The sequence below is a fragment of the Glycine max genome, chromosome 2 (assembly GCF_000004515.6).
Source record: "Glycine max cultivar Williams 82 chromosome 2, Glycine_max_v4.0, whole genome shotgun sequence".
Taxonomy (NCBI): domain Eukaryota; kingdom Viridiplantae; phylum Streptophyta; class Magnoliopsida; order Fabales; family Fabaceae; genus Glycine; species Glycine max.
Genome location: NC_016089.4, coordinates 2081612 through 2137969, shown reverse-complemented (window position 1 = coordinate 2137969; position 56358 = coordinate 2081612). Strand labels below are relative to the sequence as shown.

Below are 56358 nucleotides of genomic sequence, written 5' to 3'. Positions count from 1 at the left end.
CAGTTCTGTCTAAATTTGTTGTGTAGTCCCCGAGTTAATTTTTTTTTTATATAAAGTTATTTCAACTCAAAGTTAATTATAGACTTAAAATAAAATTTTCAATGTAAAGCTTAACATGTGAACATTATTTACTTAAAATCATGTTTGTTGGTGTTTGGACAAATTTCAGTATTCCGAACATGGTGGACACTCGAGGTTGTTCAGAAATATTATACACAACAAACATGAAATGTCTTATATAGTACTTCAAAACAGCTGATATTTTAATATGATTTTGGATAACTCAATATGAATTTAAACATGTAAAAGAAATTGAAATATTATCTTAAAACAATATGTGAATTAGACAATATATATGCTAGTAACATATTGATAATTAGGTTTTGTTGACTAGATAAGTCATAGGTGGAAGCATAATCCATAATATGGATGGCATGGTACGTATGTTTGAGTTCTCCGTATTTGATTGAAATGCAATGTCATTGATATGTAACAATAATTAGTTTTTTTTTTTTTTCAATAAGTGCGAGTGAGAATGTGTTGACACTTGCCAGGTAACGTTTCCATCTCTGTTTTTGGTGTGGTGCATTTGTGGTCATGATGGTGTTTGCATTGTTTGAATTACCGATCTTGCACTTGTACTTTGCTCCAGCATAGTGCAAATTAAAAGCGATTTATATAATTTTATTTATTTATAGTGTGTTTGGATAACATTAGGAGTCAATTTTACTCCATAAAAAATTATGATAATACCATGAAAAAGTAAAAGTAACTATTTATTACTTTTTCTTCATGATGAAAAAATAAATGATTATTTCTCATTATAAATCTAATCCAAATATACTTGTAGTCAATTGGGCATATATTTTGTTTAAATGGAACTGAGGTCAAGTACACCTTCAACATTTTGCTATTGGGTTTTTGTAAACCTGAATGCATTTAATTTCTATCTTCATATTATATCATAAAAGTTAGTTGAATGAATGTTTCACATAAATGTTGAAATGTAAGTGTAAAGTAAAGTCCTACATCGAGTACAAGTGAAAAATGAGATATTATATAAATAAGGAGAAGACTCATAATCTTAAGCCTTAAGAATTATAATGTCAAATTTTCTTATGTGATTGTTCATGACTTATGATTGAACTTGGTGACTGGCTCAAGACGAGTAATGTCCAGAGGGCGTGCCCCATGGGTGGAGCGACAGTGCAAATACCTAAAGCATGTGAGTTCTAATGGCTACCATAAAATATTCGTGAATGATAAAGACAAATCTCCTTAGTGTTTACTCTCTTCAATTTTCCAATAATAAGAGACTAATTACTTGAAAAGATTTAGACAATGAATCATGCATATGTTTTGATTAGATTGAACTTATATAAATTTCAATAATTTATAAATTTATGCTGGGTTACATATGAATGCCCCATCTCAACCATTTTTTTGTTATTTTTGTTGTGAGGAGTGTGTTAAGAATGTCTATGTTTTTTCTATGAATTTGTGTTAGAATGTTTAAAAATGTTATAAGGATTTGCAATGAAACTTCTAAATAACTATGAAAAATAACTTGTGGAAGCAAGTAATTTGATAATTGAAGAATTTTTTTGCCAATGCGAAATGTTTGGAGGACAAGTCAGTGGAGTTTTGGGGCTTGATTTCTTTTGTAACTTCACATGCTTAATTTTAGGATCATTCCAGGACCAAATAGCACTCTCTTTGATTCACGTGCTTATGCGTGTATTAATTGATTCCTCTCTCCCTCATTGCAGCAACTCTGATTCCTAATTAAGATAGGGAGTTGCTCGGATTCATTAATCTTTTTATTGGAATTGGTTAGTTGTTTACTGTATTTCTGGAAGAAGGAAGATAATATCACACTATGCTAGTTGTGCTGGTGAGTTGCTCGTGTCTTTTATTGTTCGATAATGTCAAAGGTTCTGTTCTGGTGTAATTATAGTTTAAAGTTCAATTTTGAGTTCACTTTTGATACTGCATTTACTAATACTATGCTGGCTCATTTTCACATAATAACCATATAGATACCGATATATTAATCACTAATAAAGTAACTAAAAAAATAACTGATTATTGATACCAATACAATTTATTATCTTTTAAAAGAATCAATATAATGTATTTCCCCCTAACAATTTATTATATAACTAAGGATTAATCAGTACTGCGATAATGATTTATTGGTATTTAATTCCTACAAGAATATAGGTAATGAAATATTAATTAAGGATTGAGATGTACGGAGGAGGTCCATTCGGTCTTGAAACAACGCTTTAATTGTAAATTAAGTAACAGTAATGATATTGCATTTTTTTTTTACTGAATCTAGCTGATATCATTTTATTATAAAATCAAATACTCCTCAATACATGGAATAACACGGTTGAAACTTGAAAGTATAAAGGTTAGGTAAAAATGGAATCACTCTTAGTAATTCATGACTAACCCTATTAGCTTTTCTTGACAAAGCCTATCAAATGTTGGATTATGGGTCATAATATTGCATATTGTTGATCACTATATATTATTCTCTTTTTTTTTTTAAAAAAAAAAAACAACACTAGATTATTGATGACTATATTAACTTCAAAGTACTAAAAAGTCGTCTGGATTAATTTAGGAGTAAGACAACTAAAACTCAAGCTTTATCTCCATAAAAAAATATTATTTATTGTTAATTTTTATAAAGGAAAAAAAAAGCCACATATGCTGATAGAAAAAGATCCAACATATAGTTTTTTTATTTTAAAGTAAAAAACTCTTAAAATTTGCTTTACGCCTTTTAAGTAATGTCTCGGGTTAGAAAACTTGTAAATAAAAAAAATGTAATTAAGAGAAAAAACTTTATTAAATTCTCTTACAGATATTAATTATTTGTAAAACTAGTGAATATTTTACTTCAATATTATGAAAAAATATTAATTTCAAGGTCTTAGGTATACTTTTTTTATTCATAAAGTATTAAGTGTTTAGTCTCACAATAATAATAATAATGCTGATCTTTATATTAACTTTCAATTTTCATTTGCTGATTTGAATCATTTCATTAACACCGATAGTAGAATAATAGTCTATCAATATTTTGCATATAAAACAAGTGCATGTAAGAGTTACATGTTATCGATCAATGTTATGTCAAGTAAAAAATTACACAGTTATAATATTGAGAGATTTAATTGATATATTTAGAATTTAGGAGATTAAAATCACATATTTACAATGTTTGAGAAATACAATTGACATATTGAAAATCATAAGACTAAAACCGCACATTTATGACACTTAAAAGACAAAAAATGTAATTAAACATTTTTTATTATATTTTTCTCTTTTCATAGTAAAAGAAATGTAATAAAAAAATCTAATAAAATACCGTAATGTATCATATGTAATTTTATGATTTTGATACAAATTGTACAGTTATATATATATATATATATAAATGGAGTGAAGAATCATAATTTTTTCTTTTTTATAGAGAAATTCAAAGTCATCACCTTTTTCCTTTCATTCTTCCTTCATCACCATCAATACTAAGTCAACCTTATAATTCCTATTAATTTTTTTTTATTTTACATGTAAGATATTTAATATCTTGTTTCACATGTTGATTTTTATTAGTTTTAAATATTTTTTATATTAATTATGTGTAAAGATGAAACATTGAATCTAATGTTTTTTTTAAAATCATTGAATTGAATTTATATTGATGCCAAATATTCTCCATAAAGTAAAATAAGATTTAAAAAAAAAATCAGTGAAATTAAGGTCACTTGTGTATGTAGGCCATGTTAAAAGAACTAAAAAACTTCTCTAAATACTGGTAAGAGTACTTATTATATATTTTCATTTTTCAATAACTTAAGATTTAAGTCTATATAAGATGATCACAAACCTGATGTAAGAGGTAATTTACAAGTGAAGGGGTGCATTCTTGTGCACTCTATTTTCTAGACATCACCACCTGTATGTTATATTTTGATGAGTCGCCACCTGTATTAGTATTAGTAGTATATAAAAACAGTTACAATTTCTTTCACACACTCACACCTATTCTATAATAATACTCATAGTTTTCAGCTTCATCAGCACATCGATCAACACGCACGTACGCGAGCGATGGAGTTTTTCACCAAAACGAGCGTGGTGAGGCTGCGGAGCCACCTGGACAAGTACCTCGTGGCGGACGCCGACGGAGCGCGGGTCCGCCAGAGCCGGAGGGGATCCGGCAGGGTAGCGCGGTGGACGGTGGAGGAGGTGATAGCCGAGGGAGGGATTAATAATAAGGTTCGCCTGAGGAGCTGCCACGGGAGGCTCTTAACGGCGACGGAGACGCCGTTTCTGTTAGGCATGACGGGGAAGACGGTGCTGCAAACGGAGTTCGAGGCGGGCGCGGATTTCAAGCACGAGTGGGAAGTCATACGCGACGGGTTTCAGGTTTTTTTTTTCTACAAATGTTAGCTGTTAGTAAAAATTTGAACAACGATTTTTTTTTTCTTTCTTTATCACTGAGTCAATCTTATAATTCTTGTCATCGGTTACAGGTGAGGTTGCGGAGCTGGAGCGGGAAGTTTCTGAGGGCGAACGGAGGCACGCCGCCGTGGCGCAACACCGTGACGGTGGACGAGCCGCATAGCTCGGCGACTAGGGATTGGATCCTGTGGGACGTGGAGCCTGTGGAGGCCGTGGAGGAGCTGGTGGATGAGTTTTTGTATGAGAATGACGACGTCGTTTCGTCTTTTGCTTCGGATGATGTATTATCGGTGGATTCGGAGCCGGCGTCGCCGATGTCGGTTTTCTCTCTCAGTTCGCCGCCGGCGAGACGGAACTCCAAGCTGATGCTGATGCAGGTATGTATGTTTTCGTCGATTGGCTTTTCATTTCTAGCGTTTTTTGGGGTGAAATTTCGTGCGTTGATTTTGTGTTATCGAAGAAGAAGAATGCTTTTTTTTTTTTTTTTTCTATAACGGATTCTAGAATTGTTTGTTGTTGCTAAAATTAATTAAAAATAGAGGAATTGCTATACGATTTGACTAAAAGTAATATAAATAATCTTAATTATTAATAAAAAGTTATTGATATAAAACATTTACAGTATAATTTATCGTACGTATGCATTTAATATTTATTATTAAGAGTTTTTCATTAAGTATGGGTTAAGAAAGAGAAATGTAAACAATTTTAGCTATTGATAACAAAATTAATCATTGATACTCTTAAAGCTTTATGATTTGTCACATGTATGCACCAATCTTGACAATTAAGAGTTTGTTTTACTAAGCATGTATTATTTATTTTTAAATAATATTATTTAATTTTAGTTTATTTAAATTTAAATGAAGTGTATCAAATTAAAGTTATTGTTTCTTTTGAAATGAGATGAATTTTGTTAGAAACAATTTAATATTATTATAATCTAAATAAATTTTAATAATTTTTTTGACTGAAAGTAAATTTTAATAATAAAGAATAGGAATAAAGATGATGCATATTAATTCTTCAAAAAACAGAGGAGTTATATTAATGTTGATGATAATTTTTTTTATAATTTTATCTTTTATTTGAAAAGTTATATTCTTTTAATTAAGTACTGTTTAATATGATAAAATATTCACAATATATATATATATATATATATATATATATATTATTTTTAATATTTTATTTATTTGATTTATTTAAAATTAAAAATACCCCTGTATTTCAGGGAAAGTTCCTAGTTTTTTTTGTTATAAATGACTATGGTTTAACTGCTTGACTGACTTAGAGAATACCGTGTTTATTTTTCTGAAACAAACGTTCACACTATTCGGTCTTGATTCTTGATTCTCTTGACCAAGTTGAAGCCCCTAAAACTAAAAACAGAACAAACAGAAAATTTGAATTGACTGTTTTTTGTTTTCATTTTTATAGAAAATAGAAAATGATGATAAAAATGTGTTTGATTGAATTTTTAAAAATATTTTTAATCAAAATGAAAATAGAAAACAACCAGAATAAAAACAATAAAATTTTATTTTAAGTTGAAAATAGAAATCTTATTTTGAGAAAAATAAAAAAAAGAGAAGTCAATTTATCATAAATTTTCAGTGATTTTATTTTTTAAAAAAATAAAAAGTCAAACCAAACATATTTTTAAAATTTTAATCTTTTAAAGATGAAAACAATTTTTAAAAAATAAAAATAGAAAATAAAAATACAGGAGAAATAAAACTGTCTTGTATTTCAACCGTCCATATTTTGGGAACGTCCAATTCGCCCGTCTCTCTTCAAATTTCTAGGAATGCAAAATATACCCAAAACAGAGTGCCTTTTATAGTTTAATTTTAATATATTATCAGTATAAAAATTATATTATTAATTAATTAGATATCATTTTAAATATATTTTTTCAAGTAATATCATAGTAATTGAATAACCTTTATAAACATAACAATATTTGATTGAATAATAATGTTGAAAAATGTATTAATATATTCGATCTAATTAAATTTTGTTAGTAAGTTAACCTTGTAAATATTTGTCGTATCATATGTTTTATACAAACAGTATAATCCATTGATAAAACGTAATTATATATATATATATATATAGGCATTGTTTTATTTAAAAATTATAATATACACGCATAAAAGTTAGATAATTAAGCATTTGCTTATGCTAAAGTGAAGTGAAATTGATGAGTAATGTAGTGGGAAAGTATAAAACTTGTAATGTCATCATATAGAAAGCATTTTGCAGTAAAAATACATTGATTTGGAGTTGAGTTCAGATGAAATGATTTTTTATTAATTTGAATTTTTGTTTTCCATATATTTATTTCTAATTAATATATATTATTTTATTTATAAGTGTTAAATTTTTTTCATTAAATATTAATTATATTTTCAAAAAAGAGGATTTTAGTTATTGTAAATTTATTAATAAATAATTCTTATTTGACATAAAATTTTGTTCCATATAATTTACAATATAAATATATAAATATTTGATTGACCAAAACCTCAATGATATAAAATTATAGGAAATTATATTTAAAAATAATTATAATATCAATAATTTAAATACAAAATAAACGTGACTTTAATTTTTACAAATTAATTTTTACACAATTTATATTTTCAACTAATATAGCAAAAAATGGATCCCTAGCATATGATATATAGCAAAGTTGTTCTCTTAATATATTTCCTTGGTGTGGGAGTAATATTCTTCTTTTCTTTTTGTTTTTTGGTGCTTAAGATCAAAGTGTACGTATACATTTGAACTAAGGTCATTGGATGGTTTCGTGTTTCTAAATAATAACATGCGGATCGAGTGACCCAGTAACTTGGAAATATACTACATGGATATCACATTAATTGAAGTTGTCTATATGCTACTTATTCTTATCAGGAGTTATACGTCTACGTCAAGACAATTAGAGTAGATGAAAAGATTTATGAGTGAGATTAGTAGGATACTAATACTACACCGATTAGACGTGCACACACACACATTCACACAGATATAGAAAGATAAATAGATTTTCATGTGATTTCATCTGGGCGGAGGAAGGGGGTTGGAAGTACACATTCATTTTGTCTGTCTTGACAAGGACTAGAAGCCGAATATAGCTTTTTGTATGGAAGGTTTTCAATATTATTTGGGAGTAGAAAATGAAAAAAAAAATACTAGTTAACAACATTTAATTTTAATTATCTTTAAACGAAATCAATTCAAAATACAACATTGCATATTTGATTTAGACATCTTGTGTAGATGTTAGTTTTATACTTTTTAGTGGCTTTTGTCTCTATTCGAATCTCCATCGCTTCCACCCCACGTATTGTTTCTTTTCCTTCTTGTATTGGTCTCTCTTCCTTTGTGCTTTTGTTATTTTATTTATTTATTGGATTGAAGTCTTTGTAAGGTGCCTTCTAGTCAGAGACCGTTTTGTTTTGATTCTCTTTTTTTAATTTCTGTGATATCCACAAACACGCCAAGGCAGCGACTCAAGTTCTATAGGATGCCATAGTATATGTATATCCAAAACCAGTGACTGATTGGGACTCCTTCTTGATTTGGGCTGAGTCAGCAATTCAACCTAGCTGCCATAGTATATCCAATACCCACTGACTGATTGTGAATCTTTATTTAATTGGTCTGAGTCAGCAATGGTAAAAATATGAGTTGGGTTGTCGGGGAAAACGTGAAAGAAGTTTATTTGGGATGAATCAAATATTTGTTAAACACGCTCAATGTAACTCAGTTCAATTAATTAAATAAAATAGATTCTTTTAATTCTAAAAACGCTTAATAATTTATAATGGTAATTTATCATCAACTCTATCACATAATTTTTTATTATTACATATTATTTTCTATATTTTTAAGTTTAATTATAATTGGCAAGTTAACTTGCTGTCTTTCTAAGCCATAATTAGATATATTTGGTTTTTGTTAGAAATTCCCTAAATTACAATTTGGGAACTGTTTTATCTTTTTTTTTTTTGTGTGTGTGTATTATAAATATAATATGGGATTCCAAAATTAAAACCAAATAAATCATCAAGGATTACTTTTGCCCAAAAATTCAACCTTATAAGTGAGCTCAAGTAACCTCAATAATTGCGAGGTCATATCATTTCATTTTCAGGTTAAGAAACTCAACTTGATGATGCAATAATGCATTCCCATGCTCCTACATACGTTCCTAAAACCTCATGTGAATGATCATCAATGCCCATGATCCCACCTTCATATCTTTTTCCACCTACTCTTAACTCCCTAAACCCTAGTTAGACGCACTCAACACGGAACTCAAACTAAAACCACAATAGATGAATGAATGAATGGGTGAGATAATACCCGCGGGCATCCAAACGCGTTATCCCCCAAAGTCGCCACTGTTGACTGCCTCTTCCCATTTTTCACCATTCACAGTTCAAACATCATAACACCCTGTACCAGTCAACCGGTCACGCACACTAACTCTTACCCAACAACTCATTGAAATAATAGTAACAACGTAACCCAAGAAAATGGTCCCCATTCACGTAAACAAATAAATACCCATCCCATTTTCATTTCATACTCAAAAAACCAAATACCACAATCAAACCTCTTCTTTCAGGTCCAATTCACTCGCTTATTCTTTTCTTTCCATACACATGCAGACAATAAGTTCGAACAAGTTCAGGACTGGCATGGACTTCTTTCACCGCGCGAAGGCGGTGCGCCTCCGCAGCCACCACGACAAGTACCTCCTCGCGGAGGACGACGAGGATTCGGTGACGCAGGACCGCAAAGGCTCCTCGAAAAGCGCGCGGTGGACGGTAGAATACGTGGCTGAATACGATAACATAATTCGCCTGAAGAGCTGTTACGGCAAGTACCTCACCGCCTCCAACCACCGCTTCCTCTTGGGCATGACCGGCCACCAGGTCCTCCAGACGCTTCCTTCGAGGCTAGACTCTTCTGTTGAGTGGGAGCCCGTCAAGGAAGGAGGGCGCGTGAAGCTCAAGACTCGTTACGGGAATTTTCTCAGAGCTAACGGCGGGTTGCCGCCGTGGAGAAACTCCGTTACGCATGATATTCCGCACAGGACCGCCACGCAGGATTGGATCCTATGGGACGTGGATGTTGTTGAGATTTATGTGAACTCTCCCGCGAGTCATGATAGACCCTCCGCTCCGCCGTTGCCGGTTGAGGACTCTGTTCCCATACTAACGAGCGCACAGGTGCCGCCGCCGCCAACTGTTTCTGCTAGCTTTTCAAGGCAACAGGTATGTCTGAGATTCTCTGATAACTTTGCATTTTTTTTTTTTTATCAGGGTTGCTTTGGTTTAGCATGATTACATAATGATCAAAATTCATAATCATTTTATAGGTCTTCTAATGTTATTAGTAAAATAGTAATGCTCTTTGATCAAAATTGGAGTTTTATTCTAGTAATTTGCATCCAAGTTTTAAATTGTCATCACAATCCTTGACATGACACAAACTGTGGACGAATTTTGCATTGAGGTTTTAAATTGTGATCTGAGTAGCAGTTTTGTCGTGATTCTTGACCTATATGAAATTTCAAATAAATGTGGTTGATGGAGCCACAATTGCTGCCGTGGTTATTTAGAATGTAAAAACTTTGATGTTGTGACTCAAAAAACAGTTGTGGATAATTTTTTAAAACCTTGATTTGCTTAATGAAGTTTTGTATTAAATATATTGAAAAGGAATTATACCAAAAATGATTCAACGGCTGAAAGGGACTAGTTAATCTGTTTGAGGAATGAAATTGTTTCCGAGTTTAAAGTTTGATATGATGAATTTGTTTGTGTGAGAAGTAATATCTTTTTGGGGACCAATTTATATAAATGCGTATATTTTAGGAGGATCTTGTTAATAAAGAGTGTTTATTGGTATTAGTCAAGGAGTCGATAAATAGATTACTTGTTTAAAATGAAAATTATGGTTGGGTGCGTTGGAAATCACTAATGAAGCTACCTTGATGCATTTGTTAGCATTTTCCCTTTTATGATTAAAATAACCTAAGCTGTTAATTTTTATTACTTTTATTTTGTGGGTGTTGATTGTGTTTGGTTTTGTTTGCAGTCCAATGATTTGTCACCTAAGGTGGAAGGGAGAACTATATACTACCATATTGCTGAAGACAATGGAGAGGTGTTGGATGAAGGCGTGCAGGGGTATTCTTTGATTTTCAAAGGGAATGGAGTTGAAGAATTGACTCGAAAGTTTGAGGAAGAAACAGGGCTAGAGGGAATCATTGTGTGTAATCGGAGTCCATTGAATGGAAAGCTTTATCCTCTTCGCTTGCAGCTTCCTCCAAACACTGTCACCATGCGGGTTGTTTTGGTTCTTCCCATGTCAAATTGTGAGTTTTCTTTTCCCTTTTCTTTTCTATTCCTTCTTGTTGATTTTTTTTTTTCTTCTGGATGCTCACTTGCTTATTACAAGTTTGGCTTATAAGATTGTATACCCCAAATTTTAGTTTGGAGAAGTAAACTTTGTTTTATTCATATTTGTCAAAATTTGGTTGAATGGTATTTAGACATGGTCACGATGTTTCGTGAGAAGTGAAAGAAAGTTACTTTTTTTGTGGGACAAATCTTAGTTTCCAACTACAATTCAAACACTACCTTATTCATGAACCTTCATACATAAAAAGAAAATGTTTTGTGGTGCGGAGGACCAATTAGAAGAAAGAGTAAATTTCGTGGTGGACCAACTAGTTAAGCGAAGCTTCGTAAATGTTATGCAACTATTAATTAATATCTTATTCGATTAAATTTCCGTAGCTGATGAATAAGCATTTTGCATCTCTAGCTTCTACGAAACATATCAAGTAACTAAAATTTGAGAAAAATTTGCTTTTACTGGTTTGACTTCTCGCATTATTGCACATTAGACATCATATGTCCGTTTGGTCCAATCTATATCCTCCTCTCCTCTAATTTATCGTATGTGCTATCTTGTTACCTTAATAAGTAATAACATTTGCTGTCTTTTCTTTTTCAGTGGCAAGAGACTTTGAGGAACAAGGCTTACTGTGAGAAGCCTTAGAGTTTTCCAACGAAGACCTATGTATATGTACTGATCGAAGCCAGTTCAGAATTTAGGAATTAATGTGTTCTAGTCCATTGCATTTATTAAGCAGAGTTCATCGTGGTCCTGTGTGGGAAGCTTAGCGTTGTCATGGGATGGGTCATAAATGAAATATCCTTTCATCAATGACATGTGCTATAGGCGATTCTGATGGTGGATTTTGTTGGGGCTTCTTTTTCATTAACTCCAGCTTTAATATAAGCACATGTTGCATGTGGATTCCGGGAATTTTGTTGTTTGATGGTTTATGTAATTTTATGTGCTTCATGATTTTTTCTCTAGGTGATGTACGGCATGTAAATGGTATAAGTTTTGTCAGCAATATAAATTTTCTTTTATCAGATATAAATATAAACTTTTAACATTCTATCAGCCATACCACGATATATTCACCTGATTACTTTTAGTTGATTTTTTTTTAATTATATTTTTTTCATTCATAAATTTTAAATTTTATTTAGGAAGATTAAATCTAATATAACTCCAACCATACAACCCATATTTTGAGCATCCGATGTTACCATCCCGTAACTTCCGTTACATAATTATGATATCGAGATTGACCCAAAAGAATAATGAATGATGCATACTGTTATGTTGAATATGTGTCTAGTGTCTATGTTTGAAAGTGTAGTTGGTACAGGATTATGCTTCACTTCTATCAAGGAGTTAGCCTAATTCATCACTTTCTTCATATTTCTTCAAGTTCATTAATTGCAAAGTAGCAACTTCTTGAATAGGGTAACCTATACAGAACCGATTTTCCAGAATTAGGCAATATTTTGCACTAAAAGAGTACGTTTATTGGTTAATTCATAGTTACTTTTGGTGGTATTTCTCGAAAGAACTTATAAAAGAATTCACTATTTCTTTTTATAGGAAAGTTTTCCTGAATCTGAATAAGTACGTATTTGGATTAGCAGTAAGTTCAACTCTTCATGATTTTTTGAAACAACAAGAAATTGACTTACACTAAAAGTCTAATGTAGATGTACATAAAATTTATGAATAGTGTAAAGTTTAAATTTGTAATTTTTTATTAACAAATATTAATATTAATTATTAATTTTTTATTAGCAAAGAAAATTAAATTTATAATCTTTTTATTTTCTCCTTTTCCTTTTACTATCAAGATGACTTCTACTGTGGGAGACATTGATAGGTCTGGGAATTTTCTTTTAACCATTAGATTTATTAATATTTAAATGAAGGGTTCAGGTTATTTTTTTTCTTTTTTTTTTCTGTGTTTTCCAAGATGTCCCTAATCCATTTTCCTCGCTCCAAATTGTGTAGTTTTTGTTGGCGTCGCTGTGAGATACCAATGAACAACAAAAAATAAAGGTACAAAGAGAGAATCAAAGATAAAATTGAGAAGAATCAAATGTGAAATCTTAAAAAGAGATCTAATAATATTCCAATTGGATGAAAGTTTTGGATGTGGATTTGGATTAAGATTTGGGTAGCAAACGACAATGGATCTGGATTTTCTGGCACATAGGATTAAGATTTCAAATTCAGAAGGAGGAGGGGAGAAGGGCAACTTAGAAAAAAAAGAGGAAAAAAGAAAAATAAATAATTGACCTTTGATTAAAAAATCATTACATCTAACGGTTAAAAAAAGTTTTTCAAAATGGGAGATCTATTAATGTTTCCTACAGTAGAATTCGTCTGCATATAATTTATGCCTTATGATTCTTGAATTCATCATGAATAAACAAAATGAATAATAAAATGAACTGCAAAAGAATAGTGATAACTTGCAACTTGTGATGGATTCTACGGTGAACTACTACTCCATGTGACTTATAGTGTGCACTATTATTAATAGCCTTTGAATTAATTTAGAGTGCATATTATTATCCTAAATCCTATACATCTTATCCAAACTCCTCCTTCGTGCGACGCCACCAAAAGCAATTTTCAATTGTGTTGCCACTTTTTCTTCGTCTTAATACGGTAATGTTACATAAAGTAAAATAAATTTATTTGTTTTAGCTAACAAAAATAAATCTAAGTTAATAAATGTTCAATTATAATATTTTCCGCTTCTCAATCGAAGGGTCAATCTTTTCTTGGACATCACTCGTACTATGCTTCCCAAAAGGTGCACAACAAATCAGCATTGTTTGTATCGTAGTACCCCTTGATGATTGCGTTTTGTGCCGATATAAGAGTTATCATTGTTAATTATTTTCTTTTAGGTATCGTTCCACATAGGAAAAAGAAATAAAATATTTTTTTAATCAAAATAAAGTACAAAAATATAAATTTCATATCATTTCACTATTTATTTCTTTTTCTTTTGGCTCTCTTTCTCTACAAATAAACAAATAAAATGAACCTTAATTCCTCAGAACTATTTCTTTCTGCAGAAAAAAATTGAGATCAGTTCATGTTACGAAAACGAAAAAGCTATGATAACATCCCTTTTCCCTTTTTCTTTTGGAAAAGAAAAAAAAAATTCATTTTCTTTTAAATCATGTTTGACAAGCATTAATTTTTAATTCTTTTTATTAGCTGAAAAACATATTTGTGTGTTTGATAATCAATTATTTTTATAGTTTATAATGTTTTTTCATAGTTACTTTTAAAATACAGTTTCTAATTTTTTTATATTTTCTTATACTTTATTCTTGATATATTCATCCTTTTTTCTTATTATCTCCTTTAAATAAATAATAATTTTATTATTTTTTTATTTTATCCTCTTGTTTTAACATTTAATTTTATTTAATACTTCTAATTTAAAAAATTAATTTTTTAACTTTCAATTATTAGCTAACTTTTTGACTTACAACTAAATTTTGTGCTAATTTTAGCAAATTTAACCTTAATCAGAATATTTGAGAAAGAAAATAATTTGATTTAAAAACAACCAGTGATTGTTTTTATTATACAACAACAAGAGCGAGATTCAAATCTAAGGTTTGTATTTTATTTTATTTAATTAAATAAAATTTAAATACATTATTATGTTTATTTATTTTTCTCATGTGTTTCTTTCTTCAATTCAAACATTTTTTTTTAAATACTATTTGATTACAGTTACAAGAGGGTAGCAGTAGTGGGTATGTATATATAGAGAGCATTTAACCTCAGCCTCATCACTCACTCCCATGATGAACTTGAATACCACCAACGCCAAGCTTTCTCACTTATAAGTTCCCACTTCCTCTCTTATGAAAAACAAAATTTTCATCTTTCTCCACTTATTGGACTAATGGCTGCCTCAGCTTTGCCACTAACATCCCCATTCCATTTCACAAAACCCCACAACATAATTTCACCTCTCAATGCTCATCCTCTCATTCTCATCCAAAAGGGCAAAAAATCTCTTAAATCAAACCTCTCATTCTCATCCCTCAATGCTTCCTCCCTTCTCAGACCCCCTTTTGCAATTGCTCCTTCCACATTGACCCAAACAAGAGCTTCTTCTTCTTCTGATGAATGCTTTGACCCTGCTGATGAAGCCCAAAGGTTGCTGCTTTCTGAGGAAAAACCAGTGAAATTTGCTTTCTGGGTCATATTTTGGGCCTCTTTGTCCCTGGCTTGGTTTGCCGTTTCAAGGGATGCTAATGCTGCTGTTGAATCCTCCATCAAAGCCTCTGGCTTTAGCTTAAACATTGCAAATTGGTTGAGGAAATTTGGTTTGCCTGATTGGGTTGGGGTGTTCACCCTTGCCACTCTTCCTGTGCTTGAGTTTCGTGGCGCTATACCTGTTGGTTACTGGATGCAACTCAACCCTGTAACTTTAACAGTGTTATCCATTCTGGGGTTAGTCTTTTTCTTCTTCAAGTTCTTTTTAAGTGCACCCTTCTTTCGCTAACTTATGTGAGATATTATTGGAATTCACTGCAATTATGATACCCATTTGGCCTTACTTGGGTTTCTAGAATTCCTCATGGTTAATGTGTTTGCTTTGTTGTGGCATTGCAGCTTTACTTGAAATAGATATGTTGAGAGTTTTAAGAAACTGTTTTCTAAAGTTTTGTTTGTCCCTAAGGCGTATTTGAAAGTATTTGTCTCATGAGCACATTTCTGTTTTCTAAGAATTTATCCCCGGAGCACTTGAACTGAGCCATTGAAGAAGCGAATGAGAAAACATCTTCTAGTTGTTTCTGTTTTTTGGCCTTTAGAACACTTGTTTAGGAAACAGATTTCTAGACTTGATAGAATTTGGATGAGAAGTTGACAGTTGAGTAGTGTAAAATTATTTTAAAAAACATTTTTGTAACGAAAAAGTGAGAAGTGAGTCGAACAAGCCCTATATTTTCCTATGTAATTTTAACTCATGGAGAGAAGAGGGTTTGATGTTGGCTTGTTAGGACATGTTTTTTTAGTGCCTGTTGATGTAATTTAGATTGATTTTTGGTAATATTGGGAGTTTTCCCATGGTTGGATGAACCGGCTTTGAGTAATTAATGTAGGAACATGGTCCCTGTGCCATTCATCTTGCTCTACCTTAAAAAAAACTGCATCTTTCGTTACTGCGAGGATCCCTTCTGCGTCGCAATTCCTTGACATGCTGTTTGAGAATGCCAAAGAGAAGGCTGGTCCAGCAGAGGAGTTTCAATGGCTTGGTCTGATGCTGTTTGTGGCCGTTCCTTTTCCTGGAACAGGAGCATGGACTGGATGGAGCCTTTATAGCATCCATTCTTGATATGCCATTTTGGGCTGCTTTTCTTTGGTGTGGTATTTGCTGGTCTGCTGGTAAATTTGCTAGTGAACCTTGGTCTGAAGTATGCTATCATTACGGGTATAATCCTTTTCTTTGTTTCCACATTCATGTGGAGCATCCTTAGAAATCTTAAAAAAGGTTTGAGCTCGTCAAATTGACGTGAAATGTCCGATTTTCCTTTACCAACATGAAGACAATTGTTAGTTCTGTTATTCATTCTCTTGGTTTTCATTTTCTTATATTTTCATAATAGAGCATCCTAGTTCAGTGATATGTAAAAATGAAAAGGGTTACGTCTTGTATGTACCCTTTTTCCAATGTTTTAAAAATCATGGCCTGACTGATATTCCTTGTTGGAGATTTTTTCTTTTCTCATGTGGAGTATAACTTCAATTGGGAAGCTTACTTTGTGGCTTCTGCTTTGAATGTTGGATTACTGATTGAATACATCCTCATTTGTCAAGGAAAAATTGGTTGATTTAAATTTAGTCCTTTGTCAGTTTAAATTTTTTTTATACTATCATCCAATGGTATGTTGACAAAATATTGGAAGAGTTTGACCTCTTGGTAGTTTTTTCTGATAGTCAGAGTCCTTTAATGATTTGTCAACACATTATCTGACGAGTGACAACTGTATTGAGAAGTTATTCATTTACAGTGTATGAAAATTAAATCTTTCTCAAGTCTATTTTGCTCTTTGATCTATTTGGTGTTGCGAATTTGATAAATAATCTCTAATCTGAGTATTCATTTTTTAATGGTTGTCCCATCAATTTTTGAATCTCAATTGTCAACCTATTTTTCCTATATGTATGTATGTAGTATTATGAACAAGCTCCTCCACTTTTTTGTTTAAATATTTATTTTGCAGTATTCCAAAATCTCAAGTTCTTTAAGGTATGTTCATGTTCCAAGTGTTTGTTCTCTTGTGAATCAAATAAGTCCAGACTTCATTGCATTTTGGATGAAAAGTTTTGTCTTGATAATCTCCATCATGGTTACCAGTTTTGGGAGATGTTGAAGATAATACATGTATTATGAAAAGTTTGGTTGTATTATAAGGATACTGATTTTACTGACTGTTGAACTTGATTATGTTGATCTGACTAAAAAATTGTCTTTAACAAGCTACTGGTTGCAGCTCTAATGAAAGGTGTATTATTTCCACCCATTGCTCAGAATTTCTCTCTCTAAAGAAAAATATCCATGATCCATGTGTAATATGTTTATGTTGAAACTTTATTGTGAGCTCCTAATATGTAAAACTGCTTGTGAAACGTCAATTTAAGTCTCAGAACATGGTTACAAATAATTTCTTTCCCATGATATAGAATCTATGATTTAGAACAAAAGTTTGGTCAAATTTAAGATAAAATCTAAAAATTATCATGGACTTTGGTTAGAGTTCCAGGTGGTGCAGCACTGCAGCTACTGTTTTATATTTGGGAAAAGCCGGGGGAACTAGGAATAGGAAGAAGAAAAATGGGATAATCACAGGCCTGAGCAATTATGCTATCCTAGCTTTTCTTGGGTAACTTGGGCATGTCCTCATACATGGGACTGCATTTAAATTTAGACTATTAATTCCTTGTTTTGTATTTTCCTTACATTACATTACTCTGATTCAGTAGGGCCTGTTCTTTTCAAAAGTTTTTTTTTTGGATCTTTACATGTTAGTGAAGAGTTGTATAATATCTCAACCATGCATGGGAACATGTAAAGACCTGAATTTTGTTTTCACACCACTGAACAATGTTCTTTCCTCTCTTCATTTCTTTGCCTCTTCTTCAGCACATAATTTCCAATATATTTGGAACTGGCCTGGTCCTCAACATATCAAAGGTTTCTTTTGGAAATCGGCTGGTGAGAAGCTGCTTACCAATGGAAGAGAGGGTTTCCAGAAATATGAATGCTGATAAACTTGCCCTCACTGCCTTACTCATCCCCTGAAACAATCATGCATGCATGCTTAAGTGACTGCGAAGAAGTTCAATGCTTTTGGTGTCAAAATTTTCAATCTTCATCTTGGAGTAAATTCTTCAGTTTGGCCTTCATGCCTGGCTGCAGTTTGATCTTAAGGGTGTTTCTTCTCCATAAAAATAACCAATACTCTCTTTGTATTTCAGAAAGTCTAATTCGAAATGTAATTTTTACATTCCAAAGTATAAAGGAAGTGTTGTTTGATTTTTAGGAGTGCAAGAAGCTTTAGCCTAATCTTAACCCCCACAAAGAGCCATCACTGGTTGTTTAGAAGCTCGGACAGTAATACGATGAAAACATTAAATATCAACAACATTTCGTTAATTTGAAGACATTCAGAATTTTCTCTATTTTTTTTTACAGCAAAAACTAAATTTTATTACGATGAAGAGTGCCCGCAGTACCCTGCATTGTTTACATCATTTCCATATATTCAATTTTTGTATCAGTACATAATGTCAAAGATAATATTCATAATATTTGACAAATAATTAACAAATTGTGAATATCATTATTCCAACGAATCAAAAAAAGTCATTAGTGCTTGAATTTCCCAAATGGGAGAGCATATCTGGCGTGAGACGAAGCAAACGGATACTTCTCTCCATTTTAAGTTCTGTGACACGTTGTACGGTCGCATCACGTTTTAGCATATTTTCATAAGTACGTATGTCCTCATAGAATTGATGTTGAAGTCGTGCAAGTTGCTCCATTTTATTGATATGGCGATCCAGGTCACTAACGTTCGCGCGATCTAGCTTTTCCAGCGCATCCTTGACAATTTCCTCAACAATTTCAAATTCTGTCCTGCACACGAACATCAAGCAAATGCAAAGATCACAAAATTCATATCATAGTTTAAAATAAGCGAACCAAAGAATAATTCTAATATCGGAGATGCCAAAAGAAAAAGATCAAAGAAGAACTTTATACGAGTGAATCTTTTCGGTGTACAATGATAACAATTAAAATAGAAATTAAGATCAAACTCCTTATCACGTAAAGGGACAACATTATCTTTGTTTGAGTTCCCATAATATTAGTGTGAAATATCTATTAATTTTATAAATAATTAATATTCATGGAGAAACTTAACTGATAATTTTTTGTGAGATTTTTCTTCTTAATTATGTACTTTTTTTATCTGCAAGAGTTGAATTTGAAATTTTCCTTAAAAGATCGAACCTAATTCTAGTTGGATCAATAACATATCGATAGACACATGATTATCTCCTGGTTATGTCACGTGTTTACAATACATAGACCTAAATTTCCCATGATAAGGAGTAACTATTAACTACTAAATTGATCAATCAAACGATCTCATTTGTAATTTTGTAGTTACAGTGTAAATTTGCATATTCAAACGATTGAAAAGATACAAGACTAATTATTGGAATAAAGCATACCTGTTGACCTTGCAATCCCAACCAGCATAATTGGCTGCTTCTACCAAACCATTCTTCCATTCTAGTACCTTCTTCTTTTCATTAAAATTTCGCTCATGTTTGGCAAATGCCTCAGCATAGGTGCCCCTCTGACTCCTCACATCAGAAGGATCTATATCATAGAAAACAGGCACTATAATTTGCCTTTTGGCCCTTCCACACTCAAGTATTTTCAGGAGCTCATCCAAACACCACTTAGAAGCCGCATAGTTCTTAGAGAAAACAATGATGGAGAGCTTTGCTTCCTCAATAGCCCTAACAAGGGTTGTGGGTATTTCCTCTCCTCTCTCAAGATTATTGTTATCTACATAGGTTTTGATATCTACTCTTTCCAAAGCACCACTAAGATGACTTGTGAATGTCTTGCCTGTGTCCTCAGTTCTAAAGCTAACGAACACCTCGTGCTTTTGTGGAGTAGTATTGGAGGTGGAGGAGGAGGATGACCCTGCCATATATAGGATAATGCTATTAATATGGCTAGCTATAGGATATGCTATTGAGGATGTGACTCTACGTCACTAGTGTGTGTATCTATAACAAATTAAGCTCTTGGATGATTGCTAAAACTCTGAATATGTACTTCCTTTTATAGATTCATGCATGTCAATAACTCATCAATTGCAAGGAGGAAAGAAGACGTGAATTATGAGTTATTACAACCTGGAGTATTGAGTTTCTTGGTTACTTCGTTCTGAACTGAATATAATGATGGAACTAATAATAATAAAGCTGCATTCAGGTTAGCAGCGTACAGAAAGTCAAAATTTGTGAAAAGGATATAAAAGTTTCGCAAATACATAGCGACTCGAATATTAGTTTTATTGCAACTTGACACAAACTGGCATTTTCTATTTTTTGTCTTCGCATAGAGGAATCGGTTTCGGACAGACTTCTTGACTTCGAAATCAATTAATTTGCTTAGTGATAAATTAAACAGCCTTTATCATGCACGATACCCTTGTCTATATTTTTTTTTTATCTACTATTATTGAAATATAAAAAAATGATTTTACCTACTATTATTCAAGTGTGCTATATGCACGATACTCTTGACTGCTAAATGTGTGCCTAGAAAATTGACAATTGCCAGACCCAAAAAAGGTCTCAATCAACCCTTAGGTTCATAAGTTCGACTTAAATTTGGGAGGGTACACAATCTTTTAACTTACTTTGAGCCAAAAGGTTAAGGATCATTGTTAGGCAATAGCACTCAAAAGGTACAGAACCGATCTGAAGTTAAAAAGTGAAGAAGACTTAAAATGGATCATTGCACTACCAAAGTACTCAAGGATACATATTTACATGTATAACATATAACTACTTTTAACACTCATTTTTATTTTATTTTATTTTACATGTATTTAAGAAAATACAATTCTAATTTATCCTAAAAATTGATTTTATGTTTAATTTCTAGATTAACAATCTTGGAAAGGAAATTGTTACTTTCCTGTTTATAATATAGGTCCCGTTAATACCGATGAGACAAATTGGGTGGGAAAGTGGACAAAATTACCACAAGAAAGGCTCGTTTTAGTGTACAAAACATAGTGTTGGTTTTAGTCTCAATATTTTTTTTTTAATTTGAAATAGAAGATAAGTATTTTACTATAACCAATTAAAATTGACTTTTTTTTATGACTTCAATGTTGACACGGTAAATAGTGTTTGGTAGAGAGAAATTTTTTTCATGTCTGAAAATCATGAATCCTATTATCATGATTTCTAGCAATTAATAAAATTTGTTTGATTGACACTTAAGAATATTTAGATAAGTTTTAAAAAATTAAAGAGTTATATAATTTTTTTTCATTTATCTTAATGTAATATTTTTAGTGTAGTAAAAAAATCAAACTGAGAAAATTAAGATTTTCACCAAAAAGTTTTTGAATAGAAAAAAATGTAATTTATTTTAATAGTAAAATTAAATTGTATATTTTAAAATAAGGGAAAACAATAATGTAATACTCACATGAAAGACTAATTTATTCAAACAATAAACAACACTTCATTTGAAGACATTCAGAATTTCTGCAACAGGGTAAAAAGTAAATTTTATTACGTTGAAGAATATCAGCAGTACCCCGCATTACATCATTTCAATACATTTAATTGTTGGAACAATGTATAATATGTCATTGATTATATTCATAATATTAGACGACTATTTTCTTTTTGTTAAAATGGAGAGAAAATATTATATTCATCAGCTCTTGAATTTTTCATATGCGAGAGCATGTCTGGTGTCAGACGAAGCAAACGCATACTTCTCTCCATTTTAAGTTCTGTGATGCGTTGAACCGTTGCTCGATGATTTTGACAATTTTCCAAAGAAGGTATGCACATAAAATATTGATGCTGAAGTTGTGCAAGTTGCTCGTACTTAGTTATCTGACGATCTAGGTCACTGACGTTCGCACGATTAAGCTTTTCTAGCACGTCCTTGGCAATTTCCTCAACAATTTCAGATTCTGTCCTGTACGCCAACATCAAGCAAAATGACTCATAAAGATCTTAATTTCTCACAAAATTAATATCACCTACACATAAATGACACATAGAGATTAAAAAAATAATTTTAAATTTTAGGAAAAAAAAAATATACCACTAAAATTTAGAAACTAAAACAATAATTAAATCAAGAAAATATAATACTGATTATTGGAGTAGAGATACCTGTTGACGTCGCAGTCCCAACCAGAATAATTGGCTGCTTCTACCAAACCTTTCCTCCATTCTTGCAGCTTCTTCTTTTCCTGAAAATATCTCTCATGTTTATCAAATGCCTCAGCATAGGTTCCCCTCTGATTCCTCACATCAGAAGGATCTATGTCATAGAAAACAGGCATTATAATTAGAGTTTTAGCCCTTCCAAACTCAAGTATTTTTAGGAGCTCATCCAAACACCACTTAGAATCCGCATAGTTTTTAGAGAAAACAATGACGGATAGCTTTGCTTCCTCGATGGCCCTAACAAGGGTTGTGGGTATTTCCTCTCCTCTATCTAGATTATTGTTGTCTAAGTAGGTTTTGATATCTAATCTTTCCAAAGCAGCATTAAGATGGCTGGTGAATGTCTTGCGGGTGTCTTCACTTCTAAAACTAATGAACACCTCATGCTTTTGTGGAGGAGTATTGGAGGTGGAGGAGGAGGAGGATGACCATGCCATATATGATATTCTATTAATTTGGCTAAGAAGATATTGAGTATGTAACTCTATAATATAACCTAAGGAAGAAAGAAGAGGAGTCAACTGTGACAACCTGGGGTATGAATTTCGTGGTTGCTTCGTTCTAATAAATAATATTAATAATAATAAATGTAGAATTTTATGTGTGAAAAGAATATAGAAGTTTCGCAAAATTCGGCTACTCCAAAGTAGTTGACTTCAGAAATCAAGTAGGATTAGTTTTAAACACCCAATTTTTGACACTAGGTGGGTCGTGCCTAAATTCAGGACTTGTTACATGAAGCATATTGTTTTCGTCAAACAATTTGGTATAAAAAATCTCTGTATAGTAGTATAAATAGAACTCTCTTTGTAAATTGGTATTTTATTTACTTAAACTAAGGACTCGCTTATTTATTTTTTAGAAATATACATATATATATATATATATATATATATATATATATATATATATATATATATATATATATACATATATATAATTTATTCACACGACCCTTATCCTTTTCTGCCATTTAGTCAAACTAGCTTGATGTATATCCTCATCTCCTTACTCCAAAAACTCTCCTTAATTACTTAAATATAAAATGGAATTTATTGTATTGTTTTTCATTTTCAACTTGCATTAAAATATAGAAATCAACCAATGAGCCTCATCTCCTTCAGTTTCACGCATAAAACCATTTTTTTTTTTTCTGAACCACATACTCATTTTCTTTCTTCATATATTTGCTTCTGGGGAAGGTAGCTAGAAGCTCCGTTAGCCTGAAATTTTAAAACCGTGGGCCATAGCTTAGGAAGACTAGTCTAACCTCCAGGAAGGTTCATATTCCTTTTTCTTTGTTGGTTCTCTTCCATAGCTAAACAAACTATAAAAGAAACTTCACATAGTGCTCAATTCACATCTAGATCTAAAATTTTCACACCTCATTAAGCCCTTTAGCCAAGAGTCCCTAGCCAAAAAATTAACATGGCATGGTCAACTTCCTCCTCTAGCACCCCTCATCAAAAGCATGAAGTGTTCCTCAGCTTCAGAGGTGAGGACACACGCTACACCTTCACTGGGCACCTTCATGCCTCTTTAACAAGACTCCAAGTCAACACATACATTGACTACAACCTTCAGAGAGGTGAAGAGATATCATCCTCACTTCTTAGGGCCATTGAGGAGGCAAAACTCTCAGTCGTTGTTTTCTCCAAAAACTATGGAAATTCCAAGTGGTGTCTTGATGAGCTTCTGAAAATACTTGAATGTAAGAATATGAGGGGGCAGATTGTGTTGCCAATTTTCTATGACATTGATCCCTCGCACGTGCGCAACCAGACGGGAACGTATGCTGAGGCATTTGCTAAACATGAGAAACACTTGCAGGGTCAAATGGACAAGGTGCAAAAGTGGAGGGTGGCTCTCAGAGAAGCAGCTAATCTCTCTGGTTGGGATTGCTCTGTCAACAGGTAATAATTAATTATGATCTATACATGCCTATATATGTTCAATATTCTAGTCCATTAATTAACTAATTAGTAAAATTTTGAAAGGGTTAGATTTAACATTTTAAGCACAGAAAATTAAAGAAGAATTGCAAAATCATTTAATTTAGCTGGCATTAAATTTCTTCTGTAAAAAAAGCTTGCATTAAACTTTGTTCAAAATTATAACTTAACGTAGGAGATTATACAATTATATATGGATGATTTAAATTTAATATTACTGATTACTTATAAAGTTATATAAATTTTTAAAAACCTAGTGACTTTATTCTGGAGAATTCATTAATAAAAATTTATTATTCTCACCCTTTCATACAAAAAAATCAAAAAATAAAACTATTGATGATGATGTTTTTTAAGCTCTTCATATCAAAATAGATTGAAGTGGAAAGTGAAAGTTATGTTCTTTCTGTGTGATAGATGTTAACTGGAACACCTTTTTTTCTTCTTCTTTGGATTTTAGAGTTTTTTGTTCAAAGGATTCTTGAGAATTCTATTGATATAGCTAGATTCGCGGTAACCGGCAAGTATATCAATCTTATATGGTGATTACATATATCTACAGGATGGAGTCTGAACTAATCGAGAAAATTGCAAAGGATGTATTAGAAAAACTAAATCGAGTATACGTTGGCGACCTAGATCAGCAGATTGCAAAGTTAGAGCAACTTGCACAGCTTCAGCATCAATTTTTGCAAAACATACCTTCTTTGGAAAATGTGAGAAATCATAGAGCAACTGTTCAGCGTATCACGGAACTTAAAATGGAGAGAAGTGTCCGCATGCTTCGCCTCCCTCCCGACATGCTTTCACATTTGGAGAATTCAAACAATAATAATTATTTTCCTTTGTAATGTGCAAAGAAATTAATTGTTGTTGTCACAAGTTTTAATGAGATACGATTTCTTAATTTCAAAGTCCCTTTGTAGTTTATTTTGTATTGAAACCTTTTGGAAAATTTATGTCCCATCATATGACATCTTTCTAACTTTGTAAAAAATTAAAGTTAGATAAATAGTCATTTTGTCCCTCAATGTTTAATTCGCTCTATCCTTAAAAGATGAAACTACAAAATTTAATTTCTCAAAAGTGTAAAAAGTGTGATAAATATGTCTTGTCATTAACTTTCTTCCATAACCGTTAATAAAATTAATATCTATGTGGTACGCAGGGACAAATTTGTTATCAAAATAATTGTTAATGGAGATTGTCAGCATATGGGTATATTTATCATAATATTTTTTTGACTTTTTTTCTTCCCACCCCACTGACAAATGCGTTCCTAAAAGATGAAAATACTAAATTTAGTCCCCAAAAGTGAAGTACGACAAATATATCCGGATGTTAATAATGAATTGCATAGGAGAGAAGTTATGGAAAAAGAAATTAAAAAATAGTAAAATGCAACTTAAGATTTGAACTTTTATATTTTAATTATCTATCTATTTATCCATCTATCAAATTGTTAATTAGTTTTTTAATTAACAATATAACTACTTATTTTCCAAAATAAAATAAAATTCTTTAGTTTTATGATATAAAAAAATTGAGTTACCATTTAAAAAAAGGAAAGTCTTTTATTTTTTAAAAAATCTTTTTTTTCTTCAATTAATTATTAATCTTTATTACGTTTTCTGTCACAGTATGTCAAATGAAATGCAAGGTCGCTGCAGTCCCTAAATAAATGAGAGATACAACTCTAAGTCCCAAAGACAAAGAATAAACCTTTGTATTAATTTTTTTTGTTTTTTTTAAGTTAACCTCTATATTAGTTTGAGCATTATTGTATTTTTTATTTAAATTTATTTAGGTTCTTTATTTGTTAGTAATTGTTTTTATTTGATTCATATTATGTATAATAAGTATTGTTTCAAATGAAAGCACATAAGATTTATTCAAGGGATTCTTTTATATTTGAGGTATATATATATATATATATATATATATTATTGATTAAGAAAAAAGACTTATAATTCCACTTTAGCTTTATCTAGTTTAAATTTTGTGATATTTTTTTTATAATAATAGTTAACTAAATTCTTTTTTTTAAATAAATAAATTTGGTCCCGCGACCGGTTGTATTTTTTTTACTCAAAACTCTCAACATATTATTTTCAATTTAAATATGATGACACTTAAGTTAGAATTGTGATATGGAACAACTTTAAAGATTAAGAGTGTGAAATTTAATAGAAAATTGATAAAATTATAAGATATAAGATAAATTTTTTTTAATAGCAAAGATTAAGGTTTGACAAAGAAATAAAAATAATAAATATATATATATATATTAAAAGGAAATTAAAAAAATATATCGCATAAGTACTAAACAAATAGGAGCAGTAAATTATAAACACATAATAATAATTATAGTAATAATAATAATTAATCACAATCTATTATTAGCGTCCGAATATATTTTTTGTCTTACTTTTTATACTTTTAAGGACTAAATTTTGCATTTTAATCTTGTAGGGACACATTTGTTAGCGGGATAGAAAGACAAAAAGTCAAAAATATTATGATAAATATGCGCTTATGCTGACAATTCACGTTAACAATCATTTCAGTGACAAATTTATTCATTTGTGCCACATAGACTATTTTATTAACAGTGACGGAAGAAAGTTAATGACAGAATATATTTATCGCACTTTTTACACTTTCAAGAAATAAATTTTGTATTTTCATCTTTCAAGGAATTTGTCAACAAATTACACATTGAAGGACAAAAATGACTATTTATTCTTAAAAGTTTTACGGATTAGTATCTTAACAACATTGATTAAAAAAATAAAAAAATATTTATTATAAACATTATAAAAAATCTAAAAAAATTATAAACAACACAATTTTAATTTTTTCTATGAAAATATTTTTTTTAGTTTCTTAATCAGTAATTTTAGTACACTAATTAACATTTGCCTAAATTAAAAACGTCAATCAGTATAGTAATTTTTTTAGATACTAAAAGTTATCATTTTGGAAAGGAGAGAATAATAAATGTCAACTGCATTTTGTTGAAACACATTCAATACATTAGATATCATTTATAAGCTCTTCAATATAATAAATGTCAACTGCATTTTGTTGAAACACATTCAATACATTAGATATCATTTATAAGCTCTTCAATATAATAAATGTCAACTGCATTTTAGTCTGCAATATTTTTTTTACCATAAAAATTACTTTTATTACGTTGAAGAGTGACAACAGTACCCTACATTAGATATCATTTATAATTTTCAATACATTTAACCTATGGCTTTTTTGGTTGTCAAGCTTTCGAGTAGCTCTTGCAACTGCCGCTTAATCTCCTCTCCCAACATAACATGCTCATATGTCATTGATTATATCTTTAGTATTCGATGAATAATTTTATTAAAATGGTGACACCAAATTAATGTGTAATATATTTGGAACTCAATAAGTTCAAGTGAACACCAATTCATGTAACTCCTTCCTTCTAGTTTATTGTTTTGAAAAGTAAAAACTTCCATCCACAAAGTTTCAAAACATATTTTCAAACACACTCTTATTATTATCATTAGAATTTTCCATATATGAGAGCATATCTGGTGTCAGACGAAGCATACGGATGCTCCTCTCCATTTTAAGTTCTGTGACCCGTTGAATTGTTGCGTCGCGGTTGAGCATATTTTCAAAAGTACTTATACTCTCATAAAATTGACGCTGAAGTTCTGCAAGTTGCTCCATTTTAGTGATCTGGCGATCCAGGTCACTGACGTTGGTACGATTCAACTTTTCTAGCACATCCTTGGTAAAGTCCTCAACAATTTCATATTCTGTCCTGTACAAGAACATCACACAAAATGACACATACAATGATCTCAAACTCTCACAATAGCCACATATATATATATATATATATATATATATATATATATATATATATATATATCATAGTTTAAAATAATCAAACAAATATTTAATTCTAGTATCGGAGAGACCAAAAGAGGAAATTAAAATTAAAGATAGATTTTTAGGTGAGTTTTCATGAATAATTTTCCCTTCAACATAGGATAGCACATGTCGTTGTTAATGTTATAAGTCTAATTTTTTAGCCTAGCTAGCTTAGTTAGCAATATACACACTGAATGTATGTGGACGATGATATGTTTTTTATTCTCACATAATACTTAGAAAAGAGGGGAAAAAAATTAAGTTTTACTAATCTTTGACCGAATTTTTTTTAATAAAGAACTTAAATTAAGAACTAAAGTTTGTTGTATCTTTGGTCTCATTAGGAACCAAAAGTTCTCCAATTACAGTGGTTAAAAAATTATAATTTTTGGACTTAAATATATGATTTAGGACTTAGTGTAAACATTATTGAAATATCTTATTTTTTTCGATTCCTTTCTATTATAGTAGTAGTATTTATCATATTTTTACTTTTTCTTTATCTATATCCGAGTGTCATTAACCAACTATATACGGATTAAAATAATTTTAGATTTTTCTTTTCAAACCAATTCTTTTTTAAAAAAATTAGTTATTTTTTAATAACTTTTAAGATCTTACTAACTCGTGCCTTTAAGATATTGATTAGGAAACTATAAGATAAATATATTTATAGGAACAATCATAAGAGATGATAAAAATAATCCTGGATAGCATAGTTTATTTATTAATAAAAGCATTTCTACTTTACATTAATTTATTAACCAGTGGGACGCTTGTTAGTATTTGTCTAACTTTTATTTTGATAAAATAGTAAACACCTTTTCTTTTTATCAATAATAAGTGTTGGGGAATTCGAGGAAATGAAACATCGGGAAAAATAAGGAGAAAACCAATAAATCTAAACCTTAAAATTTTGGATTAAAGTGTATTGTCAAATTTTTTTATGTGATGGCTTCAGATCCACTGATATAAATCTTCCCCGATATTTATTTCTCTTGAATTTTCCAACAATGAGAGTTTATCAGGAAGATGTTTCACAATGATATTATGAAATTTGTAATATAGTAATTATTTTCTTTCCTTTTGGTCGATAGACATAAACGTTCCGTCACATCACAGGGAGCTTAAGTTTTTTGAATTGAAAAAATATGATTAAGAGCGAAATTTCATTACATAAGTTAGGTTCTATTAGCAAAGATTAATTACTAATAAATGAAGATGATATATATTTCACACAAATACCGAGGAAAAAGAATCTACTTAATTGGTGAATCAAACAATCACATTTCCTTTTGCAGTCATAGTATTAATTTGTCTCTTCAAATGATTGAAAAAGATACCAGATAAATATTAGATAAATAGTCATTGTTGTCTCTGATTGAGTAGAGTGTTGATAAATTTATACCTAAAAGATGAAAATTTAAATTTTAGTCTTGAAAGTGAAAAAAATGTAATAAATTCATTCATTCATTAACTTTTGTCCATTACATCAATAAAAAAACTTACGTGACACATTTAGAGATGAATTTGTTAGCGTTTTACATATTCGTGGATTAAAATGATTATTTACTCAAAATATAATTTAATCTTCATCTTTTCCTCCTTTTTTAATCGTTGTAAACATAACATTACATTAAACACTTAAAAAATAGAAAAGCAAATACAAGTTAGAACAAACATAATAATAAACATAATATTGATTAATAAGCATAATCTATTTATTGTCCTAAAATTTTTATTGTGAGAATATTAGGTAGTGAAAAAAACAAGTTAGAAATTTTTTTGTAAAGATTAACTTAATAATTGTATATTTTTATTTGAGTCTCATATTTTAGATAAAATACTGTTACATTAGAAATATCAGAGTAATAAATAAATTATGCTTATTAATCATCATTACACTTATTATTATATTTGTTCTAACTTATGATTACTTATTTTAATGTTATGATTACTTTCTTATTTTTTCAAGTACTTATTTTATTGTTATGCTTACAACGATTAAAAAAGGAAAAAAATGAAAATTAAATTATATTTTGAATAAATAGTCATTTTCATCCCCGAATGTGTAAAGTGTTGACAAATTCGTTTATGAATGTCACGTAAACTCTTTCATTAACGGTAACGGACGGAAGTTAATGGATGGATGAATTTTTCGTATTTTTCCTACTTTTGGAGACTAAAATTTTAATTTATTTCGAGGACGAATTTATAAACGCTTTACACATTTAGAAACGAAAATAATTATTTACCCTTAAATATTTGAATAGAATAGAGTTACCTGGTGACCTTGTTGTAGCAATCCCAACCAGCATAGTTGGCTGCTTCAACCAAACCATTCCTCCATTCTAGCACCTTCTTTTCATCAAAATTTCGCTCATGATTAACAAATGCCTCAGCATAGCTTCCTCTCTGATTCCTTACATCGGAAGGATCTATATCATAGAAAACGGGCACTATAATATGCCTTTTGGTCCTTCCACACTCAAGTATTTTCAGGAGCTCATCCAAACACCACTTAGAATCCGCATAGTTTTTGGAGAAAACAATGACGGAGAGCTTTGCTTCCTCAATAGCCCTAACAAGGGTTATGGGTATTTCCTCTCCTCTCTCAAGGTTATTGTTATCTACGTATGTTTTGATATCTACTCTTTCCAAAGCACCATTAAGATGGCTTGTGAATGTCTTGCGCGTGTCCTCACTTCTGAAGTTTATGAACACCTCGTGCTTTTGTGAAGTAGTACTGGAGGAGGAGGAAGATGAACATTCCATATATGATATATGATGTAGTATATAGCTAGCTAGTTTTGGGTATGTGACTCTATGTCACTTATATATTTATATGTATGATATATGACAAATTAAAATCTTCGATGATGGTAAAACTCTCAATACTCCCTTTTATAGATTCATACAGATCTCTATAAGACTATAACCCAAAGAAGAAATTGAAGAGCATGAAACTGTGATGAAAACCCGGAGTTTGAATTTTGTGGTTGCTTCGTTCTAAAGTGAATGGATGAAAATAACAATAGATGTATCGGGTACGCGCATTCAGGTCAAATGAATTTGCTGGGGTCACAAAGTCAATGTTTTATTTGTGAAAAGGATATAAAAGTCGCGCAAAATTTAGGCGAATCGATATCCATTATTCGTTCAATGATTTTTATTAATGAAATAAGACAGCATGGAGAAAAGGCACGTAACAACGAATGTAAGTGATCAGCTTCAGCTTGTGAGCCTTTATTCATTAATGGTGGAAATTTATATACGTCTATACATCTGTAACATGAATCTGTTATAACCGAAAAACTAACTATTCTAACCAACCCTTTTATTCCTAACTGAAAAGCTGTTATAACTAGCTGTTATACTGTTAAGAGCCCCCCTCAAGCTAGGAATGGATGTTTATCATTCCCAGCTTGGTACAAAGGTGTTGGAAGATGGCTGGGGTCAGAGCTTTAGTGAAAATATCCGCGAGTTGCAGAGAGGACGAAACTGGAAGAAGCTTGATGAGACCCGAAGTGACTTTGTTACGAACAAGATGGCAATCGATCTCAATATGCTTGGTGCGTTCGTGAAATACGGGATTTGTTGCTATTTGAATTGCGGACTAATTGTCACAGTACAAAGTTGCTGGCTGAATCAATGTTGTTCGAAGATCCTGAAGAAGATATGTCAGCCATTGTATCTCACAGGTGGTGGATGCAAGAGCCCGATACTCAGCCTCGGAGGAGCTGCGGGAGACAGTGGATTGCTTCTTTGACTGCCATGAAACAAGTGAAGAGCCTAACCGTTGAAGCTTTTGATGTAGATGAAGCAAAGTTTCTGTGATAATCTTGGAGATAGGTTGGGGAGTGTTTTGGTCGTGTTGATCGTCTAAGGTGTGAAGGAGCTTGTTCACTTAAATGTTCGTCACAGGAGGGATGTGTTTGTATTGAGGTTTGAGGGGTGTGTTTCTCTACTAGTGGGTCAAGCTCTTTGTCGGAAAAGGGTCTTGGAGATGGTGCTGAGTTATTTGTGCTCGAAAGTTGAGTTTCAGGCAATTGTGGAAAATAATTTTCGTAAAAAGTAACATTCCTAGATACTGCAACATCATGAGAATGCAAGTCATACACAAGATAACCTTTCGTGTTTGTTTTAAAACCTATGAAAATGCATGGATGTGCCCTGGGATCAAATTTTTGCTGATTTGCTTTGAGTGTGTTGATATAACACAAGCATCCGAAAACGCGAATATTGGAAATGTCACATGGATGTTTATGCAGTTTTTCATAAGGTGAGATGTCATGCAAAAATGGTGTGGGGATACAATTGATCAAATACACAGCGTGTGGCAAAGCGTAACACCAAAAGGTAGGTGGTAAGCTTGCTTGAAACAAGAGTGATCGTGTAACGTTAAGCAAGTGTTGGTGCTTACGTTCCACTATCCCATTTTGTTCTGGGGTTTCGACACACGTGGTCTGGTGTATAATCCCTTTTGACGCATACTAATCATGCATGAAAAATTCTATCCCGTTGTCACTTCTAATTATTTTAATTTTGCCGTTATATTGGGTTTCAATGAAAGCAATGAAGTTGGTGATGATATGCCGTGTTTCGGCTTTAGATTTCATGAGGTATATCCATGTAAAACGCGAATGATCGTCAACGATGGTTAGAAAATATTTGTGACCATGCATGGATAGTTTTGAGCATGGGCCCCATATGTCCATATGCAGCAGATCAAAAGGATGAGATGCATGCGATTTGCTAGAAGAAAAAGGCATTCTCTTGTGCTTTGCATAATGACATGTGTTGCAGACAAATTTTTTATCATTTCTTAAAAGCGGATAATAGTTTTTCATACACTGTAATCTCTCAACTGATGGGTGTCCCATTCTAAAATGCCATAGGTCTATAGGGATGATATTGCACTGAGGATGAGTGATAATGGAGTTTACAGCTTTAGTGGGTATCAGGTGATAGAGTCCATGCTTTGCTTCAACTATACCAATCTTCATATGATTGTTCGTTTCCTGCAACACACAAGACGTGGAAGAGAAAATTAATTCGTAATTAGTGGAAGATACAAGCTTTGAGATTGAGATAAGATTGAACGTGAAGGTGGGTATGTAAAGCACATCGTGTAGAATTAAATTGGATGAGAACTGCACTGTTCCTGAGTGAGTGGCATGAACGTGATGACCATTAGAAAGTTTTACCGTGATCGGGCTGATTTTTGTATATGAATGAAGATTATCTAGAGAACAAGTGACGTGGTCCAAGCAACCTGTTTGGGCTGATTGGGTGCCGTGTTTCCTGCCTGTGGCTGTTGGATTAAGGCAAGAAGTGCCTTGTATTGCTCAGGTGAGAAGTGAACAACTTCTTGTGACTCATGTTGCTGAGCATGATCATCCGTGGCTCTTCCTTCTACTGCTACCACGTTGTTCACGGTGGTTCTTCCACCGTAAGATTTGTATCCCGGTGGATATCCGTGTTTCCGATAACAAACATCCACCGTGTGTCCTATTTTGCCGCAGTGAGTACAGGTCTTTCTTCCATTATTGTTCTTGTTCCTTCCATCATAAGTTGCAGGCGCCCCATGCTTCTTATAGCAAACGCTTTCTACATGACCAACACGCCCGCAGAAGTCGCAAATGGTCTTTGCCGCATTAATGGATATATCTTTGGGTTCGAAGTTGATGCTTGGACCTGTGTTGCCTAACAATTGTCTTTCTTGCTGAGCTACATAAGAAAATATTTTGGAAATGGCAGGTATGGGATCCATGAGAAGCACGTGGGAACGAATGTTAGTATATTGATCATTCAAACCTCGTAGGAATTGCATGGCTCTATCTTCGAGCTTGCGTTGCGCGATGATGGTGAAAGCATTACAAGAGCATCTGATGTTGCATGAGCAGATTGAATCGGGTCTGAAGTTTTCAATCTCGTCCCAGATTACACGCAAGCAGGTGAAGTACTCCGTAACTGAAAGCGACCCTTGTTTCATCGTTGACGCCTCTTGTTGAAGATCGGAGATTCGTAGAAGGTCTCCTTGTGAATATCTGGACTTCAAATCACGCCAAATTTCCTCAGCTTTGTCCATCCAAAGTATACTTTGCCGTATGGAGGTGGCCACCGAGTGAACTATCCACGATACGACCATATTGTTGCACCGGCGCCAAGCTCCATAGGTTCTGTCCATCTTCAGTGGTTCAGGCGCACTTTCGTCTATGAATTCCACCTTGTTCTTGGCACTTAGTGCAGTGACCATGGATCTACTCCATGAATGGTAATTAATTGAGTCTAAGACTGGAGATACAAGAGCTATGGTAGGACTTTCGCTTGGATGGAGATACAAATAACTTTCTGCGTTATTGATCGAAGCTTCATTCATGGTGGATGACTGAGGATAGGAGACGAACCGTATGCGCAGCAGAACTCTTCATCAGAAGAGCTCTGATACCATATTAATGAAATAAGACAGCATGGAGAAAAGGCACGTAACAACGAATGTAAGTGATCAGCTTCAGCTTGTGAGCCTTTATTCATTAATGGTGGAAATTTATATACGTCTATACATCTGTAACATGAATCTGTTATAACCGAAAAACTAACTATTCTAACCAACCCTTTTATTCCTAACTGAAAAGCTGTTATAACTAGCTGTTATACTGTTAAGAATTTTATCGCAACTTGACATAAACTAGAAAAATGTATTGGGGGTTTCTATTTAAGTTTCACCAATTTCGGATGTACTTCAAGTTTGACTTCCCGTTTCTTATTATAATAATAAGGTAAGAAGTGTAATTTATTCAGTTGAACTCATATTCTCTTCACAAAATTCGTGTGTTGTGAGTTAAACTACATTAATTATTAACTAATGTTCGATCCTCTTATTATTATCATTATTATTAAAATTTTAGAGAAATAAAAAAACTGAAGTTTACCCATTAAATAATATCTCCCCTACCTCCCCCAAGTCACACGGCACAAAATCTCTCTTTATTGGAATATAAATGGATTCTTTATTTTATATATTTTCATATTTAAAATTGAAATCAATGAGTTGGACTAATGCAGCCGTTTTCATTTAATTTTTTTCACGCGTAAAAGTAAAACCATTGAAATTCTTAAATAGTAGGCCATAGGACCATAGCTTAGGAAGAGTCAGACTTCTCGCCCTACCTTGAAAGGAAGATTGGTATTTCTTTCTTTGATCGTACATAGCTAAACAAGCTATATGAGGAACTTCACATAGCATGAGTTAACATGAATTCCCACTAAATCCTTTAACCAAGAGTTAACATGAGTTGACTTGTAATTTCTGAGTAAGTGTAAGTTTTACCGTGGTTACATATTATCTACAGGATGGAATCTGAACTTATCGAAAAAATTGCAAACGATGTGTTGGAAAAACTGAATCTGTGTATATGTTGGAGACCTGGATCAGCAGATTGCAAAGCTAGAGCAACTTGCACAGCTTCAGCATCAGTTTTATCAAAAGATACCTACCTTCGAAAATCTACAAAATCATAGCGCAACTGTTCAACGTGTCACAGAACTTAAAATGGAGAGAAGCGTACGCATGCTTCGCTTGTCGCCTGACATGCTTTCACATTTGGACAATTCAAATAACAAAACTAATTATTTTGATTTTTAACTTTCAAGTTTCATGAGATATTAATAATTGTTATTGTGAAGTTCCAATGAATTGAGATTTCTTATTTGTCAAAATTGTTATTAATCAATGGATATATCTCATCAAATGCTTCCTACTGTTATGAGAAATTTAAATCTGAATTAATATATATTTTATTTTGTATCCATCTTTCTATGTCAAAAAACAGTAAAATAATTGTTATTCGAGCATCAGATGAAATCCCTAATGTAAATACCCCCACACCCAAATGGTCTTTTGTTGGTATGTTTATATAGTGCTAAAAATCTAGCTTTATTAAAATGTCTCGTGCAATTCGGGATCGTGTTAGTTTTCATCCCCCTTCAGTCAAAAAATAAAAAATAAAAAACTTTCATCCCCAAGTTATTCATTGCAAGTGAAAATATTGTTAATAATTTTTTTAGATAAATGACATAACAATGTGTTATTTATTAAAAATTAAAAAAAATTGCAACCATATTTTTACTATTATACAATTTTTTTGTTAATTTTATTTTCAATCACTTATATATTAGAAAAACATAAATGTACTAACAAATTAGAAATTAAAAGCACAATTATCTAAAAATTTAACATGGTGCTACTCGGTCAAACTCGATAGGTTGTTTCCGCAAACTCATTTATTAGTTACTGTACTTTATTTAGAAATTAAAATAGTTTTATTGAATGAGGATTTTTTCAACAACTGTATTTTAGAAGTTTTTCTTAATCTCTTATCTATTTCTGTCCATCGTTTTCATCTTTATTTTAAATTTAAATTTAATAATTTTTAATAAAATTATTCATAGTTAAATAAAACTTGTATCATAATATAAATTATTTATCTAAATTTAAAACATAATTTATATGTTAAATTTTTTTATTTATATGAAATTTTTTTATTATAATATTATTATATATTTAAAAGTATTTATTTATTATAAATTTTAGTTATATAAAATAATACTTATCCTATATATCATACATGCTAAAATATTTATTTTAATTAAAAATGTAAATAAAAAATATGCTCAAGACGAACACTTTTCCCCATTCTTAGTTGCTCAAGACGCTGATTTGTTGCCTGTAAATCACGCCAAAGTTGGGTATTAAACCCACTCCCCATCATCAAATGCTGTGCTTGCAGGTTTGATAATTGCTCATGCTTGTAACACATCCATAACAATTTTTTCCACGCTGTCAACAAATAACATGAAAAAAGAAGAAGCCCCAGACAAAAACATCACAAATATGCAATCACTACCCATTGAAATTAAAAAATAATAATAAAAAAAAAGTTCATTCCATATGTGATAAATCAATGTAGAATATGTGATAAAGTAATCAAATTTTATTGAATGTTTGTATAAAATTTTTTTACACTAACATGCATAAAATCATCAATCTAGTTTTAGTATATATCAGCAAATTATGATCTAGTTGGTAAGAATACATCTTATATCTTATAAAGACATGAAGTTCAAATTTAGGTGCCAATGTGAATACGTTGGTCATTGATCGGTGGTCTGTATGTGTATATTTGGAATTCAAATAACCAAAACTTAATTTCTTGTTAAAAAAAGAAATAGAACAGGGCATGAGCAATGCCACCCAGCAACATTGGCTGCTTCTGCCAAAACACTCCTTCACCTTTTCACTCTTCTTATATCACCTCTCAATTGTTGTTCATGTTTAGCAAACGCAACCGCGTAAGTTCCACTCTGATTACGCACAGTGGATGGATCTCTATCATTGAAAACAGGCACTATAATTTGCCTATTCATCTTTTTACATTCAAGTATTTTGACAAGCTCATTCAAACACCACTTTGAAGTGGCATAATTTTTGGAAAATACAACCACCGAAAGCTTTGATTCCTGAATTGCCCTTAGAAGCACGGTTGATATTTCATCCCCTCTCTCTAGGTTGTAGTCTATGTAGGTTTTGATTTATAGCCTGCACAAGGCAGCACAGAGATGGCTTGTGAAAGTGTAGCGTGTGTCCTCACCTTTAAAGCTAAGGCTAAGGAACACTTCATGCCTTTTTTGAGAAATGTTGCTAGAGGAGGAGGATAGCCGAATTTCGCTTCTATGGTGTCCTTTCCATTGTTCTGGGCTGCTCCATCAAAATAACAATGCAATTATATTAATATTTAATGGTGACATTTAATTTTAAAAATCATAAAAATTCTATATGATTTTGAAAGGACAGCATGGAAAGGAACAACGGAAAAATCAAATCCAAAATAACTATGCCATATACATGGTTTTGAACTTTAGGGGATGAAAATGAAAACCCTCTTAAATTGGATTTATAGGGAAATTAAACTCTTTCTCAAAATTTAAAGCTGTCAAGCCCTTAATTCTAGTTGTTTACAAAACTGAAGATCGTTAAGAGTGCAATGACCCTTGAATAGCGGGGCGGTGCATATAAATTAAACAATGCATCTCAACATTTCATGGGGATGAATATTTATTTTCACTCAATGTGAAATATTTACTCATTTGTCTGATAATTAATTTTTATCAGAAAATCTGACAATTCACCGTTAATAAGATATTTATTTTTATTCACGTTTTTTTTATTTACAAAATTTTTAATCTGGGACATTGCTTATGAAAGAAAAAAAATGACAATATAATTCATTTAATTTTTTCGGTCCAAGTTACGGAAATCTAATATTTTAATTTAACTTAATTGGGAAGACAAAAATACATATAAATTCCCATTTTTTATTTGTCTCGAGGCGTTGACTGAGATGTGCGGTGGCAAGGAACATTTGTTGAATACAAAATATGTTGCTGTCATGTTTATGATATAAATCAGTGTAGTCATCTAGTAGTTGGTGAAATTGGATGAAAAATCTTGTTGTGAGGAAGTGGGTAATTAAGCTAAGTTAGCATTAGTTGCACTTTTTGCTTGTAATTTTGTAGTTTAACCAACTGCAAGCCATTGTATGTAAGCTGAAAAAACCCGAACCAAAATACAGTTCTCAATTTTCACCTTTCTGGTTGTGTTCTTTGTTGTTGCCCTCTTCTCTCTCATGTTCTTATGTTATGTGAATAAATAGAAAGTTGAAAGGAAATCATCAAAGGCGTGTGAAGGAAGTGACTATGCTGGAGCCTGGAGGTGACATGTTGGAAAATGAAAGACAAGATGCTTTTAATGAAAACATATATGCATCGCTATATCTAAAATAATTTCAGAAACTACATTAGTTGACCACTAACTAAATTCGACTTCAATTTCTATTTCTATTTCTACTCATAAACTAATCGTTGTAGTAGTCCAATTACAAGGTGCACAAGCACAATTCCCTGTTGTTTTGCACAAAAGGAAACAGGTGCAATTTCACAAACACATAATGATATGGATGAAGCAATTTAATATCTCAATGTTAAAAAATTAGAACTTACTTAGCAGGGTGCGTTGTGTTTGTCTTCGTCATACCAACTACCCAAGGGAAAAACACCAAAAAGTAAAAAAGAAAGCGACGCTGAATGTGAGAGAAACCTAATTCAATTCTATTTTATGTCTAAAGATAAGCCTAATCCTAACGCACTTCATCAATGGGCTGTAGTTTGGGCCGAATAGACCTATCAATAAATGGGCTCATCAACAACTGGGCGACGAGTTGGACCTTTGTTTTCTTGCTTTACTGCAGATACAGAAAGGCAATTACTTTCTGAAGTCTTTGAATTACTTCTGCACTTCTCATACTACTTCCGCGATGATCAATCTCGAAATAATATGAGAATTGCAGGAAGTAATTCCAAAAGTGAAAAAAAAAAACACACACACACACAAAGTAAAGGGAAGGGAATTATGAACTTAGGCACAAGCAAATCTTTTGCATTAATTAAATAAGTAGTATGGTTAATTATTTTGGATAAAAATTTCAATAAATATTTATAGGAAAATAAAATATTTCTCATTTAGAATATATAAAATTAAGACATATAAGTTGATTTTAATTTATGGAAGATGTTTGACAGATTTTATCTCTTTATTTTATTTTCTTATAAATATTTGTTGAAAATTTTATGCAAACTAGAGCCGTATTGTTGACAATTTTAAGAAGTTATCCTATTTCAGGTGATTTTTTTAATTTGTTTTACTAAATTACATTTTTCTACACAATATTATAATATTTTTATTTAGTTTGATTTCATAAGGATTCTGTGTCAAATTAGGTTTTTTTTTTTTATATACAGACCGTAGTTATCAAATTATGGTTTAATCAATATTTTTACTACATTTATGCTAAAAGTTTCCTTTAAACATCTTATAATATTCATATCATTTGTTGTAATTATAATGTTGAAGTATTAAAAAGAAAAGGTTATGTACTGACCGTATGATAAGTTTATTGAGTTAAAATTTCAATGGATCAGAATTCTTTCTGCCATATTAATTTTTTTACTGACTTTCTGACATACTAAAACATAGTTTAAAAATAAATTCAATTAATCTATAATAAAAGAAATATTTTAAATTTATTGTAGAGCACTACAAGGAAAACTAGGTCAATAAGAAAAGAAATTCCAAAGTAAAACGTGTACCCTTACGACTGCCGACTAATTATAATTTAATTTTATACAATATTTTGTATAGAAGGGCAGAAATAGTATGTGAAAAAAAAATAGTTGACTCAATTCTTTCTTGTCAGTCCTTCATTTAACTATCTTTAATATTAGGAAATGTCTGTCTATCTCAAACAACGTACATCTGTACGTCCAGATACTTTAATATATTTTCTTATAAAAAAGTCTCAATTTAAGAAATTGAATGATTAAATTATGAGATTTATCTGCTCATAGAAAATGTACAAAATAAAATAAAAAAGTACTATATTTGCCTTACAGTTCAAATCAAAATTATTCTATACTGCAGTCTGCAATCATTCAATGCGTAAAAGCTACACTAGATATTTCCGAGAAGCTTCCCTGAAATAAAAAGGAAAAGCAAAATCGATAATACTGAGAGAGAAAAAATTCAATCATAATGATAAACCATGCTGTTACTCCTGGTCATTCTCTGTATAACAAATATAAGACAATTTTAATTTTATTTTTTTTTCCTGAGATCAGAGACTGGCTGTGTGATGCACCTGGTTACCGTTAATTTAAGAAAATTTTACGTATAATAAAAAAATCAAATACAAATTCTCCTAAATAAATGACTTTCATACATGAAAATACTTTGAGACCTTCTTACACTCCTTCATCCCTAAGATTATTTCAATATTAATTTGACTTACCAAGTTGCCATTATATTACTAATTTACCATTATCCGTGTATTGGAGACATTTTTGCTGCACATGCTGTCATAGCATCAACTAGCATTAGCGATAGCAACTGTTTTCTTAACTATAATACGAAAAAAGAAAAATCAAAATCCAAAAAAACTGAAAGTACGCGTCAGAGTGCTGTTTCAGTGTTTATCTTCTCCTCTTAAATCTGTTCCAAAGCGTGATTTCCGCTACTACCTACCTACCCTTTTGCAGCCACTTAAACAAAGTCATTGACAAAAGCACACAAAGTCTCTTCCCCTCATAAAGCACTGATTTTCACGCAGAACTCAGCTTTAGTTCGTGCTTCATTAACATGGGTGCTGGTGACTACTACAAAATACTGAAGGTGAAGCATGATGCCACTGATGAAGAAGTGAAGAAGGCTTATAAGAAATTGGCAATGAAATGGCACCCAGATAAGAACCTTGAAGACCCTCTTAGGAAAGAAGAGTTTGAGGCCAAGTTTAAACAAGTTTCTGAGGCCTATGATGTGCTTAGTGACCCAAAGAAGCGCCAGATCTATGACTTGTACGGTCACTATCCCCTTAACTCTCAACGCTTCACCAAGGAATATGGCTATGGGAACATGAAGGATGCAGGGGTGGTTGAAAGCAGCTTGCTTTGTACCCTTGAAGAGCTTTACAACGGTTGCAAAAAGAAGTTGAAGGTCTCAAGGATTGTTCCTGATGAATTCGGGTAATTAACTAATCCATGCTGTTCTAATTAGTTCATTGCATGTAGAGGTTTATGTTTTTTGTTGTAAAATTAAGGTGCAGAATTCTGTGGACAAAATTTAGATACTGATTCTTAGGTAGGTTGGTGCCTTTTTCCAATCAGAATTGAAATTTCAGAGGTAGTTTATGTTGATTATATATATATATATATATATTATTGACAAATGTTAATATGTTAGTTTTTTTTTGGTAAAAATGTCAGATGGGACCCGATCTCTCCTTCCTCCCTTCTAACTTTATCCTTGCCTACCATTGAGAGATACATACAACTAGTGTCATTAATTAACATCGCAAGTCTGTGTTGACTTCAAGGCTATGTACCAAAACAAAATGAAAATTTGCTGCTAGTATGGAATTATTAAAGAAAATATGATTTTTTTTGTACCTTAAATCTAGGATAGTTTACATGGGAATTGGGTTGACCCCTTGGCCATGCCTTGGGTGTCTGTCATTTTGTTTGGTAGTCATTATCATGTTTTGGTAGGTTTTTTCTTTTGGCTTAACGCTTACTTTGCTTGATCATGCACTTTTGTGCAGTCACGCATACCTAAACATATATCTGTATTCTGTGCCCACAAGTGAAGAAAGGAAGGTGAAATTTAATTGTTTTGGGGATTTGCGTTTGCCCCCTTGATGTCATGTGTTACTAGTATGAAAAATATGTTTCATTGGTTTGTGTGAATATCAGGCTTGTGTTATGTAAAATATGTTTCTTTGGTGTATGCTTATTTCCTGTTGAACTTGGCTATTTGGATCAAATTTGTATCAACAACATAAAATTTGGAGCATATATATTTTTCATTTTTGCCTCCTCATTTCAAGTTCACTAGGAGCCCTCTTTTTTCTTTTTTTTTGTTTTGGCAGAGAGTTAAGGTCTGTAGAAGAAATCTTGAAGATAGACATAAAGCCTGGTTGGAAGAAGGGCACAAAAATAACTTTTCCTGGGAAAGGCAACCAAGAACCAGGATTTGCTCCATCTGATCTAATTTTTGAGTTGGATGAGAAGCCTCATGCTATTTTCAAGAGGGATGGAAATGATCTTGTAGTGATGCATAAGATATTACTTGTGGATGCTCTCACAGGAAAGACTCTCAACTTGACTACTTTGGATGGAAGAGATCTCACAATCAAAGTGGCTGATATTGTGAAACCTGGCTATGAGCTGGTGGTCCCAAATGAAGGCATGCCCATCTCAAAGGAACCTGGCAAGAAAGGAAACCTCAGAATCATGTTTGATGTTATGTTTCCATCAAGGCTGACCACACAACAGAAGTATGATCTGAAAAGGATTCTCAGTGATGTTGATTACTAAGCCAATTAATGGCTGTAACTATCCATTAACATCCTCTTTCACATGAAGATCAGTTTACACTGTAAATAACTTAAAAGTAATTCCACTTATCTATAAGAAGTTTGTGCATATTACAAATTATACCTAGCATAGTTGCTACTGCTACCATATATGAAGCATGATGTAGCTTTGTAAACAAGTCTATATCAATATTTTTACAGTTTTAGTAATTTTACTCTGCTGTTTTAGATTAAAGGAAAAAGAAATAGAACTATGGTTATCTGTGCATTGACTGGTTTCATTTAAATAGAGTTGTCTTGTTTGTTATGATGTGATTAGCTTGAAATTGACTTATCTGAAGATATTTCATTATTAAGTGAGAATCTTTCATGTATCAATGTCCATTCGTTTTGGTCCCATCATTTCATATTTTGCCTTTTATTTTACAGAACCTCTTCTTAAGTTGACAGTTAGAGTATTATTTCTCTGTTTTTTTCCCTTCTAAGAGAGAACTATATTAGGTGGCCAACAATAAAATTGATTGGTTTGAGATTTTGATGGGAAGAGTAAAATAAACCCAAAACAGGCCAATAATATTGATATATGTTAATAGATGCCCTTGTATATTAAACATGAGCAACTACACGTGTCATATTACATTGCATACTTGTAAAGTGTAATGGTAAAAGAATGACACATATATCTTCTCATTGGGTGAAAATGATGAGGACACCAACTTATTGCAACCTCAGTTGTTGGTAGTTTTTTTTTTTTCTTGAATTGGTTGTTGAGCATTTTGATTTTATTACAGTGCATAATCATATTTATTTATTTTATGTGCTTCTCAATCGACCTTTTCAGCTCCTCCTTCTTCACCCCCACCACTCTATCAGCAACTTTGCCTTTCTGAACGAGTACGAATGTTGGCAATTGGTGGACCTGGAGTGCTTGAGACACTTCCTGTTATCATTTATACCAAGAATTAAAATCAGTTCTCAAGTGGTGAAAATCAATTATCACAAAAAAAAAGAATATCATTTATATATTATGTATGTTGCATGAGGAATGCTGGCAAATAATAATATTCTTTTTGAGACACTCTTTTGAACACATTAAAATTTATTGAATATGACAAAATTTTGTAAGTTTCACATTATATTTAATAATTCTCTTGTGATTTTGCATATTTCAACTTTAACCAATCAAAGAGAATGTGTATGAATAAGTGTGTTAGAGTATGTTCCTAGCACACTTCATGTTGCTTTTACAATAACTAACAAACTAGGTTAAGGGGAATGAGTGACATACCGTTAACTCCTCCACATCAATCTTGATGAACTCAACATCTGTGTAATTTCCAGCAAACTCTAGGATAACAGGGTCCATGAGTTTGCAAGGTCCACACCATGTGGCTGTGAAATCAAGTACCATCTACACCAAAGAAAGACTGTATTAGAAAAACCAACTTACCAGTTGATTATGATAGTTAAAAAAGAGTGCAGCTACACAAACATACCAGCTTGTTAGTTTCTTTGGTGGCTTTATAATGAGCATTCCATTGAGCTATGGAGTGGAAAGCAAGGATGTTGGAACTGGATGACTCCTTTTTTGATGTTGAAGAATTGAATGACTCTGAAAACCTTTTAGAATACGAAAAATTATAGATTGTGGGTGCCATGTTGGTTCTTCTTCTGGCTGGGGAGTCCAAGGTTTCTTTAAATGTTTTGGACTTTGGATGATGGTAAACTGGTTGAAAAATTGGAATATATAGAGAGATTAACAAAGTAGTAGGGAACTATGTGATTTCTTTTGAAATGAATCATATTCTTTCAAGTGGGAGAAGCTGTAAAATGGACCATTGGAGCTAATTAGACAAATTCGAGAGCATAAGTGCTAGAACCAATAGCTGGTGCTAGCACCATTCAGTATTCACGTTAGTTAAATGGTCGTTCGCATGACATGACGTTATTGTGAAATAAACAAATAAATAGATAAAGTAGCCATTCGTGTTTGAGTAAATTACAATACCTATCGGGAGACTTTGTAAAATTATACAATAACCTCCTTTAGAGGAGTCTCGTGTAATATTTTTCAAACTAGAGGGGTTAGTGCAACTGTAACACCCAATTTTTTTAAAAAAAATTAAAAAAAAATTACTTAAAAATAAATAGAGTTTTAGAAAAATAATGAAAATTTTGTAATTAAATAAATAAAGAGAAATAATTTTATTAATTAAAATAATAGTTTTAAGGTAACTAAAATAAATATATGTTCTTAAAAAATAAAAATTATATTTTATTTATTCATTTGATGGAAAGTAAAATAAAGTTTTTGTTTATAAAATAATAAAATAAAAAAAATAGGATAAATAATAAGCTAAGAATACCCTAATTATAAATAGACATATTAGGTCAGTTATTTTACATTTATGATGCATCTCTACATTGTCTTTTCCTCTCAAATTTGTTTTCCCTCCTCCTTTTTTCAAAATCCTCTTTTTTCCCGCATACATTCAAATGTGTCTCAATAAAACTACGAATCCAGACTCGTTAACCGTTGGATCCTTATGAAATTTGAACACCAGAGTTATTTACTCGATCGCAGACATTTCTGGAACACCTCTAACAAAGGGACAAATAGTCCATTTTGAAAAAACTTATTGTCAACCTCTTTCAGATATGAATATACATGATTCAGAAAGGAAGAACTTGCATCAGTATCTCAATTTCAATTCAAACATGGGTTTGATTCACACTCCATGTTCTAAGAAATATTTACCATCCCAAAAAAAGGAAAAAACGGAGTCCATGTCTAAAAAAATGCCTTGAGAAAGGGAAAATGTATATAACCTTTCAACAAGATAGTGTTTTTTCAACTCTCTCAAAATGGAATCTATTCCAAACATATATACCATGGTTCCTTACCTCGACAGGATACAAATATATAAATTTCATATTTTTAGATACTTTTTTAGACCTATTGCTGATACTAAGTAGCAACCAAAAATTTGTATCCATTCAGAACTCATTTTCGCACGTCACTGTTGTTGGCATTTGCGAAATAATGTCTGTGGAGAGAGAAATATCCCTCGCACATAGCTCTTATTTTCCTGTATACACCTAAATCTATTCCATTAAAACTACGATCTAAACTCATTAACCATTGGATCATTGTGAAATTCGAACACAAGGTTAGAAATTCATTTTCTCACATCTCCACCGTTGAGATTTACAAAATAATGTTTGTTGAGGGAGAAATACTCATCGCATGCAAACAGTGCAATGAAAGCTCTAATCCCTTCTCCTTCTCTCTAACACTTGGAAACCTTAACATAGCAGCCAGAGGAAAAGCTTGGGAAATATTAGAAAACCTCTAGAGATTCCGTTATCACTGCCGGACTACACACCTGAGCCCGCTTAGAGGTAAAGGATGAGTTTATCGCAATAAAGATTATAACGAACATGTGTCCTTAGAGGATTGAATTGTGGTTTATTTTGGGATATTTATTGTATTATAATTCTTCATGTATGATTATAATTACGAGATTGTTATATTGGGATCATGAAATTGTGATTGAAATTGTGTGTAAGTGATAAATTGTGAGATAACATGTTGCTTTGAGATCATAACATTGTTATTGAGATTGAGTATAAGTGCAAAGTTGAACATGTGTTAATTTGTAAATACACATAAACATGTGATGATGGATTGTGACATTTATGAAATGTTAAATGGTGGACATGAGATATGTTTGTGAATAAATGTGTAGTTAATACTCGATGTGACAATGTTGTGAGTTGTGAATTATATAATAACTTAACTAGTGTTTACCTTGAAAAAAGTGTTTATACGCAAAGTGTTAAAGGAAAAGTGTAGGGTTCCAAAATAGGAACCTGAAGTGTTAAATTGTAGCGCAATATGTTAAATGTGTTTGATACACAAGTGTGAGGTCGTGAGTATTGTATAATTCATGAACAGTGTCTACATGCAAAAGTTGATTTAGGGGTTGGACCTGAATCAGGAAGGTGAAACCCTAACGGATTCTTCGGAGTCTAGACCTTGGGGGTAAAGACACTCGATTTGATTTTAAGTCTATGTTGATCCCTTATGGTTGGAACATTCTTGCAAAACAAAGTGACCCTGATTGGTAACCTTATAATTTTACTTAGTGAAAATGACCTGACATACTCATTGTGTGGCGTGTCTTGTTATGTATTCATAAGTGCCCCAGTATTTTTTTTCACTGACATGATACCACATCGTATATAGGCTTGAGTCTTAGTATAATTGTTGCATAACGTCTATGAATTGTTTATTATGAAATTTGTGAGTGTTGTTACATCTTGACTCAAGTGTGTGATTCATGTATAATGTAATTGATGATTTCTATAATGAATTTTAATTGAAAAAGTAGTGAAGTGAGGTGAATTGTATTAAGTTGAGTTATGTTATAAATAGTTCTATAATGTATTTTGATTATATTTTGTTTATTTGTATTTTATTTAAAAATGTGATAACTCACTCCTCATGTGTTGTTTGTGTTTGGATCCTCTAATGATCTTGAATCTTGTATTCGTAAGAGCAACTGAAAAGGTGGATAACTTTAAAGAACCTCTGGGATACAATGTTCTGATAGGATGTAACATTGGAACATGTATTTCTATTTCAAGTGCATGATGTTCCAAACATGTATTTTACTTTATTTAAAAATGTGATAACTCACTCCTCATGTGTTGTTTGTGTTTGGATCCTCTAATGATCTTGAATCTTGTATTCGTAAGAGCAACTGAAAAGGTGGATAACTTTAAAGAACCTCTGGGATACAATGTTCTGATAGGATGTAACATTGGAACATGTATTTCTATTTCAAGTGCATAATGTTCCAAACATGTATTTTACTTTATTTTATTCCGCTATTTAACTTAGTCATTTTGTAAACTTGGACGACCTTGTTTTGAGTTAAAAATATTTTTAATAAATTTTATTTAGTAATAGTGAAACGAATGTGACACTTTTATCTACATGAATTAATTTAAGTAATAATGTGAATAAAATTGATTTAATTTAATTCCATATTTTTGTATGTTTTTCTTCGTTTAAGTAATGTGAATAAAATTGATTTAATTAAATTTCATATTTTTATATATTTTTCTTATTTATATATATGTTGGGGTAAAGAGTGTTATAGGAATAATGCATAAAGGAGGGTCAGGGTATACTTTTCAAAAATTAAGAAGATTTAGTGTAAGAGATAAAAATAAAGAGTATTTATGTAATTTCATAAAAAAATCTCAAGTGTAAACTCTTATGTATAAAAAAAAGTCTAATTTTAAAAGTACTGGAACTATACTGCCACATGAATTAGATTATTTTGATGAAATAATTATACTTTAATTAATATTTTAAAAAATGTAATTATTTCTTAAAATTAATGCTTATCAAATTATATTGGAGATAATTGGCTAAAGTAGGAAAAGAAAATTCTTGCATGAGCATGCCATCCCTATATTTATACATTTGTTTCCTCTTTCATATCTTCTATCTTTTTTTTTTTTTATGGAATTCTTTTCTATCTATCTGTTAATCGCATTATTTATCACGCACCTTCTATCTAAGTAATTGCATTATTTATATAATTTTTTTAAAAAAAACTTTGTTATTACAAAATATATTCATAAACTTTGCTAATCACTTTCATTAAAAAATCTGACCTGGCTGTCATTTTTAATAATATTTTTTCTTTTTATCAAGTTTTTTTTCATCAATAAAACTTAAAATTCAAAATTTTGTTTAAGTGATACAAGCTCAGTTCCATTTAAATCAACCACTTATACAGAATGTATGTGTAGGAATATTAGGTAAAGATCATTCTCCATAACCAATTTTGGCTATGATGTTTTCTGAAAGTTTATTCCAAATATAGAAGGCTAAACAATGTTCCTAAATAAAATTTCTCTCGAGTAATCTGCCAACCATGAATCCATGATTCATAGGTTATCGTAAATTCTTCCTCAAAATATTCTCTCAATTGAATTTGTTTTCTGTGTTGCAACCCGGCTGCAACCATACTAGGAATTGTATTTGGCTCAATGCATGCAACATGACATAAGAATCTCGCACTTAAATTCATATATCTAAGCCTCAGAAATCTTATGAAAAGAAAAAAACCAAAATGATCAAGAAGAAGGGATGTACATTCCCCCTTGGCGCTGCTTGAAGTAAAATCATGATTTCTATATCAGCAAGAAGTTTTTGATTGAACTATTGCAGCATCTGAAGATTCTGATGTAACCCTCTCTCATCAAATTAGCTAGTCGCATAGTCATTTATTTTTGTGGAACCACAAATGAGAGCTGTTACACAATTGGATTACAAGAGCATATAGCTAGTAATCTTTATGACAACGCACGTACGTTGTCAATAATCAATATACTGCGGAAATATATATATATATATATATATATATATATATATATATATATATATATATATATATATATATATATATATAAATAGAAAAAAATGAAACACGGAAACTTTACTAAAGAAGTTTATAACACCGAATCTTTTTAATGTGATACATCATTGTCTATGAGGTGTACGAATCTTTTTAACTCTCCACTGCTTTTGCCTCAAAGAAGCTTCATATTATCTTTAATTACTTTTGGCACCAAATTCTACTGCCCTTGATTGAACAAAATGTAAGTCACTATAGGCGTATAAATTGAAATAAAGTTCTAACTTCTAACCAAGAATCATGTTTTATCTATTAAAAAAAAAACCAAGAATCACGTTCCCCTATATTTTTTTTTCAGAGTGAATTCATATATAGTATATCCTTTAATCTTTTTTCAACTATAAAATTAAATGATATTGTAATCTTAAAAGTTTATGAAGAAAATAATGTAACAGACAAAAAAAAATATAGTATACAGGAAAAAATTATTGTTATAAACTAATAAAAGAATAAGCTGGAGAAATAAAAACACTTAAATATTCATAACTATTAATAAACATAATTATCTCTTTTTGGTATATAATATTATATAACTATTTTTATTTGTTTTATGAACCTTTAAAACGTAATGGTTGTTACTACTTTCTTCAATTATTTTTTTTTCTTTTTTACTTTTTCTTCTTAAAAAATATAAATAGAGATATGAAGTGTTTCTCTTTCAACTAATATTTCTAATTTTTATGAATGTAACTAAAATTTTAATAGTTAATGAGAAGATCAATGATTAATATTCCAACACGTATATGTAATAACCATTGAACTTTTCATCAATAATTGAGATTATTTTTTTCTTTCTAAAACGAGTTACTTGATTTAATTGTCAAATATCATAATATAGTTTAAATGAATGCCACATAATCAGTAAGTAAGTGGTGACAAAAATTATCACAAAATTAAAAATCTTAAATTAAATGATATTATATGTAAAAAATTAAAAAAATATTAAAACAAGAAAATAGAGACAAAGAACCACATGCCTTATAACTAAGAGATTTTATTACAAATGTGAAGATAATGAAATGAATTTTTCTTAAAATTAGGTCATTAGTTAATTAATATGTAAAAGTTCTATCATATATCATAGAGTTTCTCTAGAAAATTGCCTATAAAAAAATTCTCTTAAAAATTAAAAAATATTTACAAATTAATTAATGATTAACTAATAAAGAATTAATTTTATCATATGAAAAAATGTATTTCATTTTGTTTTATTTTTTTCTTCTGAAAATATTTCTAGACAAACTTATTCAAACTCATCCTTAGTAGGACATCCCTGCATGCACACCACTACTGTTTGCTATTCCAAAACAATCCATACGTCACGAGAACATATCCCTTCCAGACCCCATCAACATAGCAACCTGCACCAGAAGTTTCCACAAACCAATCATTGACATCAATAATGACAGAACAAAATTCAAGCCTCTCCTGCAAAGTTGGAGCTTTTTCATAATTTCTACACCCTAAACACACAATCGGATTCTGCATCCAATCTGTCAACGAATAGCAGAAACCTTTCGTTTTCGCTTTAAGCCACTTCCAAGCTTGCAGTAAAGCATTATCAAAAATATCCTTAGGGTGGAGGGGCTTTTTTTATGTCTAAAAATAATCTGATTCCCGCCAATCTACATTGCTCTTATAACAGAAAACCACACCACCCTCCACTTCTCCCCATCCAGTCCACAACCACCTACCAAACCACAAAACTGATGAAACTGACTTCGCATATCTGCATTCAGAACCATCGAAATCCCTATCCATTTGAAACAGAAATCCCACTTAGAGAAGTTATTTTGAATATCTTAATGGATACATCGTAAAAAAAGTAATAATGCATTATGCATGTATGATGTACATAGTGTGTGTTGCTCTTAAGTCTTAACATTACCATCAATTCATCCACATCATGAATCCCGCGTTCCTGTACTTTGCAGTAAACTCTCAGATAATTATGTCCATGTATTTTGACGGTCCACACCATGTAGCCGTGAAATCGATCATCATATTTAGCAAAATGGTATAAAAAAAAGAAGTAATTAAGGGGGACACAATCTCATCATGAAAGCTAAAAGTGAAAGAGGAAAAGTGAAGGACTAATTAACGATTACAGTTGTAATAACATACCAACTTGTTAGTTTCTTCGGAGGCATCAAAATGAGCCTTCCTTAGCAGAGGAATAGTAGGTGAGAATGTGGCCGGACGACTTTGACGATTTATGACATTCTCCATGTTGGATAAGTTGGCTCCCATCATGTTCCTTTCTTTTGGGTGAATGAGAAAACCAAATTTATTTGTATAACTCTCTAGTTAGAAGAGGTTTTGCGGCATACTTGTTTGGATGAAAGCATTATTTAAGAAAGCTTCATTTATAGGACTAGAAAAGCACAAGGAATCACTTGAAAACATATCGGATACAGATTTTTGCTAGATGCCACACATGCTAGTAGGGTTATTGACCAAAATAAGTCATTTTTGCTAATTAAATACCATTTTGAGTTGATCTCCAAAGTATTTACTAGAGTGGATGATTCAAGCCACCTAAGATTCTGGTGCGTCATTCAACTCCTATCCTCTCTACGTGGGTAGTGTTACTCTACAAAGTGTTACCAATTCAAGTGTTTAAGGATTTGGTGGCACCACCCTAGATGACTTCATTTAGTCAGACACGCTTCTTCAAGATAGTAAAGCTTCCTGACTTGGTGGTATCATCCTGACTTCACACAAGTGATGTCAGGCTGAGCAACTTCATTTAATTTTTATTTAATAATATTTTTATTAAATATTATTGTAAAACTATAATTTTACCTATTAATTTTTTTAATTAAAACTATTTTTTTCTACAAAACTAAAAAATAGTTTTAAAATCATTGTTGCGATTTTTTAGTTTTATAAAAAATAAATAGTTTTAAAATATAAGATAAAAATTTATTTTTATAATAAGATTTAATAGAAATATATTCCGATCATTTTTTGACTATGAAAAAAAAAATTGTAAACAATTTTAATGTTGTGATTTGTAGAAAAAATATAGTTGTATTGAAATTTAATGTTGTATAAAAAAATTATTTAATAATTTAATAGAAAATAGTATAGTTGAAGAATAAAGTTTAATAGAAAATTATTTTGGGCATTTTTAGTTGCGTAGAAAAAAATAGTTTTAATTAAAAAAATTAATAGGTAAAATTATAGTTTTATAATAATATTTAATAGAAATACTATTAAATAAATAAGCATTGAGTGAAACCAATTTAGTCTGAAACCATCAAGTCAGGAAGACTGTACTGGCTTGGAGAAGCCTGACTTCACCCAAGTGAAAAGGAGTTAACTGGCGTTACTCAATTGAAAAGAAATTGACTGGTGTCACCAATACGAGGCTCAAATCACCTACTCTGATAAATACTTTGAGACCAATCCAAAATAATATAAATGACTCATTTTGGTCAAAAACCTCACGCTAGTAAGTAGTCGAATGAGCATTAAAGAATTGAGTTGAAATAATGGAAAAATTAAGTTGTTATCTAGGCTATGTAAGTTACATATTCCATTTGCGAATAATAGCAGTACATGTAGAAGCTTGTATGATTGCTTCACTTTTAACCATTTCATATACTTAAAGATGAAGGTCTTGCTTGCCAAAAACTTAACAAAAAGTTGTAATCCGTGTATAATTTTATTGTTCCTGCCTAAACACAAAATTATCAACATCACTAACTTATAAGGTGAGGACACCGACACTAACATGACTACAATTTTTTGGTGTTCATGCTAATTCATAGCAGATAACGACTTATTTATTGTATATGCAAGATAAACCAACAAATGAGGTATTTAACTTTATGATAGCTAAAACCAAAAAATAACACAGAAACTAATAATATATAGCTTAGTGTTGAAGATCTTGCATCCACATTACTAGTAATACGACAAAAAATAGAGTATATAAACGAAGAGTAACCTTAACAAATGTGCCACTGTGCCCGCTATCTGTCCAAATATGCACGTCCTGCTCCACGAGGCATCTTCTTGGAATATGAATCTTCAACATCCTTCAGCTGGTAATAGTGAGGGGCTATCTCCACCAACCACTCTGGATTTATCTCCGTCACCTGTCTCATATATTCCTTGGTTGTGAGTACTAGTTCATGGTACACAACCCATCTAGGAAGAACCTGCGCCAGTCCCGAACCAGGGTGTATGCGAACATTCTGTAAATGTTTAATAGTCTTATATAATCCAAACTTTTGCAGTCTCGCAGAGTGTGGGAAAAACCCAGATGTAATGGATTTCTTGATGGCATCTACATCACTAGAATTTGAAGTTAGTTCAATCTCAACCCTCTCTAAAAGACCTGCAAGTTGATCACGGATATCCCTAGTCTGTCTCATGCTCCTTACCTGTATCTAATTTTCATAACACCATTGCGTTGAATAATTGGTCTTCTTCCATGAATTGTAGACCCTTAGTAATGTAATATGGTCTCCAACATTTCCAGTGTGAAAATTCATCATTGCGTTGTCTGCGTATACCTGTTTATCCTTTGGACGGTAGAATATTGACTTCCCAACAGAAAGCATAGCAGCAATAGAGATAATATCATCCGAACACTTGTACTTTTCTGAGGCCACTGTCATTTTTGACCATGTAGGATATCAAGAGGGAACTCTGTCATCCGTCTACCAACCTTAGTTAACTCACCAAACTTATTCAATGAACTTAATGCATATAGAAGCTCATGAGCTTTCAATAAGGCTTCATCAGGTGGAGGATCCATAAAATCAAACTGCATTACATTGTCAATACCAAGACTTTTTAAAGTTAAACCCACATTTGCAAGGTTAGTCCGCTGTATTTCGGGTACAGTGTTATCACCCATTTCCTTGTGAAAAGTGTGTGCAGTATACAATTGAAAGAACTTACCAGGACCTGTTTTTCTTTCAACTTTGAAGGGTGAAAAGTTATGATCCGTTTAGTTCATGCACTGGTTTTATAATCTTAGCCTTTATTGGATGTAGTTTTCCACTCCTTTGGGTTTTACTGATTGGATTTTAGTATTGAATGCATTTTGTATTTTCAAGACATTAAATGCATTTATTTATTTTATTTGGTAGAGTATTTTCTTGAGAAATTTTGTATCTATTATTGTCGGAATTTCTTTCAATATCATATATGATGATATGCTCACTAACTAATTAAGTTAGTCTTTTTAAAATTTTAGTTATTTGTAATTTCTTTGATTGTTAATGTTTGCAATTAGACTTAAAGATGTCATCTACTGAATCTTCATCGTTAGAGGGAAAAATAATTTAGCTTGGGGACATTGTAAGAAAATTGATGAAGGTGCTACAAAAGTGACAACGATGTGTATTTATTGTGATAAACGAGTTAAGGGAGGTGGTATTAGTAGGTTTAAGGCTCACTTGGCTAGACAAAAAGGCCAAGTATAGGCTTGCATGAAGGTTTGTGTTGATGTCCAACATCAAACGAAGCAACTACTTGAACAATTTGAAAAAAAATACAAAAAGAAAAGTGTAGGAACAATCTAACGAAAGTAATACATTTGAAATGTATGAAGATCCTGTGAGAATAGTTGAGGAATTAAGAGGAATTCAAAAACCAATTTCTTCCAAGTCTCAAAAGGGGAAGAACACTCCTCATGTAGATGATCATTTCATGCCTAGAACAATTCCTGAAGCTCAACCTAACTTGAAGAGTGTCTTGCAAAATATGCAAATTGTAGAAAAGTGTGACAAAGCCATTGCAAAATGGATGATAGATGCTTTAGTGCCATTTAATGTAGTTAGCTCGGCATATTATCAACCTATGATTGATGCTATTAGTAGCATAAGTCTAGGGTATAAAGCTCCAAATTTTTATAGAATTTGTGATCCTTTGTTAAATATGTGGGTTGATGATGTGAGGAACCTTATTGAAAGTTACAAAGAAGTTTGGAAGGAAACTGGATGTACTCTGATGGCTAATGGGTGGACTGACCGCTCTAGGAGAACTCTCATTAATTTTCTTATTTATTGTCTTAAAGGGACTGTTTTCTTAAGGTTTGTGGATTCTTCATATGCTTCTAAAACTGCTTAAATGTTGTTTAAGCTTTTCAAGGAGATGATGTTATATGTTGGAGCATGTTCACATTGTGACTGATAATGCTGCAAATTATGTTGTTGTTGATAGGTTATTAGAAAAAGAGTTTCCTAAATTATATTTGTCTTCTTGTGCTGCTCACTGCATTAATTTGATGTTGCAAGACTTTGGGAAATTTGAGGAAGTATGTGAGATTGTTTTACATGCCTCAAAAATTACTAAGTACATATATAATCATTGTTATGCATTATTCTTGATGAGACACCATACAGGTGGAAGAGATATACTTCATCCAGCTCCAACTCAATTTGCAACTAATTTCATTGCCTTGCAAATCATATTGGCTCAAAAGAATGCATTGATGGCTATGGTGACATCTAAGGATTGGATAGGATCAACTTATGCCAAATACTCCAAGGCTAAAAAATTTGTGGAACAAATCTTGGACTC

At 31.6% G+C, this 56358-nt stretch overlaps 7 protein-coding genes and 3 pseudogenes across 8 annotated transcripts; 4 read left to right on the top strand and 6 right to left on the bottom strand.

Moving 5' to 3' along the window:
• Positions 1-4001: 4001 nt before the first annotated feature.
• On the top strand, positions 4002-11960 carry LOC100797561 (uncharacterized). The gene is made up of 5 exons (XM_006574500.4): positions 4002-4452; positions 4560-4865; positions 9174-9782; positions 10609-10888; positions 11533-11960. The coding sequence occupies exons 1-5, from the start codon at positions 4135-4137 to the stop codon at positions 11565-11567; spliced, it is 1548 nt and encodes a 515-aa protein (XP_006574563.1). The 5' UTR covers positions 4002-4134; the 3' UTR covers positions 11568-11960.
• Positions 11961-14720: 2760 nt separating this feature from the next.
• LOC100795442 (uncharacterized) lies at positions 14721-18481 on the top strand (annotated as a pseudogene).
• A 146-nt stretch (positions 18482-18627) lies between these two features.
• Positions 18628-20284, bottom strand: LOC100792288 (TMV resistance protein N-like). The gene is made up of 2 exons (NM_001254538.2): positions 19687-20284; positions 18628-19084 (listed from the first exon to the last, which is right to left on the bottom strand). Exons 1-2 carry the CDS (start codon positions 20175-20177, stop codon positions 18802-18804), a joined length of 774 nt encoding a protein of 257 aa, NP_001241467.1. The 5' UTR covers positions 20178-20284; the 3' UTR covers positions 18628-18801.
• Positions 20285-21753: 1469 nt separating this feature from the next.
• Positions 21754-22972, bottom strand: LOC100500254 (TIR-NBS disease resistance-like protein). Of its 2 annotated transcripts, none has more exons than XM_026124063.2 (2): positions 22402-22972; positions 21754-22265 (listed from the first exon to the last, which is right to left on the bottom strand). In XM_026124063.2, exons 1-2 carry the CDS (start codon positions 22893-22895, stop codon positions 22262-22264), a joined length of 498 nt encoding a protein of 165 aa, XP_025979848.1. In that variant the 5' UTR covers positions 22896-22972; the 3' UTR covers positions 21754-22261. The 2 variants fall into 2 exon arrangements, with proteins under 2 accessions (XP_025979848.1, NP_001239789.1); NM_001252860.1 differs by having other exon boundaries at positions 21904-22201; positions 22402-22895.
• An 845-nt stretch (positions 22973-23817) lies between these two features.
• On the top strand, positions 23818-25447 carry GSTIR (TIR-NBS-LRR type disease resistance protein). Its single transcript, NM_001249094.2, has 2 exons — positions 23818-24371; positions 24973-25447. Exons 1-2 carry the CDS (start codon positions 23887-23889, stop codon positions 25259-25261), a joined length of 774 nt encoding a protein of 257 aa, NP_001236023.2. The 5' UTR covers positions 23818-23886; the 3' UTR covers positions 25262-25447.
• A 2407-nt stretch (positions 25448-27854) lies between these two features.
• LOC106797803 (TMV resistance protein N) lies at positions 27855-31112 on the bottom strand. The gene is made up of 2 exons (XM_014772817.3): positions 30619-31112; positions 27855-28221 (listed from the first exon to the last, which is right to left on the bottom strand). The coding sequence occupies exons 1-2, from the start codon at positions 31107-31109 to the stop codon at positions 27921-27923; spliced, it is 792 nt and encodes a 263-aa protein (XP_014628303.1). The 5' UTR covers positions 31110-31112; the 3' UTR covers positions 27855-27920.
• Positions 31113-37390: 6278 nt separating this feature from the next.
• On the bottom strand, positions 37391-41250 carry LOC100815683 (TMV resistance protein N-like; annotated as a pseudogene).
• A 128-nt stretch (positions 41251-41378) lies between these two features.
• LOC100778440 (dnaJ homolog subfamily B member 13) lies at positions 41379-43586 on the top strand. The gene is made up of 2 exons (XM_003519090.5): positions 41379-41969; positions 42872-43586. Exons 1-2 carry the CDS (start codon positions 41587-41589, stop codon positions 43317-43319), a joined length of 831 nt encoding a protein of 276 aa, XP_003519138.1. The 5' UTR covers positions 41379-41586; the 3' UTR covers positions 43320-43586.
• A 287-nt stretch (positions 43587-43873) lies between these two features.
• On the bottom strand, positions 43874-45035 carry LOC100776312 (thioredoxin H2-1-like). Its single transcript, NM_001253933.2, has 3 exons — positions 44815-45035; positions 44607-44729; positions 43874-44258 (listed from the first exon to the last, which is right to left on the bottom strand). Exons 1-3 carry the CDS (start codon positions 44974-44976, stop codon positions 44127-44129), a joined length of 417 nt encoding a protein of 138 aa, NP_001240862.1. The 5' UTR covers positions 44977-45035; the 3' UTR covers positions 43874-44126.
• An 8760-nt stretch (positions 45036-53795) lies between these two features.
• On the bottom strand, positions 53796-54389 carry LOC102667864 (pre-mRNA-splicing factor ATP-dependent RNA helicase DEAH1-like; annotated as a pseudogene).
• Between the last annotated feature and the right edge of the window lie 1969 nt (positions 54390-56358).

What these genes read in the sequence shown, in the direction of transcription:
- LOC100797561 (XM_006574500.4), top strand. Translation starts at nt 4,135, where the DNA reads ATGGAGTTTTTCACCAAAACGAGCGTGGTGAGGCTGCGGAGCCACCTG. An exon ending in TCATACGCGACGGGTTTCAG is followed by an intron (nt 4,453 to 4,559) that starts GTTTTTTTTTTC and finishes CATCGGTTACAG; the next exon opens with GTGAGGTTGCGGAGCTGGAG. An exon ending in CCAAGCTGATGCTGATGCAG is followed by an intron (nt 4,866 to 9,173) that starts GTATGTATGTTT and finishes ATACACATGCAG; the next exon opens with ACAATAAGTTCGAACAAGTT.
- LOC100792288 (NM_001254538.2), bottom strand. Translation starts at nt 20,177, where the DNA reads ATGGCAGGGTCATCCTCCTCCTCCACCTCCAATACTACTCCACAAAAG. An exon ending in TGGGATTGCAAGGTCAACAG is followed by an intron (nt 19,085 to 19,686) that starts GTATGCTTTATT and finishes GTTCGTGTGCAG; the next exon opens with GACAGAATTTGAAATTGTTG.
- LOC100500254 (NM_001252860.1), bottom strand. Translation starts at nt 22,895, where the DNA reads ATGGCATGGTCATCCTCCTCCTCCTCCACCTCCAATACTCCTCCACAA. An exon ending in TGGGACTGCGACGTCAACAG is followed by an intron (nt 22,202 to 22,401) that starts GTATCTCTACTC and finishes GTTGGCGTACAG; the next exon opens with GACAGAATCTGAAATTGTTG.
- GSTIR (NM_001249094.2), top strand. Translation starts at nt 23,887, where the DNA reads ATGGCATGGTCAACTTCCTCCTCTAGCACCCCTCATCAAAAGCATGAA. An exon ending in TGGGATTGCTCTGTCAACAG is followed by an intron (nt 24,372 to 24,972) that starts GTAATAATTAAT and finishes ATATATCTACAG; the next exon opens with GATGGAGTCTGAACTAATCG.
- LOC106797803 (XM_014772817.3), bottom strand. Translation starts at nt 31,109, where the DNA reads ATGGAATGTTCATCTTCCTCCTCCTCCAGTACTACTTCACAAAAGCAC. An exon ending in TGCTACAACAAGGTCACCAG is followed by an intron (nt 28,222 to 30,618) that starts GTAACTCTATTC and finishes GTTCTTGTACAG; the next exon opens with GACAGAATATGAAATTGTTG.
- LOC100778440 (XM_003519090.5), top strand. Translation starts at nt 41,587, where the DNA reads ATGGGTGCTGGTGACTACTACAAAATACTGAAGGTGAAGCATGATGCC. An exon ending in ATTGTTCCTGATGAATTCGG is followed by an intron (nt 41,970 to 42,871) that starts GTAATTAACTAA and finishes TTGTTTTGGCAG; the next exon opens with AGAGTTAAGGTCTGTAGAAG.
- LOC100776312 (NM_001253933.2), bottom strand. Translation starts at nt 44,976, where the DNA reads ATGGCACCCACAATCTATAATTTTTCGTATTCTAAAAGGTTTTCAGAG. An exon ending in CCAAAGAAACTAACAAGCTG is followed by an intron (nt 44,730 to 44,814) that starts GTATGTTTGTGT and finishes TCTTTGGTGTAG; the next exon opens with ATGGTACTTGATTTCACAGC. An exon ending in TTGATGTGGAGGAGTTAACG is followed by an intron (nt 44,259 to 44,606) that starts GTATGTCACTCA and finishes AAATGATAACAG; the next exon opens with GAAGTGTCTCAAGCACTCCA.